Below are 72,089 nucleotides of genomic sequence, written 5' to 3'. Positions count from 1 at the left end.
TAACAAGTTGATTGTGTAAGCAACAAACCTCATTTTAGCTAAACTGGATTTGACAAATTGCGTGACATTCTGCCTGGTAAATGTGAGATTTATAATGTTTACTGCTATCAGCAATAATGAAACAGCAGAGAACTTCAGTATCTGACATTTAATCTGTATATTTCGTTTTTCTTCTTGCTAATCAATGCTTAATTCTGGAATATATTTTATGTTTTGTTATCCTTTTAGCTACCAAGTTTGATGTAGTCCGATCAACATTTATTGAATGAAAACACTGCATGAAGATTAACTTTTACTCTGCTTTTCCCATTTTTAAGGATTAGAATTACTGTGGAGAAAGTATTTTTTTTAAGTCTGCAAGATAGCCCACAATTCTGTTGTTTGCAAGTTGAAATAAAATTTGTCTGTGCATCTTTTAAATCAGAAAAGCTATCCATTAGCATAATTGATGCATGATGACAGATTTGTTTAATGACAGATTTAAAGGTAAAGAATTGACACGATAGCACCAGGTGGTACAGTTATGAATGCTTAAAATCCATAGGAATGTTTGCAGAATTCATGCATGAAATACCAGATATTTCTTTATACGCAAATGAGTACTATATGAGTTAGTAGTGGTATTTAATAGACATCACGGGGTGAATGAAACAACATTTTTCTTTAGAGTTAGAACAATTACAGCTAATTTGGAGAAGCTTGCCCATGATTTCTGCAAATGCATTCATGAGGCATGACAATGGTTTCATGACACTGATTTTCACACCAATCTGAATGTTCACTTAGAATGCTGCATTTTAAAGTCCCACTTCAGTGGCAGTACACTTGCTGTATTTTAACTGCTGTTGCTCAAAATATTTTCAGAATTCCCTATAGATCTTGGTAGTCAATTCATTCTATTTGTGCAAAGTAAGAAAATGCAAAAGATAAACCTTTGTTGTATTATGCCACTGAAATTTGGGGGTTGCTTGTTACTAAAGTATAATTTAGCCTATCCTAATAGATTCAATATGTAGGCAGTATTAGATACCTAATACAGTGTCAATACAATTGTTAAAAATGTTAGAAACTAGTTTAATTTACTTGGCTTAAAATACCTTAAATTCTCTATAAAAATGGAGTTGGTACTGTAGACTGAGGCAAGGTCAAACTTCTAGAACAGAGCAAGCAGCTTCAAATTTGAAGAAACCCAGAATGTGAAGACAGAGAGCCAAGAATTTGTATATTCAGGAAATGATGGTTAGCCTAGTGTTATGGGACAGTGAATTGTCCAGTGAAGCTGGGATTTACAAGATGAAATTGGAGGGAGTTGGTAATAATGGACAGTAATGTAAAGTAAAGGGTAAAATAAGAAAGTGATATTCTTTGAAAGTTCTTGAATATCATACTAAATAGTTTGAATTTTATTGGGTAGGCAATATCACGGAGTAGGAAAGTGACATGATCAAAATTGCTTCAGGAAAGTAATTCTGCAACCGTGAGAAGAATGTGAGAAGAGGCTTGGGTCTTGAGATCAGGTTAGTAGATTATTACCATAGTCCAGACAAGAGTTAATGAGAGCCGCAGTATCATTAGAAACATAAAGAACGACAATGCTACATCTCTTAATTATTAATTCAAAGTGCTTCCTATTATACCACATTACCTAAATATTCATTTTTCACTGCATTGTTATTTTGATTATTTTAATAGTATAAGAAAAATATTAAACATGATTTCAGTAAGTGATGTATGACATTAATAAACTGGGAATATCTTTTCTAGTACAATTACATTACTCTCTAATATTGCCTTCAACTATTTTACATATAAAAAGAGTAAACTACGTATCTTCTATTGTTACTCTCATTACAACGGGGAGGACAAATTTCAAATAAAATATGAGTATGTCGCTGTGCTTATGTAGCTTATTCTCCAACAAGTTAGGTAGTATATATGCACTGGCATAAAAACGAAGAATGCAACATTAAATACTTAGGTTGTGAGAGGATAAGAAAATATCACTTTCAATTAGAAAATCAATAATAAGTAGACCCCTTGAAGGGGAGGAGTACAATTTACATTGGAAAATCAGGGGGAACTGATGTGAGGTGCTTGGTGAGCCACTGGTAGGCGACCCTCAAAGATAGGGTAGGGTGTGACAGGGGAGAGAGTCTTCCTGTTTATTATATTAGGGAATCCTATTCCTTTACTTCACGGAATGGATTCCCATTTTCTTTACAGTACTGAATCCTCACAACTTGGTAGATGTGCATTTTATAGAACTATACCGTCCCGAAACCATTTCAAGTCAGTGACAAATTGAATGGTCTGATTTGCTCCGTCCTATGTAAGTTGTTTGGTTTAAAAATTAATTTTTAGCATTCAACATGCTTTTAAATGGCAAATCTGAAAACCTGTACAAAACCTGAGTTGGAACAGACATGTGTTCCCTTATCGCCCAATTATATACCTTTGAGGCAAAGAAATTATTTTAACCTGATGTTGGTTTATATCTCTTTGGCAATAATAATGAATATAGAGCCAAATGACTAGCATATGAGGCTCTTCTGAGAGGATAAGAGCAGTGGAGAAAGAAAGAAATTCAAAGTGAATACATTTATTTAATTAATAGAGGCTTTTAAAAAAAGAAAAATATATATTTCCTATACTTTCCCACTCTCTGAATGAGTTAACTGCATCCCTTTGGATACACTCAGAGATCTCTTGGGCGGGTTTGTACTATTCCATCACTCTGAAAGGGCTCTCCAAATCTAGAAGGAGAGAAACAGTCATATTACTTTAAACAATAACATTAATTTATCATGTCTGTTATTCATTCACATATTAATGTAGCAGATCTTTGTAGAGCATCCAGAATGTGACACCTATTAAGGTAGCTTGCAATCTAGTGTTAAAAAAGAGATATGCAAGTTCAGGCAAAAAGGACAGTCAGCATATAGAGAGTATGACAAGGAGGCATTCAGTATTTGTGTTCAGGGAGCTAATAGACAGCTCCTGGGCTGACTGTCAGAGTGAGTTTTATTTATGAAAATTCAGAACAGTAATGTAGATACAAGAGTCTTGAAAAATAAGTGAGGATTCTTATTACTATTCTCATTTTAAAGAAGAGGTATTAAAGCTTGGAGGTTTAGGTGACTTGATATAACAGGACTAGTAAGTGGCAGAACTGGTCCTGGGGTCCAGTCAAGATGACAAGGGCTGCCTGGTATTGACTGAGTGTTTGGTATGTGCTAGGGACTATGTTAAGTACTCAGGTTTGTTTTTTGTTTTTTGTTTTTTTTTCTCATTTACTATTCATAGCAACCTATGAAATAAGCCCTACTTGTGGAGTTCATTGAGGAACAGAAAAAGGATGAATTGGAGCACTATAATATATTAGGTTTCGATAATAGATATGAGAAAAGTTGACAAATTAAAGGGAGACTTTGGGAAAGAGTTGTAAAAATTGTGAACACAAGAATGTCTTTGGTAATTCTCACGCTATAGTCTACTACTGACTTAATCTTTGTGTAAAGAAAAAAGAAAGGTATTTGTAAATCCATGTTTTCTTACCCCTGTTTCTTATTGGACATTGCCTCATGGCAGGGGACTCTAGAAGAAAAAGCTGTTTGAAAGCAGCTATGGCTGTCTATTGTCCTACATGTTTTCCCTCCACTTTACTGTGGCCAAAGAGAGCCGAGTCCACAAGAGTTAGGAGAGGCACACCTGAGACAACACAAATGCTACATTATTTTGTAGTTGCTGAAAATCAAAATTTCAGTAAATTAATTAAAATCTCACTGTCATTAATTGAACCTAGGTTTTCTGACTACAAAATTCATACTGTTGAATCACTATATAGGCATACCTCAGAGATATTGCAGGTTCTGGTCCAGACCACATCAATAAAATGAGTATTGCAACTAAGTGCATCATAATCTTTTTGCTGGTTGGAGGGTCTTGCCTTCATTTTGTAAGAAACATAATAGCTGTGAAGTGTGATAAAGCAAAGTGCATTCAAACAAGATATGCCTGTACTTATTGCTCCTCTTGAATAGTTATCTTGCTACATCTTAACAAAGACTTTCTGCTTCTCATGCAAGTTTTCAAAAGTCTATACATGAAAATTTGCCACATCAAATTGATTCTGGTGAAATTGACCATGACCATCAATATTAATAGCAGGAAGTTAAAATAGTTATGATCTATGGTCCCTATCATCACAGAGTGTGCAAATTTATAATTAACTTGATAAGCTTCTAGAATGCCAATGGGACTAAAGAATAATTTTTAAAGTGTTCTCCTATATTTATTCTAAGCAGTATTTGATTCCAAGCAATAATCTTCATGAGCAAAGAAAAATAATTGAAGGTTGAGTGACTGAGAGTGGGAAATAACTGTGCTGTTCCCTAGTTACCTTTATTTTTCTGAAACAGGAAAGCAACCTCCCATGGTATTATACGTCTGTATTTTCATTATACTTTAGCAACAAGAGAACATTATTTATTATTTATGTTATCCTTCATCAAATTATGAATTCATATGTAGAAGTCACCAAAATATCAGCAAGTAGTCTGTTAATAAACAAGAATAAGTTTGTAATAACTCACTGCAGTAGGGCAGTACACCACATTGGCAGAATCTTAGCAGTACATCAAATGTGGAAGTTAGAAGTGGGATAATTACAGGGCTATAGGGGAGGGGCAAATTTAAAATGACTGAAGGAGAGGGTCTTTCAAGTCAAGGAACTGAAAGTGGACAAAAATGGGAATATAACAGTATAGAATTAGTGGACACAATTAAGCTAAGGTTTTCAAGCAACTTCTGATAAGTAAGCTGTTCCTTCATAGGTGCGCAATTTTGACCAAATTGGTAAATAATTGTTTTTGACAAATTGAAAGGATACCCTGAAAAAAAAGTGAAGTTATTTATTGGTTTAAAACTTGTCTTTCCAGCAGAAAGTTTTCCTGATGTCAACAACTAAGTCATGTTACCAAGGTGGGCTGTATAGTCTTCTTTATACTATGTTGACACAGGGTGGCCCCATGCGATGCAGGACCCATTCTGGCTGGTGATCCACCAGTCTTCAAAGTGGGAGTCCCAGAGATCCTCTTTTATTCCACTAGTGCCCACTTTCGCATTGGTTACATAATCAATAGCTAACTATAATTCAGACTAACTATAATTCAGACTAACTATAATTCTATCAAAAGGAATTCAAATAATTTTAATGTGAAAAAGAGGCACATGGTCTTATATATACTGTTTGCTTTTGTTAAAATATAATCTATATAATTATATTTGTGATTTTCTAGTATTTACTGACAAGTGACATTAGGATTCTATGTTGTCTTTGTAATCATGAATTGTAAAAAGGTCATATTAGCAAATTTTTTTATTCCTTAGTATTTAAGTGTGTCATTTGAGAAACAATTCCTGACAACACAAGTACTTAATGTATACCAATTATTATTATTTCTACTTATTCATATTAAAGTATCCACTGATAATAGTATTTTATGTGCTACGGAATTGGGTAAATATTTCACATTCAAATATGCTATAAAATAAATATGCCACTAAATTTGGTAACACTTATGATAAGATAAATATGCCTAGAGTTATATTAAATTACAGCTGCATCTTCTTCTTATATTTCAGAAACTTTTAATTTTCTTCTAAATCTTTTCCTACCTAACAACTATGAGTAGACTAATAAAATATATGCTTGATAGTGAATACCATCATGATTTTCTTTCATCAAAATAAATAGTAGGGAAAATCAAGGCTCAAAATTAATTATTTCTTGTGGAAAAGTGTGGGCTAAATATTACAATTTTAACTCTAATTCATAAAAATATACTCTTTCATCTTGAGTGAGATATCATAGTGATTTTAGTTGAATTCCATCAGAAAAGCATGCGTGTTAAATCAAGCTTTACAACTAAGGGATATATGTGTGATTTCAGGATGTCATTATGACCCATTAAGCTTTGATGGACCAATAATAACAAAATTACTGCATTAAAATTACAGTGACTTTAAGCTTTTTCTTCCTTTAATTCCTTTGAATTATGACTCATTTAAACTCACTGAGTATTATTTATTTAAAATATGTGTCAATGTGCAGACTATTATTTGAGAAGTATTTTGTCTTTATTTTTGATGTGTCTATGTCATATTTAAATGTCTCCTAATTCAGCTAATATTCCTTTTTTAAAATATTTTTAGATGAAATATCTACATGGTTTACCAAGTGCTCCATTAAATTTGGCAGTAAACAGACTTAAATTTATACTTGGAAATTCTTGGAAATAAAATTTAGTTTGATATGTTCTAACAATATCTAAACATGCTCCTTTCAAGTCAAGATGAAGGGGAAACATTTGGTTTTATAAACATCCTACATTGATTGAACCCAATATGAATCTGTGTGTTTTTCTGATAACTTCCATCCCATCACTAAAAATCCCCCATTTTGACTTCTGAATTAAATTACTCTGTAATAGGCCAAGTCAAAACCAGTCTCAGGTACTTGTGGCTCCTCACTTCTTTCAAACAGAATTCTAATAAAAGTATTTGGCCTCTAGTAGAATCACCAGAAATGAAGACTTGTGGGACCCGAGAATCTTGTCTGCAGCTGTATCTGACTCATATTTGTATTCAATTTTTCTATGTCCTTCTATAGAGAATTCTGGTATCCCAATGCAACATAATTCCAGAATATACTACACAGGGCACAGTCAGAGAAAATAAAGGAAGCCATTAAAGATTTTATTAAGGAGGAGAAACAGTTTCCTTTCCAAATGATAAAGTTAGTCTCCAAAGAAAAATATAAAAATAATAAATGGGTGAAACAATGCCTAACTCGTAAAGGGCACTCCATCTGTCACAGCTGAACAACTGCATGGAATAATGAATGCAGTGAATTCACTCTAGCAAAATGAGTTAAAAAAGCCTCCATTTCTAGCAACGTTGGGGAAGAAGTCTCTAATTCTTCTGTTTCTGAACATTCCTTCTTTTGGAGACTAAAGAAGCAACAGCTACTAATTTTGTTTGTTAATTTCTCAAGGCAGGAAGGAAAGAGATCTCAGTGAAGGTAGAGGCAGAGCCCCGACTGTGGGGAAGCTGTATTGCAATAGAGGTAAAAGGGACTTCATATCCCATGCCAAGCTTCCCTATATTCACAGAAGATTTAGAAAGTGCTAGGAGGATGAAGATGGAACCAATTATATGTGACATTTTTCATCCCTGTTTAAGAAAAGAAGCAATGTATCAATTATGCGCATGATGCTAATAAGCAAACTTGAATATATATGTTCTATTAATTTTGTTACTTAAACTTCTTTTCAGTAATTACCTATTTTTAGGAAAAACCTCAAAAATGTTATGAAAGGAAAGCATGGCAGTCAAGAGGACTGAACAGGAGGATATGCTAGGGAGAAATAACTAAGGAAATTAGATAGCTGAGTGATTTCATGTACGAGGTCATGAGCGAAACATTGGATGGTATAAACCAAAGGAACTAGGGGAATAATTCCATCTACCCCAGATTGGCAGTTGTTGATTCCAAGGCCAGAGCTCTGCTTCCCAAAATGGATACTGAGAATCCCAGGACTTACATCAGTGCAATATTTGACATAAAGAAGAGCCTTCATTTAAATGTGCCCTTGAAAATTGAGACATTTTCTTGGAGTGAAATTGGACAGAGATCCAGAGTTACTCAGGTGACAGATGGAAAGCTAGCCTAGCCACCATCCTGTTTCCAAATACTAAGCTTTAATTTTATATTGCTTTTATTACATAGTAAATAAAATCAACAAAAAATTATACCCTACATAAAGAAGAATAACAAATACAAGAAAGAAATGTACCTACCATCCACAAAACTAAAGGAAAAGAGCATTATTAGCAGATTTTCAACATCCGTATCACATGGCTTTCTTTTTCGTTATTATTCTTTAGTTTTTCTTTATAATCATATACTACTAAACAATATTATATTTCATAATATAATATAATTTTAATAACATAATATATATTACGTTACAAATATTATGTTTGTTTTTGACTGACATAATGTCATAATCACTGAGTCATGAAATTAATTGCCTGATTTACTCACAAGGCATTTTATTTAATGTAGAATAGAAGATGAGAAGAAGGAAAGGAAAGGAGAGAGAGGGAAGGGAAAGAAAGGAAAGGAAAAAGAGCAGGTCCTTCTAAGAAGGAAGTGCTGCTCAGCGCCGGGCCTTGAACAAAGTGTCCACACGTAGATGTGGGTGCCTCATGCATCCCACAGGGTGTACAGAGTTTTCCAACCTGCTGTTTGGCTTGTAATTATAAACTATTATACATAATATATACTTTATAATTAAAATGATCATTTATAACATATTATAAAAATGTAATATATGTAATATATATATAATAGCCCTAAACAATATATTGTTTTATTAGCTGTTTCAAATTTTACATAAATTTATATATACTATATGCATCTTTACACCTTACACCTTTACACTCTTTCTTTAATATATAGATTTTCTTATTTTTGAATTACAGTTGACATACAATGTTTATATTAGTTTCAGGTATACAACATAGTGATTACCTATTTATATAATTTATGAAGTGATCACTCTGATAAATCTAGTATCCATCTGACATTATACATAGTTATTACAATATTATTGACTATATTCCTTATGCTATAGTTAATATATCCATGGCTATTATGTAACTATCAAGTTGTATTTCTTAACCCCTTTCCCTTTTTCACCCATCCCCCTAATACCCTTCCCATCTGGCAACGAAATGTTCTCTGTATCTATGAGTTTGTTTCTGTTTTGCTTGTTCATTTATTGTGTTCTTTAGATTCTACACATAAGTGAAATCATATGGCATTTGTCTTTCTCTGTCTGACGTACTCTACCCAGCACAATACCCTAAGTCCATCCATGTTGTTGCAGAGGGCAAGGCCTTCCCTTTGCGTCTCATCCTCAAAGGTAACCCAGTGATACCCCCGCTCGGTCTGAAGCTGGCCACTGCCATGATGGCCCCGGGGCCCCCTGTGGAGGAACCCACTGCAGGCCACTTTCAGCCACAGCCTGTTACCTGCCCAGGGCCATGTGGCATAGGCCACAAAGCTATCCACAGATGTCCTCCACCTACTTTAGGCCTAACTGCATTATAAAAAGTTTCCTCTAATAGGAGCCCTTTTGACTCCAGCAGCCCTTCATCTCATTCAGCCACAATCTCTGCTGGTCTTCACAGCCAGAAGTTGAGGGGACCTCTCTTCCTAGCACTGGAACACTGAGCTGGGGTGCCTGGTATGGAGCTGGGACCCCTTGCTTCTCAGGCAGTGACCTCTACATCTGAGATATCCTTCCTGATTTTTAATGGTCACACATGGGTGTCGGAGCAGCCCATTCCAAATCTCCTCCCCTCCTACTAGTCTCTATGTGGCTTCTTCTGTATGTCCTTAGATGTAGGGCTTCTGTTCAGCTAGACTTCAGGTGATTCTCAATGACGGTTGTTGACTAGTTTAGTTGTAATTTTGAGGTGGTCATCAAAGGAGGCAAGCACAGTGTTTTCCTAGTCTGCCATTCTTTCCAAAAATTTTACAGCTTACTCTTTTTGATCAATATTTTGCTAATAAGCAAATAAGAATAAGAATCTTCCATGTTGCTGTATATTGTGTATTTCCTAGTACATGTACTAAGAGCTTCATTAGGGTAAAAGCATAGATGTGAACTTGCTGCATAATAGAGGGTGAAAACATTCAACTTTTCTTGATTACATCAAGATATTTTCCAAAATGACTTAATCTATACCTAATTCCAATCACGTTCTATAACTGTTGTGGCTATTTTATAACTTTGGGAAAACCTGGTATTTTTCAGATTGTAAAATTTTTGCCATTCAAGTAGTTATAAAAAAAAATTCTCATTGGAATAATTTGCAATCCTTGAATATTAATAAGGAATAACATTTTTTTCTCTGTAAATGGTAATTTGTATTTTCTCTTTTGAGAAGAGGCTTTCTAAACATCTGTGCCCTTTTTGACTGCATTATAAAAAGTTTCTAATAAGCTTTTCTCATATTGGATTGAGTCAACTGCACTACTTTTATACTGTGATTTCATATATATTTAGAAATATTGTATCATTTATATCCTGCATTTTCATTTAGTTTTTCTTTTGTCTTGCCTACTTTTTGATTCCTTGCACTATGTTTCATTGAGTTGTTCCTCTAAAATTGTAAGTTACCTACTGTTTCTTTTTCTTTAATGTTAACCTTTAAACTTTTATCATGCACAGTTACAGTATAAATTTTATTAATATTTATCCTATACTCTTAAGTTCAAGGATCTTTAAAGAGTCTCTCATTCTCTTTATCTAATATCGTTTCACATTTTTAACTCCATTTTATTTATGCCACAAATCACTCATTGTGTGTTTATTCTTATCTGATAATCTTGTAGTCATTTGTTCAGGTTAATGCATTTTACAAAATTCTTAACCATTAACTCTTCAACATTTCTTTTGCCTATTTTTTTTCTTTCTTCTCTCCTTTGAACTCTAACTGTATATAAGATTTTTCTTTCTCGATTCAACACATTTCTTATTAAGCCACTTTTTTTCTTTCTAGTATTCTACTATTCTATCTTTCTAGTATTCTATCTTTCTTCTAGTGTTCTATCTTTCTAGTATTCTATCTCTGCTGCATTCTGGATGATTTATTCAGATCTACCATTCTGTACGAAAGGTATTAATAATGTTTTGAAGTTGTATCTTCCACTGAGTTTTTATTTCAAATATTTTATTTTTCATTTCTGCAACTTTTATTTCATTCTTTTTTAAGTCTTCTTCGTCATATATAATACTTTCTTATTCTTTAAATTTTCAATTCTCTTATTTTTTAAAACATATTAAACAAACTATTTCACATTCTTCATCATATTATTTCACTGAAGTATGAAATCAATGTGTTTCTCATACTCTTGTTGATAATTTTTTATGGTCCTTTGTTTCTTTTGGATATTTTGACAATTATTTGAAAGGACCTTGCTTTGGAGTTTTATTTGTATGAAATTTTTGAACTCTGACCTTAAAATGCATTTTTCTACTTAGGCTTTGTGATTTTTTTTTTCCCTGCCAAATACCTGAATACTACAAACAGCATTACTTCAAAATAAATTCTAGGTTTGAGGTTTCCTCCTGAATATATATATATATATATATATATATATATATATATATACACACATATATATACATATGTTAAGTTAATACATGCAGAATTCACTATACATAGTGAATTTAGTCTGCAAACATACAGGAGGGCTAGATTTTGTTTATAAATTCTCAGAATATTTTTTTCCCTTTTTCATCAGCACTATGGCCAAACAGTCATTTCTTTTCCAACTTCTATAGGGCAGGTTTATTCATATCTCCCTTTTGCAGTTCAGTTGATGTGAGGATTTTTTTGATCCTCATTCTTGAATGGGACTTAAACTTGTCTTTTGTATCTTGTGCCCCATTTGACCATCAAAACAGAAGTTTGGTATCTCTAGAGTTCTACACAGAAGGTCAGCCTTCAGGAAGGCATGTCTTCATTCTACTTAAATTTGTGTAAGTCTAAAATTCTATATCCGGGTTGGCCTCTCAAGATAATTTTTTAGCTCAACACTGCATTCAAATCATTTATTAAAATATTTTAGTGCATATATGTATGTGAGCAGTAGGATCTATAAGGCATATCTAAACCTGTATTAACCCATACTATTTCAAGGAAATAAAATGTGATTATTCAATTTTGACACCTTCTGTTAGAATTAGAAAATATCCAACAACCCTGAGAAATCTCTATCTCATTTTGTGTTACATTCAGTGATACTGCTTTTACAGTGAACACACTGCTTTTACAATGAACCAAAATAGTTTTGGTTTGTATTTCTATATTTTAAACCAAACTTAATTGCATAATTCCCACCTTTCTATAACTTCTAAAAATGTAAAATCTCAAGTTAGCATATATGTTCAAGGTCTCCAACTGGCGTCACAATATTACATTGAAGCCTTGGATTAAAATGTATTATTCCAAGGCAGTAGATTCTAGAATATGAGGATCAACCTGTAGGCAGCAATAGCTTACGTATTATTTGTAGCTGTAGATAGAAAGTAATAAAGTGTGTCATGATGTAGAATGCTTCTCTATAAGGAGGGCAGATTCTACAAGCCTAGAATCTATTTGGTAAATTTATAATCCCAACAAACCAAAGATCAGAACCGTAATATATTCCTAGTAGGGTAAAGCAGAGTCCACGCATATTTTGGATGTACCTTTAAGACTAAAACTTAGAATTAAGTATACTTAGAAGAAATTCTGTAGGAATGTAAAGAATAATTCTGTTTCCTTTCTAACTGAAAGATGTAGATTAACAAAAATTAACATTCCAGTTACAGATGATGAATTAATCGCATAAATGTACCTGTGCTTCTTCCTGAAATCTCACAAATCATGAAAAAAAATCTTTTTTTTTTTAAGGTAGGAATTCACTAGGACAAAGATAATGGTAGAGGAGAAAACAGACATAACAAATCTGAAAAACAATTGGATGAGTGGAAACAGACAAAACAGACCTGAGAATTTAGAAACTAAAATTGACATTGTGATAGATAAGTAGAGAAGCATGGAGATTTATACCACAGAGTCTATTAAAGCCTCAGGAAATGGCAACACTAGATAAATAGAAGTGTGAGTAAAAGTGGAGTAAAAATTCCACTAGTTAAATATTTTAGAATTGATATATTTTTCGCCAAACCATCTATGTGCTGCCATATCCAGCAGTCCTTAAATGAAATCTAATTTTTAACCTTAATATGTCAGGGTATCCTATATAGCCAACTGAGCCCATGAGATGTACAAGAACATCCAGGTGGCAAGAAGTTTCAAGTATTTACAAGGTATTTTTCCAAGGAAATTCATATCTTTTATTCCCACTTTTACTGTAATAGATTTTTTAAACTTTATACCATGCAAATTGAATTAAATTAATGCATCTGTATCTTTAACAACCTTGGAATTAAAAGGATGTATTTTAAGTTACAGTATAAAATTAGTCCTCAAAATTGTGAAGTAGAAGTGTATTTCTTAATACTAGTAAAAAATAGAAAACATTAAGTGCCCTCAATAAGTTTAAGTGCCCCCAGTGTTTTGGGGGCATCAAAACATATGCCCCCAATAAAACTAAAACATGCCAAACGTGTCATATTGTACCCTAAATCTACACAACAATGAAATAATGAATCTCCACTTAATTCCTCTGGATCCAAATTCAATATTCTTGACATTAGAATTATTTATTGTTCTTAACCAACTTATACTTCAGTAGTATAAATGTGTTTTTGTTAGACCATTGGAATTTCCGTAGCCCCTTGAATAGAAAGAATATAAGGCCTAACATTTTCAAAATGGGTCTAAGAAAATAAACTCTCTATTTCATGTGCTTATTCCTCAACTTTCCATTAATGCTATTTCTGGGATGGTTATCATATATCAATCCTTACCACTCTTGTTTTCTAATCCTGACTTTCCTGACTGATCACCTACACACTGAGAATGTCACTTTTTTCAATTGTAAACCTTTCTCCCTGCAATCTCACAATGAACAATATGTCATTTTTCTGTTCTTCATACATTATTCCAAAATGACTAGAAGAGGCTTTAAAGTGACACATAGTACAAATTGGTGAGGAACATGACATATGTATGTGGTTTATGACTTGACTTTTTTTTTTTAATTGTGAACTTTCATATCAACAGAAGTCATACTAAAATTATAGTGGCCACTAGGCCTTCTTAGAGTTTCCTAAAAGTAGCTATTCTCAAAATAAATCCTCTAACTTGTGAGAAAATATTCACATGCAAGGACCACTCCCATCAGTGGGCAAATTAAAGACTGCCGTGTGTGTGGGCATATATGTATACAATTATATATATGTATATATAGTATGTGTGTGTGCATGAGAGGGTGCCAAAAAATTGTATAAACATTTTAAGAAAGAAAAAAAACTGTACTAAAATTGTAATATTATATACCGATAACAAAAGATGAATACAAGTTATGTGTATACATTTTTTTGGCAATCCCAGTATATATATATATATATGAGGTTTGATCAAACAATACCATGAATGTTTAAATAAAAAATATTGATTACACTAAAAGACACATTGTCATTAATCCCCCTCAAATACTCCCCCTTGTTGCGAACACACTTATCCCATCATTCTTGCCACTTTCTGAAGCAGTTCTGGAAGTCCTCTTTTGTGAGTGTCTTTATTTGCACTGTCATGGCTGCCTTGATGTCCTGAATTGATTCAAAACATTTACCTTTCATGGTCATTTTGACTTTGGGGAAGAGTCAGAAACCATGTGGTGCCAGATCCAGTGAATAAGGTGGATGAGGACATACCATATGTTTATTTGACAGACATTGCTATACAAGAAGCGATGTGTGACACAGAGCATTTCCGTTGTGATCACAAAATATGATGACTGCTGCTGCGGAGTGCCATCCAATAGAAAGGCAGGGATCTTCAATACGGGAAGTGGCGTGTCCAACCTTAGTAGCAGTGTGTGACAAGTTTCAACTGTATTCGGTGCAGTTGGGTTGAGAGAAGGTGTGTTTTAAAGTGTGCCATAAATCATCCTCCATCATGACAGTGCTCCCTGTCACACATTGCTCCTGGTACAGCAATTTGTGTCAAATAAAAATATTATGGTGTGTCCTCATCCACCATATTCACTGAATCTGGTACTGTGTGACTTCTGGCTCTTCCCCGAAATCAAGATGACTATGAAAGGTAAACATTTTGAATAGATTAAGGACACCGAGGCAGCCATGACCGTGCAACTGAAGACATGAAAGAGGACTTACAGAACTGGTTCAGAAAGTGGCAAGAATGATGGGATAAGTGTGCTTGAAGCGTAGGGGAAGTGTTTGAGGGGGATTAATGGCAATGTGTCTTTTACTCTAATAATTTTTTTTTATTTAAATATTCACTGTATTGTTTGATCACACCTCATATATATATATACTACATGGTGTCTGCGGGTGTGTGTGTATGTGTGTGTGTGTGTGTATTGTTAACCTAAATCATCTAAAGGCAATAATCAATCAAAGAAAAGAAAAGTATTTATTTGGGATGAAAAGAATTGCAATCAGGAACACACAGATTCAAGTAGCAATCCAAGCAGTGTCCAGCTGGGAAACCAAAGCCAGGGGTTTTTAAAAGGCAAAAGGGAATGTTTGCATAACTCATTCACAGAGAACCTTGACTGGTGCTCATGACAGAAAGCTAGTTTTGGCTAAACACGATTGATTACTAAAGCTAAGTAAAAGTCTGTCTCTGAGGAGCTGCAGGTGTCCTTGCAGCATTCTGGAATATTTATGTTTTTGCCCACTTCAAAGGTTCATGTTCCATGCAGTGATGGAATGTGTATAAGACGCACTTCCTTAATGGTCTCCTGGCGCCATTTTAAAGCCTCTTAACATAAGCAACTCTATTTTATTTCACATTTCACAGTATAAAATCATGTTATCTATACATTTTTACTAGGATAGTCTCCCTTTCATCTATGTATCTGTGTCACAATTTTGAGAAGCATGAGTCTGTTTTTCTTTTGTACTCTTTTCTGTGCCTAGCTGCTGATTAATAACAAAAAGCAGTCTTGCACCTCTAACAATGTTGAAAGATCAGGTAAAGAGTTGAAATTACATTTAATTAAAAACTGATTGCTAGGCATAAGATGAGATATGGATAATCACCATTAATACCTTTATTTCTCTTCTTATCTATTAATAAAATCTGAACATTGAAAAGAATTAAAGTTGATATCACCATTGCCTTGAGGGTGATAATTAGACTATAGGCATTATTGAAGTAACATGATAGATTGTAAAATAAAGTATATGAAAAAAGAACATTAGGTGAGTACCTATAAAGTATTTATGATTCTATTTAATTACATACGAGTGAGGAATTAACTACTCAGTTTTGTAAGCGTAGAAAAATTATTTGACTTTTGAAATGCTGCCTCAAATAAGCAGCAGTATATCTGGAAAATTAGAAAAGGGGTTTTCAACTTTCATTAATTATAAGTTATTTATACAGATCATTTGGCTATGTTGCATAAAGGGTGGTACTGGTAGCATTTGTATTTTATTTTACTTGAAATGAATAAACACTACACAATAACAATTAGTTTTTCAAACTTCTTAAGTTGCTACTTTATTCTCGAATATACTATGGGCAACCATTATACTTTTAAACTGATGGCTTCTGATGAATGTACAATATGACATGACTACTTACTTTTTATCAAAGCTGTGTCCCCTAGAGTATTTTATGATGACATATATTGACAAAGTTATTCATTATAAGTTTTTACATTTTTTACTATAACTAATTTTATAAGCAGGAAGTGTAATTTGTCAGAATCATAAGACAAAATAAATATGAGGACTTCTCAGCATTGAAACAGTGGGTCCATCATAAATTTGTATGAGAGCCTCAGGAGACTGCTAGAGCCCTGGAGCAACAGAAAAATCCTGACTCATTCTGTTTTCTCTGTCAACTAATTGGTCAAGGAGATGAAAAGTTTAGGGAGGTAAGAAAGGTTCCCCCTTGCTGCCACATTCTCATATAGTATATGTGGAAATGTATTTTCCTCATCAAATTATGTTTTAAGTAATGTGTAGCCTACCTATATAAGGTCATATGGCCTATACTAGTCCTTAAACGTTAAATAACATTAGGGGGAGAAGGAAAAATTACACAAGTCATCTCAAAAATTAAAAATAATTTAATTTTGGAGTGCCTATATTGATTAAATGTTTATTGTAAACCAGCATAAGAGCTATTTATTTTATAAAGTATTTTAAGAAAGAAACAATTCTCAAAAACTAGCTTTGTAAGCACTTCGGAGCTCTTTGGAAAGTTGGACACTATTTGTACATTCAGCAACACTTATTGTTATTACACTACTCTCTTACAGAGAACATAAAAATTCAATATGAGCATCCACACTGGGCTTCTTAAAAATGAGTATTTCTTAAAAATAATTGCAAAGACTTTGTGCTTAAAGAATTGATCAGGAGCCTGTTGATATAGAATAAAAGTGTTAAAGGTCATGTACTTTGATGAAAGAAGCCCGTTCCTAAGATCCTTAACCTTGAGGAAATTACGTTCCTTAAACCTCAGTCTCTTAGATAAAAATATAGGGTTCGTAGAACATCAACTTTACACACTTCCCAGATTTAGGTGAGAATCAAATTAGATGATGCATGAATTGTGCTATGTAGCAAGTAAAGTACAATGTAATATGCGTTATCATCATTACTGTGTTTCCCCGAAAATAAGACCTAGCCGGACAATCAGCTCTAATGTGTCTTTTGGAGCAAAAATTAATATAAGACCCGGTCTTATTTTACTATAATATAAGACCGGGTCTTTATAATATCATATGATATGATATGATATGATATGATATGATATGATATGATATGATATGATATAATATAACATAACAATATAATACTGGGTCTTATATTAATTTTTGCTCCAAAAGACACATTAGAGCTGATTGTCCGGCTAGGTCTTATTTTCGGGAAGACACAGTGGCAAAATGTACAGCTTTAAGGTAGTTTTATTTATATATTTTACTTCTGAAAACAGGTGAAACAGGTAAAAACGTAAGCTGTTCTTATAAAATGGAAACAGAGGGTGTATCTGGATCTGAGGGCAGAGCCCTTACACACTATTTTGGAGTCCTTAGGGTTCTTCCCAGGTCTGCTTAATGTGTCAATGCCATGGGCTCCCAACCTTCTTAAATATGCACCTTAGAAAAATGTAAAGCATATGCATATAGCAACTATTTTTCAAATAAATTTTGGTTGCAACATTTTTCTGTTTCCTTGTAGGAGGTTTCTTTCCCAAATACAAAGTGGAACAAATTCTTTATGTAGACATTCCACTTGTATTATAACAGAGCAACCTTGTTACAGCCATTGTATTGATGAAGAAACTGAGAGGCTCAACGAGCTTAAAAGATTTAGCTAAGAGACCGTGATTTTAAGTGATAAAGTATATAATTAAAGCGAAGAGTGCTAACTAAAATTAGACCTGTTGAAATTATACGTTCATAATAGGAAACACCTAATTTTATGGGTAAAGATGGGGAGGTAGAGAGCTGAAGTGACTTCTCTAAGGTAACACCGAGTAAGTGACCAACTTAAAGCTAAGACTAAATCTCCTTGCATGTCACTACTTTGTCTACTGTAACATTCCGATTCCCAATCAGTACATTAAATGAAACCTTTTTAGTTATTTTAGGATGTTATACAATTCATAGTTTTTTATTTTAATGCAGAATTAGGGTGGTCCTTGGCCAAAAACACTCCCACACTTCCAGACATTAGATATAAAAATTCACATTGCCCAATTTATTTAATGAAACTAAAACTTTTAAATATGAAAATCAGAAAGGGCACCATGAAAAATGAAAATTCAAAGGCTATCTCAATCATCAGCATAGATACAAATATCCTAAAAATGAATTATTGCAAATGAAATTCACATATATGCACATATCATAAGCAAATGGAATTTATTTATGGCATAAAATAAAGGTTTAATATTAGAATATCAGTTATTAACAATATAAATATATCGATAAGTGAAAAAATGATAAAATTCAATATTAACTCCTGCTAAAAATTTCAGCAAACTACAGAGTAGAAGGAAATGTTTTTTAATTTTTTTTTAATTTTTTAATTTTTAAAAATTTTTTTTCTTTATAACCCTTGGTATCTTTCTTTTATGTCCCTAATAGGTTTCCATCATTCTTTCTAGCTAACATTTATTTTGTTGTTGTTGTTTTAATGAGGTCTAATAGATGTATAACATTATATTAGTTTCAGGTGTACAACATAATGATTCAATATTTGTATATGCTGCTAAATGATCACCACAATAAGTCTAGTTACCACATCAGCATACATAGTTAATTTTTTTCTTTTTTCTTTCTTGTGATGAAGACATTTACGATTTACCCTTACCAACTTTCAAATATGCAGTATATTATTATTAACTATAGTCACCATGCTGTACATTGCATCCCCATGACTTTTTTATTTTGTAACTGGAAGTTTGTACCTTTTAATCCCCTTTACCCATTTCACCCACCCTCTACCCTCTCCCCTCTGGCAACCACCAGTATGTTCCTGCATCTATGAGCTTCCTTAATGAGTTAAAAGGTATGAGTTATAAAAGAAGAGAAAGCCCCTGAAACACATCATTGTGAGGAACATAAAGTGCCGCAGAAAACAAAACAAAAATAAAATAATAATAAACAATAAGAGTAAAACATTATACTCAAAAGTGAAGTTTTAAAAGCCTTCCCAGCAAAATCAGAACAAGAAAAAGAATCTTGTTATCTTTATTTTAGTTTGGTGATTGTTTGTTTTTTCTGATGGCCCAAAGCAGTATAATAAGCTAATAAGAAAGTTTAAGAATTAGGAACAAAAGAAAGCAAAATCTCATTACTCATAGATGATATAGTATTAAAAATAAGAGAGTTCAGCAAGGTTGCTCAATGTACAACAGCCAATTGCATTTCAACATACCAACATAAGGAATTAAAGATATGATGTTACAAAAATCTATTTAAAATAACAACAAATTCCTAAGGTTTCTAGATGTTAACCTAAGAAAATATGCACAGAACTGTATGAAGAACGATTATAAAACTGTATTAAAAATGTTTTAAAAGGCCTAGGAATTTAGAGACATAGACCATGTGTATGTATAGGAAAGATAAAGTTTTCCAATTACTTACTTTTTTCCCCACAAAATCAGTGGATTGCAAATCAGTTTTAATAAGAGTTATGTATTTAAAAGGATATTTGCACATGTAACTGATTCGAATATTTATATGAAAAAGCACAGGACAAATAGTAAGCAACACAACCCTGAGGAAGGAGAATATGCAGGACTTGCCCTATCCAATGTCAGACCTACCATAAAGCTATATACTATTTAAGTCAGTGTTTGATTGGCTTGGAGTTGACAGTCTGTCCAACGGACTAGGATAATGATCCCAGAAACAGACTCCGTGTACAGGAAGGAGCATGGCAGGACTGGTAATGCAGATGTGTGTAAGAAGGATGACAGCTCTGTAAGTTAGCCTACAATAATTGGTACTCCCCATTAAAAGACAAAAGGAGAAAGAAAAGGTTGGAAAGATTCTACACAGAGTAAATACTATGAAATTCTGTCATAGGCAACTGGCGGCAGCAAATGTTTTTAAGCAAGAGAGTGGAATGATTTGATTAATGTTTTAAAAGAGTTACTTCCTATTCTTATGGCTGGCTATTAAAGAAATTTTCCTACCCAGTTAATCTATTTTTATTTGCTGGTGAAAGGAAACTATTGTGATCATAGCAGTTATGCTTCCTTTCAAAAAGATTATTTATTGCTTTCAGGGAAAAAATTACTCAAATATTTGTCTAGTTCTCCCCCAGCTTTCCTTGCTATCGTCTATTTTCTTAAAATCTGCCTCTGCTCATATTTATTATAGATTTCCTCTGGCTACACTGTGGAGTCTCTGCCAATCTTAAACTGCATACTCTGGCGTTTCATTTCAGTATTGTTTATTTTGTAAACGTTTTTCTGCATTATACGATTAATACTTGCTCTAGGAATTGTCATTAACTTACAGTCCATGGACTAATCAATCTCGGAAAAATCTATGAAAGAAACAAATATTTCATAATTTATTTTGGAATATGCTTAGTTCCTACAAAAGCATGTTCAAATACCACAAATCTTTAAATTGCCAGGGAAAAAAGTCAGCATTTTAAGCTTAAGTATTTAACAAGACCTAGCACCTAGTAAACAGTGGGTAAATTGTTAATTTTCTTACTTTCTCCTGCTTTATTAGTAGATATTAAGTTAATTGAGATGAACATAAGTGGATTATGTAAGGTTGTATTTTAAAGTGAATTAAACATAATTTGTAGAACATGAAAGTATAAAATATTAAACATGGAGACTATTTTGTGATAATAAAATCCAGTCTCCTCTTTCTAGAAATGATACAAATTAAGGAACCAAGTCACAGTGAGTTTACACAGCTAATACATGGTTGCTGATCTGCTTATTGGTAGAATCAAGAATCAAGACTCACCATAGGTTTCTTAATAAATAGTAGAGTGAACCTTTTTATATGAATTATATTTGTATTATACATATAGTCTCTTCTCAAATTAATATTTCTTTAACAGAAAATTGTGTATACACACACATCACAGATATCCACAATTATTCCCAGATATTAGTTCTAAAACATGCTAAAGAAATAAAGGGCCATTTTGCACTTTAGTAATGAATTATTTCTAAATATTTAGCTAGTGATCATACTCCAAAAGCAATACATAATCACTCATCTTTCAATGATTATTATTGGGTCACAATGCTATTGGCAATAATCCACTAGAAATAAGGTTAAATTATATATGTCCCTTATTTAAACTATCCAGTCATTATAGAGTTATTATCAAACTATCACTCTTATTGAAAAGCATATTATTCAGTTATTCTCTCATAAGATTCCAACTTTCACATTTAATCTTATACATAAAACGCTAACTATTAAAAAAAAAAGATTCTGTTCTTTAAAGACACAAAAAAAAAAAAAAAGAAAAAAAGGGCTCAAGACTTATAAACTAGGAATACTTTACTTTTTCTATGTATTTAAGAATACTTTACTTTTTCTATGTATTTGTTTTATTTAAAAGAAAAGTGCTTTTGGAATAATTGTTCATAATTTATTAAATAATAGATTAGAACAAAATAGTTTTATTTTGTTCTAATTTAAATTTTTGAGCCTAATAATCTGCATTATTAATTTTTTCTAAAATATATGTATTCCCTTATTCTTGTAATCTGTTCAAAACACTTCATTGTGCAGTAGGGGAGAGCAGGGCTATTGATTCTTGATTTTTCAGTAAAACAGCTTTGAAGTTTTCTTTATCCTCACACAGTAGGAGAGACTATGGATCAGTATGTTCTGGAAATTCAAACAATTTATGTGTAAAAAAAAACACATAACAACACGTAGCAACAACTAAATGTCAAATACATTTTGTAGTGGTTAGACTTATCTTTATATTCAATATATGCTGTGAGAAATGAAGGTAAGAGCTACCTCTTGGGAGAAGCAGAGGTAGGAAGCTAGAGATGAAAATTAAAGTCTCTAAGCATAGACTTTGTAATTGAGCACTTCAAGTCTTCGAATCTGACTGTCAGACACTAATTTGAAATAAGTCATAAATCTGGGCATATATTGGGAGTTGATTTTGAAATATTCTTCCCAACAGAACACAAATTTTGTCCACTGTGAACCAATCCTCACAAGTCTCAGTGGGAACTGACCCCATCCTCATCTTTAGTGGAGGGTTGCATTGGTGACTCAGTTCTAGCCAGTTAACTATAAGGAAAGGTTCCTTCTACACTTGGGAAAGTTCTCCCTTCCTTTTTTGAAAGTATAAGAAACTGAATGACGGGACACAAGTGAGGAAGTTAAGTCACCTAAACTACCACTGGCCACCATGTTAAATCAGGATAAAAGCAAGTCTCAGATTAAAGCTCACCATGTGAATAGCAGAATGGAAAGACAGAAGAAACCTAGGTGTTTTCTGCAGAGCAAGCTGAGCTTTTTGCATACACAAACATCCATTTGGAAGCCCACCCTTTCCTTGAACTTCCTTTTACTTGCACCATTAAATGTCTTTATTGCTGAAGCTACTTGGAATTGGGTTTTCCAGTTATTCGTACCAAAGGCATACAAACTCATTCAGAGGTAAAATAATAATATGAAGTTATACAATACAAATAAAGATTCTTCTATTTGGAAAAATGAAAACAGAAAAGCAAAAACTTATGATTTAATTCTAAGTAATGAAAAATATATGGAATTATTATTTTACTCTAGCTCATCATTACTGGAAATATTCTTTACACTTTTCTTCACAAAACTATTTTGTACTTTCCATCATCATTCTTTTTTTTATTAAGATTTGTCAAGAGAGATGTAAAATAGAATCTATATTCATGCATATGAATAGGAAACACTATAAATATGGCCTAATCCTTTATACAAAATATTTCCTGATTTTTTTTTTATCCAAACATAACAGAATAAAATTTGCCAAGCACATTTAAAAAAAGCAATTATACTTTCCATACGAGATAGTAAGTGGTATCACATGCTTAAGAAAATCAGACACCTGGGATAGAATAAGGAACCAAACATATATGGTTCTTGACCTGACCTCATGCAGCTTACAACTGAGTGCATGTGCTGGTTTTTATACAGAGCACTAGTCACATGATGACAAAGTCACTTAAGTTTTAAATTAGTCCATAAAGACACATGCCTTAAAATAATGAAATTAAAAGAGTTTGAGGGTTAGCTATTGTTGATTGGACAATATATTTCTTTCTGAATCATTTAAAAATATGTAGTAGTTTCTTTATTTCACCAATGTTGGGTATATTCATATTGTAATGTTAGTCTTTGTCTGAAAATATTTTATGCTCTTTCATATTTTGAGCTTTAAGTCAAGATATTTGACTCCATTTGCAATTTATTGAAATACATGGCTAAAACCTTTTCAAATTATTTAATTTGTGAAATTCTATCGTGCCGTATCTTTAACATCAGCATTAATATTTTACAAGGAAGACATATTTGTGTTACAAATATAAGAACTAAAGCAATTAAAATGTCAAAATTGAAAGTGCACTGTTAATATTGTTCATCTTTGGGCCACCTTCACGAATAAAGTACTTAATTAAAAAAAAATATGCTTTTTTGTCTACATAGATAAATATTTTTTGGTAGTATTTTGAGCCTTTTTTATTTCTAGTTAAAAAAAGAAAAATTTCTTTGAGGTTTAACTGATTATTATAGTTCTTTTTACAAGTTTTATATTTTTGCACAGTGAGTATGTCTAAAGCTTTATTGAAAATTTAAAACAAGAAAAATACTCTGTATAGAATATAAACTCTGTAGAAATTTTAAAGTAAAGATTTTTAAAAAGAGTTTTAACCTATGATGGACAGCAAACAAACACACAGTTTCATGATGATCCCTTGTATTAATTGCAAAAGAATAAACAATTTGAAAGTTTTGAAGGCAAGAGAGAATTGGTGTGAGTATATACTCACACATATGTGTGTCACACAAGTAGAAGCAGAAGGGACAAAATCAACAGAGATACTCAAATTCATTTTCACAGGAATATCATTAACAAAAAATAATCAAGTATTTATCAAAAAAGTAACTCTTAATAATAAAATAAGATAATTGACAACTTATTCAAAGAAATAAGCTAAGCAGGTTTCATTAAATCATATATTTATAAATTTAAAAAATTAAATTGTCAAAGTATGTTGCTCAAAATATTTCCATATTTTACTTGAAATATTAAGGCTAATTCAAATATAATCATTCAAGCAAAAGGCAAAAGGAAAAGAAACAGAATGAGAGAGAGATGTTTTTTAAGGAGCTTATAATATAGTATTGCTACAAATAGATAACAGTTGTTTCACTTCCCAGTAATCTCTGTCAGCCCTCAAAAGCCACCCAAATTCACAATAATGACATTAATCATAATTTTGTACCAACATCTTATATATATCAATGAATGATATCTTCAGAAAATGTTTCTATTTCTGTTGACCAGTAACATAAAATCTAAGTGAAAACACCCAGGCTTGTAACAGGCAGGAAAGAGTCAGGTATGAGCCATTTCAGAAAACTTTATGCTACTATTTATAATGTGACAGCCAACTATTGAACATTCTATTACAACCTATATTGTACTTTTTGTTTGACTCCACAGATTTCAGTTGTGTTTGTTATTATGGAGATTCCTATCTAGAATTTCAGAATGTGGTTTTAAACCCACAAAACATCTCCCTAGAATTTCAGACCTCCAGTTCCTATGGACTCCTGCTCTATGTCAAGCAAAACTCAAATTCGGTAGACGGAATTTTTATCCCATTATTTATTGAAAATGGTACTTTAAAGGTAAGTCTTTAAATTAATTTAAAGTAAATTTTAGAAAATTGTTCTTAATTTTTCTTTAAAAATGTTCATCTTTTTTAAGCCAATATATATATATACACACACACACACGAATATATATGTGTATATATATAATATATGTAATATATTATATTTATATATATACTATATATAGTATATCATATATATCATATATATCATATATACTATAATAAATGTATATATAATATATATACACTATAATAAATATATATAATGCCTGATAAAATAAATGTCAAACAGATATAGCAGATTAATAGTATTAGCAATCATTATATTTAATTCATCTATTTTTTTCATTCATTCATTCATTGAACATTTATCTATCACCTTTCACTTTGCCAGGTTCTGAGGATGCAATGGTAAATAAAACACACATTGTTCTCCTTATATTGCTTACAATCGAATACAGGTAATCATAACAACAGGTGAGACTAGAGCAAGAAAGCAGAATTATGTAATAAATAGAATACTGTAATAAATCATCAACCATCGGTCTGACCCTTGAAGATAATGTCTGCTGATTCCTGCTCCATAGCATTTTCCTCAATTAAGACCAGAAATTTTCTATTAGTCTTACAATAAGCAGATAAAATATAGAGACCAAATGTAAGAAATTATGAAGCACACATAATATTGAACATTGGTCACGTTTAGAATGTTTCCTCTTGGCACATTTTTCTGCTGCTAACTCAACTGCCAGAACTGAATGTCTAACTCACCTGGCTCTTCTGACCACTGTGGACATCTCCAATCAGAGATATAAGGAATGACCAAAGAGAGACTTGTCAGACTTGTGGCTGAAAATATTTCATGAAATAATGGTTTAGGAGACTCCCTCACTTTCAAATGGATAAAAATAAATTCATGATATGAACTAAGACATTTGGGAATTATAAAACTATGATGGATGAAGAGAGGTGTAAGATTTCTGTATGTTTTATGACATTAAAAGATATATATTGACATGTCTGTAATAATAATTACCATCATTTATTGAATTGCAATTATGTGTCAGGCTCCATCTTAAGAAAATCTATCAAGATCATGGACTCTATAGCTAGACTGTCAGAGTTTGAATTCCAGCTCTGCCACTTGGGAGCTTGGAGACCTTGCAAATCACTTTGTGCTGAAACTTACTTGTAATATGAGGTTTAAATTAGTAAATTAATAAATATTGTGAAGTAAATGCAATACAAGTAGTAATTAACACATAGTAATTAACATAGAAGCACATAGAAGAATGCCTCTGATGTATTAATCAAATGCGGGGGGTAGGTATTTTCTCCTTGCATCTCACAAAGATCCTCTGAGATTCTCAGAGAGGTTGGTATTACATATGCTCTTCCGGCCCTGTTATGGGTGGTAAATCAAGAATTTTTATTCTGTTCTGTCAATCCAAAATCCATGTTCTTTCCGCTCACAGCACTGCTTCCTTGTAATGATTTAAAGGAAATTTCAACAGTTACTCTATCTTTATGATGTTAAGGTTTTTCTTGTTTCCCTATGATTTGAGAGACCATGCTCCAATGTCCTCATCTATTTTAAAAGTATAATCATACGGTGCTCACTTTCGCAGCACATACACTAAAATTGGAATAATGCAGAGAAGATTAGTGTGGCCCCTGGGCAAGGATGACACACAAATTTCTGAAGCATTCCATATTAAAAAAATTTAAAAATTGTACTCATATGGGAAAAGTATTTACATTACAATTTTAACACAAAGACATATTTGTAGTTAAACTTTTACAACAATCATACTTTAAGACATATTCAAATTATAGAAATGCAGAATTGTTAGATTTGGGGAGGGGGAGTTTAAGTTTTAAAGTCTTATATATCAACTTAATTTTTTAAAATATTTTATTGGCTCTTTCTAATAACAAGGAGATAAGTAGATACATCCACAATCAGGACTCAACTATCAGCCTCTTACTTATTAGCTGTGTTAACACTGACTGTTCCTCTCTTGCTAGGGACAAATCACCTCAGTTTTCACCTCTGTATAAGGAGATAATGAAAGAATAATTCCTACTTCCTAGATTTTTGTTTGTTTGCTTGTTTTTTGTTTTGTAAGGAAGTAATCAGCTGACACTTGTAAAGTTCTTTAACAATCCATGGTGCAGAGTATTCCGTCAGTAACAATAAATGTTATTTTTATATATATCATAAAGGAGCTATTTATCATAAAAGAAAAATTCAAGTAAAATGAAGAGATTGTTCATTAACTATTTTATATATATGTTTAACTTTGACATCCCTGACGATAATAGAAATTCAGAAGACTTGGTGATACGAAGTCTTTCTTATATGTTTTAACAAATTAAGGAGAATGCCCTGTGCACATAGACACACACACACACACACACACACACACACACACTCATTGTTGGTCAATACATTATCATTTAAGCAAAATGACTATCTTAACTAAAAACATAGATTTCTGGGTGTTATACATAAGAAACAGCTAAATCACTATCCATGTCGTCAAGAAATATTAAATGCAGTTTTTAGTCACCTTGGTTATATACTGGACACAGTGTAAAAAATCAATAAACAAGGACTGACTTTCATTTAGTTACACGTGGCTTAAGAAGAATGTATAACCAAATGTTAATGCAACTGGTTTTTCTGCAAAGTGCATGTAGATATATTCGTTTTTGAACATCTCAATAAGGTTTAAAATACTTTTAAAGTGAACCTGAGCAGCTAAATTTTATAAAGGAAGGGAACCTTTTGCAATGACCAAATGTCATAAATAAAATAAAATAAAATATATAGCATTTATTTACCTTTGGACTATGTGTGGGAAGATTTAGATATATCAGTTCAATATAGCTGGATGCATACAAATTATGAAACATGCAACTGTTTAACTTATATGTAGGTTACAGATCTCTTAGACACGTGATAACGACTATAAAGCCCTTTTCTGGAAAGGAATAGCCACAAATAGCCAATATACATTCAAGCACATGCTGTTAAGAAGATAAATAAGCCAGGGCAGCCCACTCATGAAATTCCCAGGGGTATCTTGTCAAGCATACCTGCTATAGACATGATTTGCCTCTTTTAAACCATAACTCGGCCTAATTAACAGTAATTTTACAAATGGTCATGGACCACCTCAAGCTTCAGCAAGCTTAGAATGAATGGTTAACTTTCATAAGCTTTGAGTTTCCTGTGACATTAATATTGCCCTCGAGATTTTATTCACTGGTCTTTGTGTTGCTCAGTGGCAAGTATCTTAGGAAAACTGCCAATAATACTTACTCCCTGCTAGCAGAAGAAGCTGCCTTTCTCAGCTAGGTTCCCAAGAACACTGGAAAAGAAACCAGAAGTGCGCGAGTGTGTGTATGTGTGTGTTTATACATTTTATATATATATATATACATATATGTATATGGGGCAGTCTCGCTATGTATATATATACATACATATATATATGTATATATACATATATATATACATATATATGTATATATATATATGTGTGTGTTTTAATTTTAACACCTACTAGTTGTATACTTTGAGCTACATCACTTTCTAAGTTTCAGACTTCTTAGCTTTTCAATAAAATTTTAAAAATTACTGGTCCATTGTAAAGTCCAATGCAAATATAAGTTTCATTCACACTGAAACACTGAGGAAAAACTTTGCTTTTTTTTCCATAGTACCACTTTTTCTGTTCTGATGAAGCAAAATTGAAAAGCATTAACACTACTATCAAAGTGGATGATGGACAAAAGTATTCATTGCTTATCAGGTAAGATACACTTATTTTCTTTTCCACTTATATAAGTAGCAAAGACTGTCTCTCTGGGTGTTACTGTTCTTGCCATTTCAAAGTGGATGTTATCCTGATTAGTATTCACATGCACTTGTATGTGAGCTAATGTTTATCAAACCATTCTGTCTTTGCTATATATTTTAAAAATAGTACTGGAGAATGTTATAACAGTTATATTATTAACAAATTTATATAAACATATTTACAAAAAAGCCATGAAAACCTCATATTACTTTCCACTTAGATGAATCATAAAAAAACAAACCGGTATTTCTTTTGGTAAGCAAAGTAAAATATATTTACTGTAGAATATTCGGAACATCCAGAAAAACCATAAAAAAGACAATTAAAATGATCCAATTTATCACATCGAAGATCGAATAATTAACATACATTATTATATTCTCAAAAGCTACATTTGAAGGTGATTCTATCCCCAAACCCTCACCAATATCAGGTTTAATTTTGCCAACCTGTTAAGTGAAAATGACATTTCCCTTAATTTGCATACTTTGATTTTTAGTGAGGTTTAAATTTTAATATATATTCAGCGCCTTTCTCTTACATGTTTGCCTCTTCCACCTTTTTTTTTTAATTAAGTGATACTTTGAAACACGTACCACTGTCCTTATCCAGTATGTAGACTAAAGTAAATTATTTGGTTATGGCAATAGATTATTATTTAGAAAAAATAATTATCTACTTAAAGGCAATAAAGAAGAAAGCAAAGAGGACAAAACATACATTGGGGAAGAAGTTAAAGGAGAGGTATTTAAGAAAGGTTTACCCTCCTTAGGCCAGAACTACCTAAATTCTGTTGTCTAGAATACATAGTCTTACAGAAAATTGACCAAATAACAGTCTATTATCAACTATATTGAGGAAAGCCTACATATATATATATATCGTGACTATCAAAATGCACATGAGCATTTTAAAACCTCTGAGATCCCTTTTAATAAAGTCTCGCTTTCTTTGCTTAACTCCAGATATGTGCACAGAACCCTTTAACATTTTTGTTTAGCATTTTAAATGCTTAAGTAACCAATGTCGGGGCAGTTCACTTTGAGAAATGCCATCCTAAAGCCAAGATCATCATTTCCCTGGGCAGAGCCTGCCATCATCTGGAGGGAAGGCAGGTGTATGACCATGGGGGCGGCAGTAAGAATCATATCATGAAAGACATATTTTGGCCCCTCCAGGATACAAAAAGACAAATGAGAGGTGATCGGAGAAACAGAGGGGTGCACCAGAAGGAGCTCTTCCAGCCTGGGGTGTGTTGAAAAAGGGTTGTAAAAATAAATGAGAACACAGCAATCACATTTTTAGTTTATTAAGCACCAATTATATACCGAGTGGTAATTTTATTGCATATATGAATTTTTGTTTATAAGAACAATTTTAAGTATTATTAACAGTCCCCAGATGCAAAACTGGAGGATAAAGAGAATAAACACAGAAAATAACATAGTTAGAAAATGGCATAGTTCCAAGGCTAATCTTACTCCAAAACCTATGAATAAGTTCAAAGTCATGGGCCCTATGATCCATGCTGTTGAAAATAAATTTGATCTCTTATTTTCTCCTCACCTAAAAGAACTGCTATATGTTCAAGATAAGATAAATGTAAGAATTATAAATTATCTGCCCAGTAAAAAAAACTAACAGCAGCAAGAACAATATTAATTAACACACATTAAGTAACTACCATGTGCCAGATGCTTTACACGCACAAAACTGTATTTAATCATTATAAAACTCTTAATACCCATTGCATTGGTTAGTTCGAGCTGCTGAAACAAACCACCACAAACTAGGTGGCTTAAAGAACAGAAATTTATTTTCTCACAATTCTGGAGGCTCTAAATCTAAGATCAAGGTATTTGCAGGATTGGTTTCTTCTGAGGCCTCTCTCCTTGGCTTGTACATGGTTGTCTTCTCCCTGTCTCTTTACATCTTATCCTTCTAGGTATATCTGTGTCCTGATCTCTTCTTATAGGGACATCAATCATGTTGGATTAAAATCCACCTAATGATCTCATTTGAACTTATTATTTCTCTGAAGACCCTCTCTTCAAACACAGTCAGATTATGAAATAATAAGAGTTTGGACTTGAACATAAGAATTTTGTGGGGATGTAGTTCAGTCCATCACACTCATTTTACACATTTAAAACCTGAGGCTCAGAGAAGGTAGGCATCTTTCTCAAGATCACATTGTTAGTCTGTGGGAGGGCAGGATTAGCACCCAGATATCCTACCTTCTGACCTGATAATTTTTTGATTATAACGTGTCTAGCCTGTATTTTAAAAGTGACAACATGCTATTTCAAGTACACTTAAAAGAAACATTAAATGTAAAACATTTTAAAATCCCAACAATATTTATATTTTACTCTCCTCATCGCATGTCACATTAAGAATATTTAACAACAAAACAAATCACTTTTCTTTATGTTGTATGACTTCTTTTTTTAATTTGCATGCCCTGTTGCTTTTTATTTTTATCAAAAAGCAGTTGATAACCTGTCTGTATCTGGATTAAATTATCGCAATTCAGGAATATTTCTTCTCAGGTCCTTTCTCTCTCTCTCTCTCTCTCTCTCTCTCTGTCATCTTTGAAGTATTGGAAAATTTCTAGAAATATGTTTTTTAATTCTTACCATGTATAAAGAACAAGAGTGAAACTGGGGCTCCATTAATTTTAGTTTTCTACACATTTAAAATATACTTCTCAAAGTAAAAAAAAAAATACTTCATTTTTAAGTGTAACTTAATTCAAGAATGCTGTGGCCACAGTTTTTTTGACCGTTAACATACTCTTTAAAGTAAGAGCACATTCACATTCAAATACTCTTTAAAGTATGCACACATTTCACTCCCAACTCTATACTCTTTCATCTTGTTTGTATTAAGTGATGACATGTCCCTTGAATATGAATATAGGAAAATCATCCTTCCTCACATTTTCTTAGGAAATTGTGAGGGAAGAGAACAGCAAAGTTGTGCTCAGCCCCTGATGAAGGGCTCTCTCAGAAAGAGTGAAACAAATATTCTCCGTGAAAAAAGTAACTGAGTTCATTATTTTTTTAGAACAAGGAAAGACAAGGTGTTCTGCAAAGTAGCATGGCTCTTTTAAAAAAGAAATGTGTGATTGCTTAACCTAACAAAAGTAGGAAGGAAAATATGGAGTACTTAAATCAGGTGAAGTATACAGTGGCATAATGAAGACACTAAAACACACGTACTAAAAACAATTTTAGTGAGAAATTAGCTATAGTCATTGCTCATCTTTTAAAGAAAAGGAAAGTAAAAATGGGACCAAGCAGCAACATTAGGATGCTGAACAACAGCATTTAGAATATGAAGATGAAAAACAAACATTAATAAGTATATATTTGTCACCTCACTCTTGAACACCATGAGTGTATTTAAGCATGATGTGCTGAGAAAGTTTAAGATAGAGGTGCATGTATTATCTAGCAAACACAAATCTGAGAGTGTGACATTGCACTTTATGTCTGTTGTTATATTTATAATACTTATGTGTGTGTGTCATAATAATTGCATTTTTTTAAGTTTATTGGGGTGACAATTGTTAGTAAAGTTACATAGATTTCAGGTATGCAATTCTGTAATACATCATCTACATATATCACATTCTGTGTATACCATGTGTTGCTTATGTTGTTACTAGCATCATTACCTATTGAAACTATATACTATACATTATCATATAATTATACTATATATTATCATATAATTATATATGAGTAATACATTATATTATTATAATAAACTTGCCTATGTATGTAGATATGTATAAATATATATATTTATATATTACATATACATATTTATACATATGTGTGTGTGTGTGTATAATTATATATATATAATTAAAAATGGGTTTTAACCCCATCCCCATTTAAAGTCCTAATTAACATCTACTTAGTTCTTGAAGAACAGTAAGATTTGGAATTCAAAAATAGAAATAAAGTGGTCATTTCTGGTCAAGATTGTGAAATAGATAAGCACTGAGCTTGCATCTTCTCATGACCACATCCCAATTACAACTGAACTGCAGGAAAACCATTCAGAATTTCATGAAGTCTAGTTGAACAGAAGTACTGTAACTACTAACATACAGAAGAAGCCACGTTCTGGTAGGAGGGGCGGAGACACAGAACAAGCAGGTCCCACAACCACATACGACTGTTAAAAGTTGGAAGGGCTACTTAGTTGTGGAGGTCCCCCTGGAGGAGCAAGGGATCCCAGCCCCACATCAGGCTCCCCAGCCCAGGGTTCCAGTGCCAGGGGGAGAAGTTCCCATAACTTATGGCTGGAGATTGAATGAGATAGAGGACAGCTGCAGTTCCAGGCATTCCTCTTAAAGGGCCTGTGCATGGACTTACTAGCTAATGACTCACTGGCTCGAGCTCCAACACTAGGGAGGCAGCTCCAAAGGCACCAGAGCCATACTGGGAGAACCTGAATTCTCTGGCTTCAGGATGACTGGACGGGCAGCTTTCTCCTAGATGGCAGTGCTGGCAGAACTATTTTTTTCTTTGTTAAGCCCTCCCCCTCCCTGCCTGCAGAATAGGGTGGATACCGTATATGAGTCTCTATCAACCTGGCTAACACCATTCTTTTTCACCACTCTGGTGATTCCCTGAGACCCTGTCCCACCCAACTTGTAGGCTCACCCTAGCCGCTTCCAGTGGATGTTCCATGCAAATAGACTGCGTTGGCTTATGCTGCAGACTTTGCTAAAATCTCTCAAAGATTCACAAAACCCAAACAATCAGCATCTGGCTTCTGTGTGTACCATACATCTTACCGAGCAGTTCCAAGCCCAGTACTAGTGGCAGCCAACCTCAGTTCATGGCTTGGCCTCTTGAGACACCTCCAAGCATGGTGGCAAACATCTGGGGATTGCTTTGTGGACCATGCCAGGTGGCCCCTGGCAGGCCACAGTTTATGGCTGACCTTGGCCTGTGGCAGGCCCCTCCCAGAATGCTCCAAGCTGGCATGCCCAGTGGCCAGCTTTGGACGAAGCCAGAGTATCACCCAGACACCTCCAAGGACAACATACACAAAAAGCAGACTCAGCAGGCACCAGAGCCCTGCTAAAGTGAATCCTGATTGGTAGGGTCAGTCTCTGTGCAACAGCTCCTCCACCGTAATCAGAGCCAGTCCTCACAACCAATCAGCCTGAGGATCAATTCCTCCTATTGAAGTATAAACAGCAACCAAAGCTCAACTACAATAGGAAAGTATACATAACACATACAAAGGACACACCTGGAGTACCCAGCTCTGGTGATCAGGGAGACTGCACCACAACTCCATAACACACTTACTACATAAGTAAGTAGCCACTCTATTAAGACCAGGGGGCAGAGCAGCCCTCCCTAATACACAGAAGCAAACACAGGAAGGTAGCCAAAATAGCGAAACAAAGAAACATGGCCCAAAAAAGGGAACAGAACAAAGCTCCAGAAAAAGAACTAAACATACTGGAGTCAAGCAGTCTATCAGATGCAGAGTTCAAGACACTGTTTATAAGGATGCTCAGTGATCTCAGTGAGAACTTCAACAAAGAAATAGCAAACATAAAAATGGAGATAGAAAACATGAAAAAGACCCAGTCAAAAAAAAAAAAAATACAATATCTGAAATAAAAAATACATTGGAGAAAACCAACTATAGATTATAAAGCAGAGGATTGAATTAGTTATTTTGAAAATAAGGTAGCAGAAAATACCCAATTACAACAGTAGAAAGAAAAAGAACCCAGAAAAATGAGGATAGTTTAAGGGGCTTCTGGGACAACATTCGCATCATAGGGTTAACAGAAAGGAGAAGAGTGAGAGCAAGGAATTGAAAACCTATTAGAAGAAATAATGACTGAAAACTTTCCTAACCTGGTGAAGGAAATAGACAGACAAGCCCAGGAAGTGTAGAGTCCCAAAAAGGATGAACCCAAACAGGCCCACATCAAGACACATTATAATTAAAATAGTAAAGGTTAAAGACAAAGAGAAAATCATAAAAGTAGCAAGAGAAAAGTAGTTAGTTCCCTACAAGGGAGCTTCCATTGGGGACTGCCAGCTAGTATCAAAAGAGAAGAAGGAAATATGTATTTGAGACTATTTAGTTAGAAAGTGTGAGGATAAAGTCTATAAATGCAATGGCAGTCAGGTTGTGTAGATCATCAAATGAGACGGTAAGAATTGTGAGCTACATCATATTCAACAGAGACCTGCTGGAGAGTTTTTAAGTAAAGGAGCAGATGATATGATCAAATAAGTATTCACTTAACAGGGAACGCCAACCTATAGTATACAATAGAATAAATTTCTGCACCTTTCCAGATCCACTTTAAAATATCTTCCTCTCTGTTCTGCTCCTTTGAAATCGATCTGTATAGGTTACATCAATGGGTTCTGTTATGGGTTGAATTGTGGCCTCACAAAATTTGTTTTGAAGTCCTGACCCTCTAGTGTCTCAGAATGTGACCTTATTTTGAGATAGAGTCTTTAAATAAATAATCAAGTTAAACTGAGGTCATTAGTTAGGCCCTAATCCAATATGACCAGTGTTCTTATGAAAAGGGGAAATCAGAACACAGAGAGAGACATGGACAGAGGGAAGCCAGTGTGAAGACATAAGGAGAAGATCCCCTTCTATGAGCCAAGGAGAGAGACCTAGAACAGATCCTTCCCTCACAGCCCTCAGAAAGAACCAACTCTGCTGAGACCTTGATCTTGAACTTCTAACCTGCAAAATTGTGAGGCCATAAATTTCATTAATTTAAGCCACCTAATTTGTGGCACTTTGTTGAGGCAGTCCTAGCAAACTACTATAAGCCCCTTTGTCCTCTGGCTTTCTTTGGGGTTTAATCAATGAGGAACAGTAGCAGGAAATTCGAGAGGAAAGCAGGTGAAGTCAGGATAATATTCCGTTGTCCTTGTGTGGTGTCTCAGGAGCTGGTTCCCTTCTGGTGAAGGCCTCGGCTCCTGGCAGATGGGCCTCTCCTCCAATTTCTGATAACTCTTTTCTTCCTAGTAGCCTTTAAATGTAGAAGTCGTATCAGAGTAACTATGTTGTGGTCCTGGAAAGCTATGCTACCCTATGTGGTGTTCCTACACCCAACCACAACTTTGTAAAAAATTCATTTATTTAAGCGTATTCAAATTATGTTAGTTTAAATGTCCCATGTGTTTTGGGCTGAAAACATGAGTCTCCTCCCTTCAACATGGCAGAGAGTGGGTGGGTGGTTTAATACGGGCAGGCCTAGAAGTGGCACGTCTCACTTCTGTTGGCATTCTGTTGGATAGAACGTTGTCATGTGGACACACCTAATGTGAAAGGGAGCTGGAAAAGGTTTTTTAGCTTTGCATCTAGGAAGAAGAGGAATCAGCTAAAACAACGTGGAATACACCGGGTCTTATATTAATTTTTGCTCTAAAAGATGCATTAGAGCTGATTGTCCGGCTAGGTATTATTTTCGGGGAAACACAGTGTGTGTGTGTGTGTGTGTGTGTGTGTGTGTGTGTATGTATGTACATATATATACACATACATATATATATACGTATATATATATTTCTAATTCTGATTGTTCATATGAACAGAGACAATTAGAAAGTTGCTACCACAGTAAACATCAAAGTTTTGCACTTTGTTTTGCACTTTTTTTGAAGATATTAATAATAAGGCCAAGGACTTGACATGTGTCAATGACAGAAGTAGTGCTTTGGCTCAGAGTGCTGGAAAATCAGTGAGGTGGAAAAGGAAAGAAATAAACTATTTAACCACTTTCCAAAATATAGAGATTGTTTTCTCTAGTGAAATGTGTACATTATTTCATTAATCTTTTCATTAACTACTATCAGTAGTGTCATGAAAAGCATACCAATGGAATAATGATTTTACTTCAACTTGAAGTAAATAAAGAATGAACAATTGACTTTGATTCTAAAATGATATTTATACTCCCAGCAAAATGTCCTTCTAACATAAACCTACTTTTCTTTTTCCCAATGATATAAATTCATTCAACACAAGACAGTGAATAAGAGTGAAATTTTGTTATTTAACATTGGAAAAGAGAATTTTAAAATATAATATACATAGGCCAGTTAATTCGATGAAGAAGTAAAGATTCTAAAGTTATAATTTTAAACTCAATTAATACAAATACTCCAATAAATTGATTACCAATTACCTTTTAGAAACTTTAAAAAAAAAACAAGTTAAAATAATTATACATTTAAAAGTAGGGTATTTCCCATCATTTTACTTGAACATCTGAAAACATCTATTACAAACTTACCTAAATTTATCTCAGAAAAAGTTGTTGCTAATATTCACACTGTTAGTCAAAGCAGAGGAATACAGAGCTAGCTTTAGTTGTACTTAATATTAGCATTAAACATCAGAATTTTGTTTGTTTTTCCCTTAAACAAGGCATTAGTCATTACAGAAATTAAGGCTAAAACTTTGCAGCTAATGTTCAGCCTGGAGGTCAGCTGAACTCTCAAAGTTTTTGGAATATTTTAGGTGGGATCATCAGCAGAAAGTTCAGACATTACCACAAACAGCGTTTAGCAGCTCTGTACATGGGCATTTATGGGGAAGCTATTACATCCAGGCATTTTACCACCCACCCAGGATATAAAACCAAAGTGCATGAAAGATAAAAACCTGATTCCTTCTCTTTCAAAAAAAGGTAACAATTTCAATATATATTTCCTGAGTAATTTTTTAAAGAAGATAATATTACAGTCTAGAAATAGACAAGATCATAGAGTTGGCTTCATTCTTCCAAATGCATGCTATTAGTAAGAAGTGATGAGTAAATCATAACAACTCAGTGACAACGGCTGAGCCATCCAAATGCATATCCTGTAGAGGCTCAACTACTTGTGGAAACAAAGACCAGCACAGCATAAATATGGATTTCAAACAGTAATCATCGGTTACCCATGTTCTTTAATTTGACCTGAAATCTGCCTTTAGATGCTAATCTGTGCTCTCCCCTGATAAGAGAGAAACTGACATAAATTACTTAGAGTTAAAAATTCTGATTACTTGAATCCTTCTACTGTTTAATATACATCTTGAGTCACAGCCTGTCTTTCTGATTTGTCTCATTTTCCTCTTAACTTTTCCAAGAGGTGCACTATGTTTTCTATGCTAATGTAAGCATACTGAAATCAAACCGAAAGTAGATAGTTCATAATTTTAATATTAACATACAAGAAAACAGAGACTAAAGAAAGGTCATGTTAAAATAGATAAAAAAAAGTTATAGCAGTCACAATTTTGCAAAATTTTTCTTTTGAATATTTAAGTATATGTAAAAGTAAACAAAGGTTAGTTTTATTTTAGTAAGAGAAACTTGCAATGTTGAAGACAATTGTTGAATGATAAATATTAATTCTCATGAACATGAAATACTAAGATTCAGTTGGGTGCATTTTGAAATGCTAGATACATGACACTCTGAATTTAAATCTTTATAACATTTCTTACTTTTTTTAAGTAGACCACCACAGTATAATTAACTTACCAAATCAATAAATGTCAGTAAAGTCAAATGTTGGGAATCAGTTCTGTGGTAAGAGTGAATTCACTTTTAAGAAATATTTAAAATAATCATCATTGTTATTTCTGAAAATTAACACAATTTAACTCCTCTCACAAACATTTTTGGATTCCTTTTCAAAATTGAAAATCACTTATCTCATTTAGTATCATTTTTTCTATTAATGTAAAGTGATTTTGTGGAAAGGAATTTCAAAGCATAACTAATGCATTGCTTTAACATGGATTCTCATTGTATGTTCATTGGGACGAATTCAAAAGCCAAGTCTATATTTCCTTTTTTAGTTACATATTATCAGTTTTAAACTATGGAACAGTTTTCTGTTGACATCAAACTTTTTCAAAAAAGATAGCCAAATATATTTTTCTAGTATGTTTTTTTTTTTTTCTAACCAGAATATATTAAACATAGCATGCTTCAAGTTAAAGCAATATAACAATAGTGAAGCTAAGTTTCAAAGCATGCTAACTGCGAAGTGTGGCAAACTTTCAAAAGGGTCTTCACAGTTCATTTACTATGGCCCATATGGCATGATGTGACACGTATGTCATTTTGGTTGTACACAGCAATCTCTCCCCAAGTCAACATTCTCTAAAATTGTCAGGTATCTGCTGCTTTGGCTTACTTTCTGTATGACCTTGTAGGTGGTTTTAATTGTTAAAGCCTTACTGATCACCACACATCATTAGAAATGAATACATTGATACTACATCCATAGATTCAGTAGCAGAAAAATTCTAGGAACCGTTGAAATGTTAATTCTTTGATAATTCTGTCCATGGTGTTTATTTCTCTGGGAACAAATCATTAATGTCTAGTTATCATCATTCTGTGAAGAAACACAATGCTAATTAATTTGCCCAAATTTAAGGTAAAAAAAGTACTTTTTTGTAAAAAGATTAAAATTTTGCAAGAATTTACTTAGTAAATGATGTTTGAAACAGTATGATGTTTGAAACAGTACAATTATATTGTGTAAAATGGCTCTTTTACATAATTGAACAAATTAGGGATTGTGGTTCTCTGATTGTCAAAAACAAATAACTAAATCGTAGAAAGCTGCAAGAGTTAAGCTTCGCTGGAGATTTCATTTGTTAATTTTGTATAGCCATGACATGATAAGTTGCTTATAGGGGAAGCAGGGAAAGTTCATGAAAGGATGCCCTAAATTAGAAGGTAAAGGGCTTAAAAGAAATAGGGTATCCATCTTGCTGCTTGGAGGACATGACTTACTTCTGTCCAAGCCAACTCCCTCATTTGTACCCTTCTCTCTCTCACTTTTTCTTTCTTGCATTATCTATCTTTCTCTCACTGCTGGATCATTCCCCCAAAATAAAAGCAGGTTTTAGGACACTCCCACTGCAAAATAACACTTTTCCAGATCTTGTATTACTTTTCTGCTCTTCTTCAGAGTCAAACATCTTAAAAATTTTGCTGCAATTGGGGATTTCAATTCTGCTACCTGCTATTTACTCTTCAATTCAATCTAATCTGGTTTCCATGGTCCCACAACGAACATAGCTTTTGTGTATATCACCTGTATCACGCAAACTGAAAATCTTTTTAGAGCCAAAAAGGGTACTGTGGTGAGCCATGTCTATTATCTTAGGAAGAAACAGGGTTTAGAGTAAAATAAAACAGAAGTAGTTTGGAGTTGCCATAGAAATCAGAAGTCATAGTTGGGTAGGGTCTCTAGGCTTTCCAACCATCTAGACTCAGTCCCAATTTTTTTCTCTAGAGTTACATGACATTGTTTGAATGTCTACACTAATCTTGATAACAATCTGATACATTAAATGCATTTAATAAAATATCAATAATAATATCATCAATATTTTAAATGAGTCCTATTTTTGCTAAATGTTCTAAAATATATCCCATTTCAAACTTTTTAACAGATGCCTATGACGTTTACTGGGTGTTCTATCTATGTGCATATTTGACTTCGGTAATAGTGGCAACAATATGGAAATAGAGTTGATTTAGCTGAGTTATTATTACTGCGGTTATTTTAAATAGATGAAGTCATTAACTTGTCTTAACTTTGAGTCAAATTTTATCTTGTAATATTTTACAGTTGAAGTGTGTGTAAATTATTGAAAAACACTCTCACTAAAATAGAAACTTAATTTTATTCAAATGGTTGAAAAATTTTAGGATAGATTTAAAAGGAATGCAGCATGGAAGGCAAAGTACTAAAACACACATTTTCTTCCATAAAACTGTAGCACTTAGATAATCAAAAGTGATTTTGTTCATGTTAAGTATATTTGGAAGTAACTTACGTAACACATCCTGTTCAGAACTATACAAAGCATGTCATTAGTGATCTTACTAGTGGCTCTAGAGAATTTGGTTTCTTAGCATGTCTATTAAAGACAGTCAGTTCCTCTGTTGGGATTATCATATCATCCCAAGAGGCAAGAAAATTCCGTTATGTATGGAAATACTACCTCCTGCATTCTGTCAGTACTTAAGACTAATTAGTAATATTGTGATAGATAGATAGATAGATAAATATAGATATAGATATAGATAGTGAACTTACAGCTCTCTGAATTTGGAATGGACATTGATTTTACAACTAGGGAATGAAGTTGCTTAATGTTCTGGATTTGATGACTACAAATTGGTATGTATAGTATATGACCACCTACTTGAAATGAAAGTGGTTATACAATTGGATCAGCTTCCTTTTCAATCAGCTTTCATATCAATAATGATTAATCACGTAGAGAAAATATTCTAAAATTAAAAGCTCAGCACTTTGACAGTGGGAACTTTGCTTATTAATTTTTATATTCTCAGGACTTAATAAATTGCTTTGCAGAAGAATTAATAAATGTGTATTGAATGATTGATTGATTAAATGAATGAATGAATAAAATATTTTCAAAATAGGCATTTTACATGGTCAGAAACAAATTATTTAGGAAAAAAGAATGAAAGAAAAGAAAGCACTTTATATGCCCATAGTTCTAGTAGCAGAGTATTACTTTTTTAAAAGACAATTATAAAATGTGATCTAGTCTATCCAAATATAAAATGAACTGTTTATTATGCACTTTACTGTTCCAGAGGAAAAATCTACTCTACACATGAAAGTGATGGGTACTCTCAGATCCACTTGTGAGGTGACGGGAATATTAAACCAAGTAGTAACACAAGGTGAACATAGTCAATATGTTCATAATAATTAACCTCTTGCTCCTTCATTGTAACAACAATTAAGAACAAATTTATTAATAAGGTTTCACTGCACTAATGTGATGATAATCATCATGTGTGGATTAGCTTCTGAGACAAAAGATTTTTAAAAACAAAAAGCAAAGCAGGAATCAAGGACACCACTAAGAAAATATTTTGCACTCAATCAATCAACTGAGCCTTTACAGCAGAAAGTGCAGTATTTCCTTCCCTGGGCTTCCCAAGGGCTCCAGTTGATCAAGTACCCTGAGGTCATAAAGTGTAAAGCAGTTGCTTGCTCAGCAGATGAAGCACAGCGCTAGGATCCCCCCACCAGTGCCCTTATTTCTTACTGCCAAACACAGAGTAGATGTTTATCCACCCTCTGAGAGGGAGAGGCCCTTGGCTTATCCAAACCCCTTCAAACTGCACAAATGCCCCACTCTATATTTATCTAACTGACTGAAGCAATTTGAGTGCCTGTTCCCAAAACAAGTTGGTTTCAGATAACACGAAGTCTTTCTTTCATTGGGCACCCAATTTAATCTCTTTATTGGAAAAACTCGGTCTCTAATCTACACCTGAATTTTTCAGTCTCAGCACTCTTCGGATTTTCGGCGCTGTAATTCTTTGTTGTTAGGTGCTGTCGTATGCATCGTAAGACATTCAGCAGCATCCCTGGCCTCTATCCCCCCCCCAATTGTGGGGACCAGAAAAGTTTCCAGATGTTGTCAAATGTTCCTGAGGAGCAGGGAAGGTAAAATCACGTTGAAAACCACTTACCTACACACACACACACACACACACACACACACATACACACACTTCCTGAATTATTTCAAAACTTATCTGCAATGTCCAAAATTACTGTTACAAAAAAATTTTGTTCTTAATTATTATTTTTTCTTAACTTTAGTTTTGTAGAAGAGAGCAAACTATCAGCCCATGTATTTTTAATTTTTTTTGAAGAGTCAATAGCACATTGATTCTGTTTAGGATTTATAAAGTAGATTATCGTTAAAGGCCTCGTTAAGCAAAGTTTTACTTGTCAGCATGACCTGACTAGAATAATGATCTTATTTTTTTTTTAATTTCCATAGTTAAGGCAAAATAACACCTACATATTTCTTCTTGAGTCTTTAAAAATAATTAAATTGATGATAAACAATGGTATCCCCATTGTCCTTCCCCTCAACCATAGCCACTAATGATATAATATAATAGCCTAGAGAGAAGAGGGCTTGTGAAGAACTAGGTAAGATGATTTTTTTTTTAATTAAAGTTCATTGAGGTGATAGTGGTTAGTAAAGTTACATAGTTTTCAGGTGTACAATTCTGTAATACATCATCTATATATTCACATTGTGTGTTCACCACCGAGAGTCAGTTCTCCTTCCATCATCATATATTTGATCCCTTTTACCCTCATCTACCACCGACCACCCCCCTTGATGGGAACAGTAAAAAAGGGTCAAATTGTAGTCACAGACTGGGCTGTTCTGATTGATCTTGCATTTTTCCCGATCAGGTGACACTCTGGGACCCCCCATACTGTTTCTCCAATCATTTCTGAAACAGTAATGCTTGTGACCATTGAATTGAACCAGAGCCCATGGATCATTCTTAACACCACTGCATCCCTCACCTTTCTCAGGGCCTGCATAATCAAACCACAAAATGAATCTAACTTGGGCACAGAGATGGGAGAGTACGATGGGGGATGTGAATTTGGTGCAACTTTTTTTCCTTTTCCATGATACAGGACCCGCCCTGCCCCCCAACTCTGTAGCATATAGAAATCTCAGCCAATAACATATATGCAAGATGTATCATTTTATTGTCTATGACTTCATTTCCATTTTTATTCTCCATTCTGAAAGAGAGCAAGAAATCAATTCCAGTCGATGAGGTTTCTTCCTCTGTCCCTGTGATTTTATCATAGTGCCAAGGAACTGGCGGTGTAGGTGATCATGTGCACTGATGTCATTAGATCAACAGGCCTAATGTAAGGTAATCCTGTTTTACTTGGTTTTGCTCATTAGCTCACACCCAGGGTGGAATCTAGGGCTTTTTTAGACTAAGGCAAAAAGAAACTCACTTGTGCTTTTTGCCCTATAAAACAGAGATAGCATGGGGGTGGTTATTAGAAAACAAAAAGGTTATGATTTTCAAAACATCACCATGAGGCTTCTTAAGGAACACACCTTAATATCACTCAATTTTGCTGTGTACTCAATTATGAAGAACCAGAATATCTATTCTACAGCAGTAGAAATCTTTTTTATAGATAAGGCCTTCTGTGGGTATCGATAGCATGAGATGTTGTGAGCTCAGGCTCCTCTGGTTGAGACCTGGATTGTTAGCAGTGGGAAGGATTGGGTAGGGGATTGCTATGCTGATCCTGTGGTTTCCCTGTCTCCTCTGGAACTGGTCCTACGTCACCATTCTGGATGCACATAATCACAGGAAAACATTTTGAAAAACACTGTATATGATGCATTAATTGGAATAGTATCAATAGCCAAATAGTTATAAGTAAGAATATGCATTTTTTGCTAGAGATGAAAGCTAGAATTCTTTTTATCTTCCTCAAATAATAGTTAAGATACAACTAAATCCTCAAAAATGAAACTTTTAATGAACTCGACTATATTTTAATTATGTGAAAACCTCATTAGTCAATGCAATTTAATTCAACAACAACAAAAATTATCTTAACAGCCCGTTTGAGAAGGCATGGATAGTTTCACTTTTCATGGCATTAGAGAAGAAGTATAATGCTATACCGATTAAAGCATATTTCTGGAAACAACTTAGAAGCAAATCCTAACTAACACTGCCACTGATTTTCACACCTTGTATTTGTTACCATACCACTTATACCCTCCCCTCTCTCATTTTTCAAATGTAAGAAATTCTAGTACCCACTGCAGAGGGCATTGTGCGTGTTATAAAACGTATTGCATGTGCCTTGCATGCAAAATGGCCTCAACAAATGTTGGCAATTGTGTTTATTATTGACCACTTTAAAATATTAAGTACATATACAGTTTTTCGTAGTAATGGATCAAGTTCAATTTGTGACTCTACTATGTCCAGGAAAATGAAGTAGCAAGACTGTTTAGTCAGTACTATGTCATTATTATTATGACCACATACAATGTGGTCTTGAAAAGCATGAGTTCTTGAGTTGGGCAGTCAGAGTTCTGTTATCATCATCACTGTGGGTGAAATCTGGGGTAAATTCCATAACTTCTAAGCTTTTCCTGGGTGTATTGAGCATTGAAAAAGCTAAAACACGTATAACCATTAATAATTACTTAATAAATGTTAGTTCTTGTGATGATAATGATGATGATAATGTTATCGTCAGCATTAGTATTTTCTCTTACCTACCATTGTCTTTTACTTTGTAGCAGCCACTTGAGCCTGGATAAGATTTGGGAAATATACCCAGGCACCTGGACAGGATTTAAAAAACATTATTAAACATACCATTAGTGTGTCAAAACAGTTCAACATAAACAGATGGAAATAAAGTAGACCTCACATTCTTTATCACTTCTCTATGGTAGTTGATGCATATTAAATACTATATGAAGCTTTGCTGAACGAATGAATGAAGCGATAGATGTGTGAATAAATGAATCAATTTAATATAGCTCATAAAGAATTCATGCAGAAATGCATCCATATGCACTAAAATAATGAAATAATTTTCATAAGCTTAAAAGTCGAGTGGTTAACTGCTGCTCTTGTTAATTTCACATGAGTTTGGTTGTCATAGATCAGAGTCCAGAGAATGAAGATTTGATAGCACCCAGATGAGGATACTTTATGCATCAGAATTTTATATCTGAGTTACGTCCTTATTCCTTTTGATTATAAATGTAGAAAAAAAGGATTTCACTTTGAAAGTACTTGCTGAAGGAATGATCATACAAGTAAAAACACAAATTCTAGGAACTGAGCCAGGCTCTGATTTCTTCTGTCCCTGGAGTGTTTTATTTAAAGAAACCATTGATTTTTCCCACTACTCTGAAGAAACTCATGTGTGAAGGTGGCCAAAAAATCTGCCTCTAATTCAGTTTTCTAGGATCCTTTCCAAGGGAAGATCAACTTCTTTTGGATTAGCACATTTGCAGCTTTGCTGGAAGTAGCCTTTTAAGCATTAAGCTCAATTTTTGACAAACATGTTGAAAACGAAAGAAAAAAATGATCTGTGCTAGTTTCTATAAATCCTAGAAACTTTAGCTTGCTTCATTTTAATATTTAGGAGAAATAAAGTACTACTGCAATCAAATGAAGTTTTTCCAAAGGAACTGTCAACAGTTTACTCTTTGCCTCAGGCTTACTTGAGGGCATTTCCTTATGAAATACTGAAGTACAATTAAAAACATCTAGGTCTATGCCTTATGATTTGAAGAAAACTGCAAAATCACTAGCAATTTTCATTAATGGATAAACATACTTTAGAAACAGACCAATAAGAAAATCCTATACTTTGCAGCTTGAAATAATGGAACATAAGAACTCCTCCCGGTGAACTGGAACATTTTCCTTTAATGCATGTGGACAGACATTGTATTCTCAGAACTGGCCTCAGACTCATACATAAAACATCGAAAGCAGTGTGACATATGCAGAACATGCCCGATGTTCTTGCCAAGGGTAATTCTGTATTAAGCAAGAGAAAAAGTAAACTATGTTGATGTTTAGTCTTAATAAACATAGCCAGTGGTGCCATAACTGTAAGAAGTTATAGAGAGGCATTTTGAATAAGGAGCTTATTATTTTTAGTAGAATCATGAAAAGCTGAATTGAAAATACAGGGAAGCAATGTGACCTTATGGAAATTTCTGTATTAGGCCTAGCATCTTCTTTGAAATAAAGCCTAGTTTCTTCTTTGAAAGAAATTTACCTATAATTTTATTGACAAACACATTATGCATCTTGAGTGTACTCCAGCCACCACCAAGGGCTGCCATTAAATAGCATAGATGCCACCACCGTGTAGCTACTGGCCATCAACCTTCAGAATCCTTTTTTCACTAATGCAGGATTTCTTGTCTTGTAGACCCTATTCTTATTTTGGTATCCACCCTATTATTGCATGTATTGCATTCTTGCATTTGATTCTTTTACATCAAATCAATCCAAAATTTAGTTAGAAAATTCAGTAGGAAGAGAATAGTGCTCATCCCCTCTTCCAATGCTACTTTATTTTGAGAGGTAATTATTTAAAAATCTTTAGAAGTTTTTTCTATATTCCTGCCTTTGGACTTCTAAACAATAAGGGCATTTTACCTGTTTATGTATTTCTTTCCAAAATTATCAGTGACTTCTAATTATCATGCCCGAGAATGTACCTGTCTCACTTCAATCCTGCTTGTCCAGCCTGCAGCTCCCCACCAAAAAATAAAATAAAATAATAAGTCAGATTTTTGAAAAGCAGCAGCAAATAAAAACATTGTTGTGAATGCTACATACTGAATTTTGCAGAGGCAAATATTACACTAATTACTTTTCCTCTTTTTTACACCCTCACCATCTTCCCCTTGGTAAATAATTTCCGTTTTTAATTTGAATAGTTTCCAATATGCCTATCCTTTTCTCCCCCTTTTTTAAGCACTTCATCACTTCTACCATAAACACTTAATGATGAGACTTCTCTTTGGACTTCTCCCTTGTTTGGTCAAATTATTTCTGGATGTCTCATTTCCTCTTTCTTGTTTTATTCCATTTTGCTGTAACATCTTATATATTATCTTTTTTGAATCAAAGGATGCAGGGAAAGTAACAATTTTGTCGCATCTGTATGTATCTTTGTTCTACCCTCAGGCTTAATTTTACACTTAGAATTTTATACACAAAATATGAATGATTTTTCCTCAAAATTCTGAAGGCATTACTCACTGATTTCTATCATCCTGTTTTGCTGTTGAAAATATATTACCCTCATGTATTTATTTCTTTATATGTGATATGTTTTTATTCTGCTCTTTTAGAGTCTTATCTCTAGTTTTAATCTTGCAAAGTTGTACATAGTGATTTTTCATTTGTTCTTCAATATATAGAGCACTGCATGAGCTGTTCACTCTCTGGCAGGGTACTTAAGTACTGGGTCTCTTAAGCTCATATTTTCTCCATTTTCCATTTCTATATTTTGTCATAAATTCTGAGGTAATTTTTGTGCTTTGTATTTCTGCACTTACATATATTGATTTTTAAAATCGTAGCTACCTATATTTTTTCCATTACAATACCTCTTTCTTATTTTTCATTTTAGGGCTCTGATTATTTTTCTTTTTAATAACATACCTTCATTTTGGGGAAGCATTAGGATCCTCCCTTTATCACTAGCCTTCTGAAACATCAAATGATGCTTTTATTTTATTTTTTTGTTTGTTTTGTTTTGTTTTTTGTTTTGGTTTTGTTTGTTTTCTTATCACTCACTTTGATAGTTCGTTGACCCTTCGTGTCACGGTACTTCGGTATAGTCTCTTAATTTCTTACATTCTTTCACTGATTTTCCATCTGTTTATCTTTTGTCTTAATATTTTGGATATTTTCATTACTTTGTATTTTCATACTTTAAGATCTTTTTCTTATTTTTCATAATGCTCTGCTGTTTCCCTTAATACTGTTGTTGTCTTATGACAAAAATAACCTTTTTTTTTCTCCCTGAGGATATTATTTAATTGCAGGTTTTTTAAAGTTTCTTCTGTTTCCTGATGTATCTATCAGTCAGGGTTCCAGCAGGAGACAGATATGTTTAACCTCAAAAAGTTTAACTGAAAGTCTTTAATTGAGAGACTATTTATAGGTGTTTGGGAAGGGGTAAGGGAGCCAAAAAGATGCTAATGATGGCTGATGAGGTCTAAGAAGGAAGGAGAGGTATTACCAGAGCTTGGGAGAACTTGGAGTACTGAGGCTGAGAATCAGAGCCACTGTCAATACCATGGTCGGCTACAAGGATAGATATCTGGTCATTCTGATGAGGAAGAATGGGAACAGTCGGCTGCACAAGCTGGAGAAAGAGACCTGAATGTTCACTTGCCCTCAGCATAAACTTCCACCAGTCCCCATGGTTTCAGTCCTGCTCCTTACTTACGGTCTGTATCCTGTCCCTTTTAGGAGTTCTGTGGCACAAACTGCCTCAGGACTAGTATCTCCTCCATCGGAACTTTAGACTGAAATATCATAAACTCTAGCAATCTTCCATCTGCTTTCTGTCTCTCAAAAATTTTTGAACATTTTCATCTACTGTTATGTCCTCTCCATTTTCTAAATCTTTGTGTTTATACTTTGTTTTCATTTGTAGTAAAGAAAAAGTGAAGTCTTGTTGAGGGGAAGCAAGAAAAGATAATCACATCAGGCTGGTCTCTTATTTTTAACCTGAACCAAACATAAAAATTTATTTTTGCAATACTATCCAGTTGTGATATACCGACTGTGATGATTGCTACCAGGAGAATATAGCACATGCTTAACAGCTAAAACATTTGAGATTCTTTAAGTAAGAGAGAAACAAACAAAATGAGATTCTTACTAGACATCAGCTTCTACCATTTTTGAACATCAACTTCACCAGCATCAACCCCCTTAGCTTTTCAAATGCCTTCTCTTCTTTTCTCCTATATTCATTCCGTGACATTTCTCCACCAACCCCTGCATTTCTCCAACACAATTAGGTGGACACAGTATTAGTTGAATGAATATTGACAAATACCTTTCAATGTCTCCTCAGCATAAATCTCTTGAGTCCTTATTCCTTATAATTTATTTGAGGACAATTTTGTTAAATATGGTGTTTAATTGTTTTTCGTTAAAAATTCTAATTTATGCTGGTGTGGGGGAAAAAGAAATTTTTCTCTATTCTTCTAGCTTCTTTCAGTTGGTCTAATAATTAAATCTGCATGAGACAGATTAAACAGATTAACAAAAGAGAATAACCAAATTTGATTATATGTGTACATATGGGAACCCCACACACAGGAGAGAGTCAGAGTCCCCACATACATGAGATGTTCTGAGACAGAAAGGTAAATTGAAATACACTTTTAGGACATCCTGAACTACAGAACGGGGTAAGATGCTCTGAGGCTTCAGAGGGGAGGAGAGTAGTTCGCAGGATGTTCAGTAATGCGAAGTTTGCCTTTCATTATTCATAGGTCAATAACAAGTTATTTCTGGTGATAACTCTTATTATGGATAAGGTCCCAGACTTAAATTGTTTCAGTGAGAGGTAGAAGTTTCTCTTGAGACCCATGGGCTCGATTTGCTTTGGCTCAAAATAATTCACATTCCAAAGTAGCACAACTAATTTTTAAACCTTTAGCTAGATCTATTATATGGTCAAATAATGATACCATTGTGTGCTTTTATGAAAATTTATTAAAAGATTCTTGATTGAAAAACAAAAATATAAAATAGTCTGTGATTATTAGAAAATCAGATATACTGCATACAAGGAAACTTTTGATATATAACTTTTAATTCCATTTTATTGATCATATTTTTCAAATCTTCTGTATTCTTATTTCCTTTTTCAATTTGTTATTTCATAATTTAGTAATGCTGTACTAAGTCCCAGGCTACATTTGTATTTCAATCTATTTCCCCTTGAATTTCTAACAGATTTTACATTATACATGCATTATTTTATATATTTAAACTGTCTTTTGACTCTTATAAGTAAGTACATGACGTAAATAGTCCTGTTTTGTATTTTGAAGTTTTATTGCTATTGAATGCTAGTCCCTGACCTATATTTTTAGTTTCCCGTTTGCTTCATCTAACTTCTCCTGCTCACTTCTGAGTCATTGGTTGTCACATATGTCTTTTATTGATAATCCTCCAAAATTAAAGTATTTGAGACTGAGTTATTTCAATAATTTCTATCTTCTTGCTACTGTAATTTAGTATTTTGGGGATTTTTAACATTTTCCTTCTCTATGGTAGCATATTATGTTTTGTTATCATCACTTTCACTGACTTTGAAAATAAACCACTTTCTTTTAATTTTGTGAATAGTCATATTAATGTTTTTATAAAATTTTAAATTATTCATCAATTAGCTGTTATACTTATGAACAGAACTATGACTTTTCACTTCCTTTTGAAAAAGATTTAGTGTTCAAATTGCAGGCCCCTCCATTAGCTTTTCTATTACTTGATAAATATTGATTGAAAATCATTCATTGATTTGCCAGCATAGATTGTCTCTTTAAAATAAAGAGACTATATTTAATACAAGTATTTAGACTTTTTTGTGTATTTTGCTAACTTCAAATTTCATCAACAGTTCTTTCCAGTTGTAATTTTCTTACTCTGAAATTTTGTTGGCTGAATTATATTTTACTCTTTGTGAACAGGTTCTCAAAGGATAGCTTTGTAGATGTACACCTTCTATGTAAAGATTTTTATTGTGGTTTTTCCTTTACTAGCCATATTATGTCATCTGCCTTCAATTCTCCTAGTATCAAAGGGTTTCCTTTCATTGTTTACTTGGTCAAGTTTTATACATGGAGGTTTTGTAAACTGTTGAGAACATTCTTTCAATTACTTTCTTCCATTTTTAAATTTATGTTTGCATGTTCAAAGACTATTCTTTCTCTTTTTATATCCATAATTTAAATAGGGAACGCTCACCTTTTTTTAATAGGTACCATAAGTATGTTTGTCTTTGTTGTCCTCTGGAGGTTAACATTTGCCCAATTTTAGTTTGTGATCAGAGAGCAGTTGTAATCTAGCTGGCAGAGAGGAGGGAATAGGAGTGCTGGGGAAGCAGCACAGGACTTGCTCTTGCCTTAACTCGTAATTTCTTTCATGGGGGTGGTTGTGTTGAGAGGCTCTGAACCCAGAACACAGGAGAAATGTTAAATAACGATGCACAAACAGCAGAAATAGCAGGCCTCCACAATATGATCGGTATTAACAGTCAAAAACATTTACTTTTTTTTCTTTAATTAATGTTTATTGGGATGACAATTGTTAGTAAAGTTACATACTGTAAGTTTCAAGTGTACAATTCTGTAATACATCATCTATATATCACATTGTGTGTTCAGTACCCAGAGTCAGCTCTCCTTCCAATACCATATGGTTGATCCCCTTTACCTTCATCTACCAACCCACTCCCCCCTTACCTTCTCATGACCACTAATGTGGGATATGAAACTGAAAGAAAGAAACAAGACAAACAAATAAACAAAAACCCATAAACATAGACATTAGTTTAGTGGTTACCAGAAAAATGTATTTTCTATGCTAGAGATCTAAGTTAACTCAACAAGGAAAGGGTTTCCACTGGGACCAAGTATGTGGTTAATATGTTTGCTAGCACCAGAAATGTCCCTCGCCATCATGGACTGTGAGATTCTCAGTTTGACTGGCTTGTGTTTCAAGAGACAAAGCTAGTCTATGCCCCCGGGAGACTAATGCTGTGTCCTCATAGTCTGACATGTTGATCCTCACGAGTGAAAGAGAATTTCAAATGGACAGCTTTGATTCAAAAATTTTTTAATATTTAGAGGGCAAAAAAATGAGGAGGAACCAGAAAGGCAGACAGATACTGAACTGCTAGTGAGATAGAAACCCAAACAAGAGAAAAATGTGTGCACAAGAGTGAAGAAAGTGTTTCAAGAAGGAAGGGTGCCATCTAGCATATATGTTCCAGCTATTGAGTAAGATGGGGAATGAGAAATGACCGTGAATTTTCAATGCGAAGGGGGAAAAATGAGTTTGACAAATGCAAATTCATAAAAGCCTGGATGGAGTTGGTAAAAACAGATGAGCAGGACACACTTAGAAATAGCTAATACAAACAATTCTCAGGGAATTTTGCTATAAAGGGTGACTTCAAACTGAGAAATGTATGAAAAAGAAAGAATTTTTCTTTGCTAGGATTGAAGATATTAAAGTGTGCTTGCATGCAGCTGGGAATACTGTACTAGAGAGAAAAACAATGTATGAAGCGGGGAAAACAGGAAACCATGGCAGGTGCAATACTCTTGAAATACTAAAATGCATTTCTGCATTTTCGGGTGTCATTGGGGATCCATGGGCTATCACACTCTAGTATTGAACATACTCCCACACTATTTGGAAGGAGGACTTTGTCCCTGGAAATTTAATTATGAAGTGGAATTCTTCCACTTCATTAACATTTCCACTCATTTAATTCTAGTTTGAGGGACATTAATGACCAGTTCCATTGTCAAGCAACTGTTTTTTGTTTGTTTGTTTGTTTTACCTATTTGTACAATCCAGTGTTCTTTAAAATACACATTTGAAGGGGGAGGAGGTGTGAGATAAGTATCTGTGCTCATACTTATTACCTGAAGTCTCTCAAAATTAAACCTAGGTATGTAAGTCTTACTTTTTATAATACCTTTATTGTGTTATCTTTTTTCCCTAAGATGGCCTTTAAGAAATATTTAAAAATAAATTAAATTATTTTTTCTCTCCTGTTTATTTCCACTAAATACACTAATGTGTAGAATAATTAATATTTAACATCTAAATACTTAAAACGGTGCGCATTTTCTTTAAAGTTGATTGGTCTTCATGCTGGTAGTTAAACTAAGATTAAAATAAAAATTACTACCCAACTAAAATTTTTGAGTATCTAAAAATAATTGTTTCACTTAAGTTATAGATTCTGTCTGAGGAAATAAGAGATTCCTGAGCAGTGCGCGGAGAGCTTATTACCATAGTAGCTGGGAGTATATACACAAGAAGGAAAAACCAGTATATACACATCAGAGTGACTGTGTGACATTTCAGCCTAGCCTACATGCTAGTGAGTTTCAATGTGTTTTATTTGTCACATCATTCTAAAAGACAACAACAAATTTTTCCATGATTTGTAAAAAATAATATGAATATCACCCCCCCTCCACACACACACACACACACACACACACACACACACGCACACATACAAACACATACAAGGGCTTTGGAATTTTAGGTTTAAATAATACTATATCACTGTAAAAGAAAGACATGGCATTTGGAACCAGACAATATAAAAACAGGTTTTACTTAAATCCACTAAAATTGTCTTACAATGGCAGTGATTAGCCTTCTCTTTCCCTCAGAGACCACTGCAGCTCTTGCTTCAGTTAAACTAAAAGGCTCTTTGGACATAGATTCCCGTAGTGACAAATACGAATGAGACTAACTAGGTATAGTACAAATGACTTTCAATCTGAGATACATTTTTGAGAATTCGCTTTTATTCCATGGAAAGAAAATACTAGAAATCAGATTATTCTTAAACACTTAAGTTTCTGTCAGACATCAGAGAATGATCCAGAATATAGATTATGAGTTTGGAAAGCAAAGAGAAAATGTTAGCCAGGACCACAGAATGTTATGTCAATTCAGACTCATGGGTCCTACTAGGTTAAGTTATATCCTGAATCCTATTTTATCTGGGTTACCACACTCTTAAGAGTCTATGAATTCCCTAGTTTGGCAAATTATAATTGTCCCAAGAGAGATTCATCTGTGATAGGATGAATTACTCTACTAATGGGAATCACTGCTCTAAAAAGATAGTGCTTGATTTTTTTCAAACACTAAGCTATCTAAAATGTAAGCTTATCCCCCAAATAGATGAATTTATTTTTTCCTTCTTGTCTCCAGAATAAACCCTGACCAAGAACACTTGAATAATACATGTCTTAAAAAAAATCAAGTTCATAAAAATGTGTATAAACGCACTTACATAAATGTGCATAAATGCACTTACAAAAATGTGCCTAAATGCATAAATGCACTACAGACCCATCAACACAAATCTCGTGCCGTTATCTTATCAGCTACCCTCAACAATGACCATATATCTCTCACCTTTACTAAGAGTTCATTTTGTTTCCCTATTCCTATAACAAGCCAATACAGCCAGAAATAACAACAAAAGCATTTTTCAGATCCCAGTTGTCAAAATATGGTACTGGTAAAGTTTGTTCAACCAAATAGCAAATGGCATGGTCTATTTGTGACCACCTCCTTCCAAGATCATATTGTTTGTCCAAACTCCTACTATCTGCCTTCTGGTAGAGTTGGTTCTGTATTTTGTTAGATTACACTTCTAGGTTTTTTCTAGAAGAAAAGAGGAAGAGAGAAACCCTCTGTGTCTTATCAAGAATGAGTTACCTATAGTTTCAGAATTTCCCAATTCTGTGTACCCCACAGATAGCACAGAAGCGTATTTATTTTGTTGTATGTTTTACTTACTCTCACAGAGGAATAACTACCTGCCACATGTGGCTTTCTGGAAGGGGCTTACTCAGTATTGGAACAACACCCTATCTTGAAATTCACACTATCCCTTCACACAAGCTTGGCCTCAAGTCTTGGAATTCTTATATCACCTGACAGACTGAGAACCACGCATCGTTTAAGCATTTAGTTGATAAAGTTATAAAAACATATCCACTGGTCTATCTGAAGATATTAAGCCATAGAATCATTCTTTAAATTGTTCTTAGGGATTCTCTCTCACTTCCCAGGTGACTCAATTTATATACAAAGGAGACTAAGCCACGTGGTTGTGACTTTCTATGTTTCTTTTCTCTTACAGAGCAGTCATTATCATATTTATGTTATATATCTTTAGGTCCTACAAGTCTTGAACTATAAATCATTATGTTTCAAATGCATAATAATGAGAAAACATTTCAGTTAACTCAGTATTTATTCTCTATTTGACCTCCCATAAAACTTTTCCTATTCAAAGGATTAGAACAGAAATTATACACCAAAGGTAAATTCTGGTAAAATTCTTCAATGTATTAATTTTTTGAAAAATTATGTAGTGCGTCTCTGTGTGTGTGTATAGATACATATATCAATGCTAATAGCATATAGGTTTGTTTCAGTTTTTTAAATCTAATTCTTAAGAATATCTTGAAAACAATTTACATTTGTATAGCACTGACTCTGGCTTAACATTTCAGATTAGAACTTAGAATCCATACTTCTTTCCAAGTATATCAGGATGTTCCAGCACCTCCATTTTCCTATTTGAAATAGTAGTATCCTCCATGATAATTGATGAATCCTTTCTCTAAGAGATGAACTTCAATTTAAAGCACATTTTAAGAATGAACCATGGTTTGTGAGCTGGGCTATATGCAATGTATAAAACTGAAAGCTAAAATTCTATGGTACAGAACATCAATTTTCATTTTAATTTTATTGTCCGTCTTCAGGTTATTTGAAAAAATGGTCATAAGTGTGATTTCTGAGTCTGAAGTTGCTGCAATTTGAGACCCTATAAGTATAGATGTCATAGTGATGATGGATTTAATGGTGTACTAGTTTTGCTTAAACAGGTCTTCCCAAAGCAGCTTTTGGCTGACTCCAAGTGATGAATGATGAAACCCAAGTGCTCATGAAACTTTATTCTCCATGTGTGTGTGTGCATGTGTGTGTGTGTGTATTTGTACACAGGTGTGTTTCTGATAGAGGTGAACATTCATCAGTAGTTCTCAAAAATATTATTCTTTGATTTCCATGAATCTCCTATAACACTCTGTAATTATAGTCTCTTGGGCAGGTATATTGCAGAGGTTCACTATGTTATGGCCTGCATTCCTGTTTCTCCCCTTGGCATATCAGAGGAAATCAAAGAAAGCAACAGGGTTTTGGAATCAAGAAATCCCAGCTCTAGAGCTATTAGAAGTGGCTTTGGACAAGTTGTTTGGTCTGCCATAACTCTGAACCATGATTTTCTTAGATGAAAACTAGAAATAATAATAACATTTACAATAAAGAAGATAATGCAATATAGAACACCTAACAATAATATTTAATGTGGGTAAATAAGGAAAGGATTAATAAGTTTCACCCTGAATATATGGTGATATTAAGTGTCTGGGTAAAGTAGATATCTGTGTTTCAACAGACTTCCATTTAATAGTATATTTTGTATAGTTCAGTGAACATTGTTTTTCTTAGTTTCCTGGTATTTAAACAGTTTTTGTTTTGCTTCAGTAGTTTTCTGATTGTTAACAATAACATCACTTCTATTGTAATATCTAGTCAATTGTTTTATCATTCTCTCATCCTATCAGTGGTATCCTTAGTGTATGCAATCTGTATTTCGTGAATATACTTCTTTTTTCACAACTATGTACAGTCTAATTCTAACTTCAATCTACAAAAACAAAAATTATTTTGTATACATTATATATAAATATGAGTATGGGTTTATCCATTTTATGACTCGGAGTTGAATAATAAGTTCAGAGGAACCAGTATACTGACACTTCGAAGACAGGAATACACAACGGCATACAGAACAAAATGGGGGTGAGTAAAGCAAGAAAGTAATAGAGAGAAAACTTTTTGAGAAAAGAGTGAGTTCCAGAAGATATTTTAGCCTGGAGTGAAAGAGAGAAAAAGACTTATAATTTAACAACATTTTGAACAAACCAAATGTTGTGTATTGAATTGTGTCCCTGTAAAATTCATATGTTGAAGTCCTAATCCCCAGTATCTTAAGATGGGACTGTACCTGCCGATAGGGTCTTTAAAAAGGTAATTAGGGTTAAGTGAAGTTATATGGGTGGGCCCTACTCCACTAAGACTGATGTCCTTCCTAGAAGAGAAAGAGACACCAGAAAAGGGGGCGCACAGAGAAAAGAGCACATGAGTATACAGGGGAAAAGAACGCAGAGTAAACAGGGGGGCCACAGGATAAACTAAACGTGTTCACACCTCGATGTTGGATTCACAGCCTCCAGAATTGTGAGAAAACGAATTTCTGTTGCGTAAGCCACCAAGTCTGTGGTATTTTGTTATAGCAGCCCTCGCAGATTAAGACACCAAACAAAACTAACCAGACAAACAAAAACCAAGCATGTGTAGAGTATCTAACTTTGTTCCAACTGCTCATACATCCTATTTGACAATCAAAGGATGAGTGGATGAAGATACACGTTTTTACTACTAACTCATTTGCACATTTCATTTACGGATATGGAAATTGAGTATCAAAAACTTAAGTAGCCTGGCCTATTTCTCTAATCCCACTTTCCCCACCAACATTCCCACACACGGCACAATTGTGCAGCCATCACTTCCAACCAGGCTTTTTTTCAATCTACCCAACTTTTACGCTCTGACCCCAGGAGCCTTCAGATGTACTGTTCCCTCGGCCTAGCACATTCTTACCTAATTCTGCTGGTCTATTGATTCCTATTTATTTTTCAGATTCAATCTCAAATTTCACTTCTGTGGGACTGTGTTCTCTGACAACTCAGATTAAATCAGTCCCCAACCCCTTTTAGCATCTTGATGCTTGGTCTATGTCATCCTCTCTCTTGAGATTTGAATTACAAAAGAAGGGCACTAATGCTGCTTTGTCAATTTTGTATCCACTATGGACTGTCTTGCCTGACACATAGTCGTATTGGAAAATAACTGCTGGACAAAGAATTAAGGTCTAGATAATAAATGGTGAAGCTTGTAGTCAAACAGAATTTTTTTCTGACTCCAAACTCCATGCTTTCCCTCTTTCTTCTTAAAAGCAATTTAGGAAAGGACCAGGGAACAGAAGTAATTTAGGGTTTCTGAAATGAAATTCAGGTGAGCAAACAAGTATATGTGTTGTCAGGTAAGCATGACGCTTCATTCTCTCATCCCACCCCCATCCCCAAAAGATGTGTGATACAGCAGAATAATCTAGACTCCCCAGTGACATTTTCTAAAATAAATAAGCCTTACAAGTAGTTGTGGAACTACAACTAGATTAAACTGAAAATGCCCACCAACTGAGCTCTGTGGAACTTAATTCTGTGACTGATCTGACTAGGGATTTATTCTCCAAATTCTCATAGTGAAATAGGCATCACTCTTTGAAAGTGTGATGTGATGACCACCCCACACAGAGGGTGTGAGGGATACACTTGCAGTGTGAGCGCTACACTAACTCCCAATGTATCACTAACTGAAAGAGCAGAATTTTAGAAACAGAGGTGAATCCAGGCTCTCGGAAGATGATTTCATCACCACATCACTTTGTAATTTCTATGTGCTTTTTTGATCCTCCTCTTATTTCTCTGAACAAGCATACTTCCCCTGTCACTTCTACTTCTGGTCTTTTCTTGAATTGTTTTGAGACAGTCAACGTATAACCCAAGATTCTCTTAGGAATTGCCCAGGGTAGAAATTCAAGGACCACCGTACAAACCCTCTTTAAAACTAATAAATTGTATTTGAAAATTAATCTACTGGTTTACCTTACCCTTTTAATACTTTAGAAAAATGAAATTTCAGGTGTATTTTATGAGTATTCAGAAATTATGGATATCATTTTTTAAAATATTTTATTTGTATAATTTTGCCAAATAATCTGTTTCAAATGTGTGCTAAATTAAACTAAGTTTTCTTAGTGTTCCTTTTCTAAAGTAGATATTCCATGTGAAGGAAAAATTATGGGAAGTGGTTTAATTGCTCATAATGATAAAGATATTAATTGCATATATTGTTCTTGATTAAATTTAATCATCGATCTTAATGTTTAATAATCTAATGTCAATTATTTTAGTATTGAGTATTGTTTTACAGATCCTGAAATATAATTTAATTAGAACTACTATAATTAATGTGCGATATTAATTATATTTAATTTCAATCACAAATGCAAAAATACATTTAGAAATCATTTATCCAGTTGAAGGGTCTGAAGTTTTAACAAGGAACAGACTTTCAGAAAAACCATGACATGATATAGAAAAACTTTTGTTCCACATAATAACACAAAAGAAAAAAAATGTCTGTTCTCATGGTTTTTAAGAGTATGCACCCTGCAAGAAAAAATCAAGTAGAATAATACTTAGTTTAGAATTAACCAAAAAGACAACTCAATTGCACGATATTTTCAGTACTAAATTCAAAGCTTTTAACTGCTCTTTGTTCAGCTGCCCATAATTGTTAGAACCACTGACTATGGTTCAGTGAATGCAAACAGTTACTTTTCCAGTAGAAAGCCCCATGGGCAAAGGGATAATCCTACCCTAACATGGAGACTAGGGACAATCTAGTCACAGTGGAGGTGGCATCTAAGCACCTGGCAGCTTGTGGGCTTTCTAGCCATGATAAGGCTGCTGCCTTAGAATCACACTTATTAAGGGTGGAAGAGAGTAGCTGGTGTACTTCTAGGAACACAGCTGACGCTCTAAATGAAAATGGGGAATGGATTTTTCTAAGGTCAGCTGGCCAATGCCCAAGTTTATTACTAAATCAAAGATGGACAAAATTAAGTCTGTCAAATGAGAGGTTATTTTTACACTGGAGGGACAAAACATGGAAGTATCAAACAATCACATAATGAGGAAACAGTACATAATTGAAAGCAAAATGAATAACACACCATTGGTGGTATTGGATGGTAAAGAGATCATTAAGACTGCAAATATTAGTAACATTTTAAGTAATAAGTGACGTTTAAGTAAGTTCTTAATTAAAAGTAACATTTAAGTGGGTAGAAAATAAATCTTGGCAGGTCGGGCTGATCTAAGGGGAGCAGAAAATTCCTCTTATGGAGTTGTCAGAGATACAGATAATTAGATAAGAGCCCCAACTAGAAGGGGGGGGGTGCTTGAATTCCAAATGCAGATTTTTAGACTTAATTCTTTTGGCAGTGATCAGCCATTCAAAGTTTTAAATTAGGGAGTTTAACTTATCTTACTTTTTTTCAAAGCTGTGATAAGGGGAGTGTGGAAGTTGAGAGCAATTAATTCTATGTCACCTGTGGAAACTACCTGAATAAATATTGTAGGAATTGAACAGAAATATCCCCTATACCTGTTTAACTCCCTTTAAAAAATCAGTTTTCAGATGGAACTTAATAACTATCTTCTAAGCTAAATGAATATAAAATATCCTTAGACATCTGGGGTACTTTGATCTGATAAAAAGTCATATATTGGCATCAAATATCTGAATCGATGCCTATCTTTTGTTTCTGTTTGTGTGAACAAATAGATTATGGGTCTCAATCCTCCCTGAAAAGACAGAATTATTATTTTGATTTTATGGTAATTTCTTTATTTCTTTATGGCTTATTAAATAAACTAATGTTTTCAATATAACTATGACAGGCAGTCAACAAAGAATAAACACATTCAGGTTCTATGGAAAGGTTTATCACTGTCAATTAAAAACAGATTTTTTAAACATAAGCTAAAAGTCAGAATAATTTTTAAATCATGACTTGTGTAATGCTCAGGAACAATGAGATGAGAGAATTCATATTCAACATGATGGAATTTTTATATTTGCTTTTTCTTAGTTAAAGAGTAGACCATTCCATGTATGCTTTCTTGGCTATCACATGAGGAAGCTTATAACGTGTTGCTGTATAATGATATGATAGCCATGCAAATAATAAAACAGTAGGTCACCCTCATCTCTATTTTGTTCAGCGTAGTTTTTTGACCTTTCTTGGCATCCACCCCGAATACCTAAATATAATGGATAGAATTTATGGCACTCTAAACTTTTCTTTCAGGTTCTAATTAGTTGAGAGTTATTAATGATTATTATTGTGTGAATACAAATGACAAATATGAACAATCACTACAAGTTTGAGAAAAGAACAATTAAAGGTAGTTCAAACACCTGGAGTCCTCAAGAGACTTCTATATATATTTATAATTACTCAAAATAAATGTGCACTCATTTGACCTTTAAAGCACCCTGTCTACTGATTTTAGAGGAAGTATTAAAAAGCCTTAATGGAAAAATTTTGCACTGCATGGTATGCTAGGCAAACTGTATCATCAGCAAATGCTAAACAATAATGTTGTAAGACTGTTTTCCTACATTCAGTCAATTCCTGTTAGACTCAGTCGGGCACAATCAGAACAGCATTGCCTCCACTCTAATGAGCCTAAGGGGAAAGATATGACTGCTGTTAAAAAGTGTGTCTCTTGAATAAAATAACAATCCTGCTAGATGAAATATTGGAATTGCGTTTTCAGCAAAGAAAACCTGATAGTCTGCATTGTTATAATGGAGGCATACTTACTTTTCATTTTCCTTCTGCTTATCTGCCAGCTCTCTGGAATGTGTGTATAAGAGAAAAATGATAGGGCATCCTTGTATTCATTTACAGTGTGTAATTTATTTCAGAAATAATAGTAGCTTTGAAAACAAGAATAACCAATACAAAAATTTAAGTATGAAAGAAAATCCCTATACTTATCCAAACGTGAAAGCCTGCAGAATTAGTACTTAGTAACAGTATTCTTGATAGTAAAGTAGTCTACCTGCTATAACAATGAATACAAATATTACTAAAATTTTAAAAATCATAATAAATTTCAGGGGAAAGCCTCAAATATAATGCTGATAAATAATTAATTCCCCTACATGATATGTGAACCTTTCCCCAATACACACAGTTTTTATGCTCATTTATGCAGATCAAAGGTCGTTACAAATCTGTAGCTTGGAATTGATAGTCAAAAGCCAATCATCTGATCCACTGCTATTCATGTAGAAAACCTCCACAAGGAATTACACTTCATGTGGCTAATGCTAATTAAGAGAGACATGCCTTGAGATTTTAACAAAAACTATGATTGTATCCGGCTCCAGTTAAAACATCAAATTCCATACCCAACATTAATACTGCTTCACTGATGTGATTATAAGATAACATGAAAGATCTTCCTATACATTCGCTCAAAACTTCATCTCCGTATCTCAGTTCTCTAGTTACCAAACTCTGGATCAATCAGAGTTTTACCAAAGAAACAGACCCAGCAGAAGATACATATTAAGAGTTTTATTTCAAGGAATTGACTAATGCAATTGTGTGGTCTGGCTGGATAAGTTCAAAGTTTGAAGGGCAGGCCTGCAGGCTGGAAGCTTTTGGGCAAGAGGTGACATTGCATTCCACAGGTGGAATTTCTTCTTCCAAAGGAAAATTTCAGTTTTGCTCTTAAATCTTTTCCATTGATTGGATGAGGTCCACATATGGCAATCTCCTTTATTTAAAGTCAATGGACCATAGATGTAGATGTTGACTGTATCTGCAAAATGCCTTCATAGCAACACCTGAATTAGTATTTGATTGAATAACAGAGGACTGTAGTTTAGCTAAATTGTCACATAAAACTAACAGAAAATTGAGAAAAATTTCTGAAGAAATTTTAAGAATACCCAAAGTAAGTATAGAAAAAGCTAATCCACTATAAATCAATTTCTAGAAATTTTCCTAACAAAATAACTTGATATGTGTATTAGGATATATGAAACATGCATGCATTAGAGTTCTATAAAAAAGGGTGAAAAAAATGCAGAAAAGACACCCAAATACCCAATGATTGTACGTTTTAGAAAAAGAAAATATGGTATAAACATAAGAACAATTACTATACATTCATTAAAATTAATAGTTTGTAATAATATTACATACATAAATGTTTACAGTATATTACTAAGTTAACAAAGAAGAGAAACTATGAAAGACTTTATATATTACATTGTCAACTTTGAGGAAAATCCTATAATGAAATGGAAGTTTTTACATTGTAATAAAACATTAATGGTTCTTTGTGGCATAAATGCAAGTTATTTGGCTTTTCCTTTTTTTTAATATTTTCAGCATTTTATGAAATATTTTCTAATAAACACAATTGGAAAAGAATAAAGTACATGCTATCTTCAAAATAAAAATGCTATCATTCATTAAGCATATAAGGTATATCACACAGTGTCTTGTAAAACTGCTCAATATTCAACACATGCTGTATGTGGTATTTGCCACATACAAGGCCCTGTCCTAGGTGTGGAGATTAGGCTGTAACATAACAAAGCCTTCTCGCCGTGCTGTGACATTTAGTGAATGAACTATTAATCTCTATGCAGAATGCAACATGTCCCACATGCTCCAAGTAAAGAAGCTTAAAGATTTGGTATTGATCTGAACTCCAATTGTCAAAGACAGGCAGAAAAAGCCATTAAAACCCCACTTGAATCATTTCTCTTCCAACTTTTACCCTCACTCAAAATCTCACATCTATTAACACCTATTATTCTTCTCTTTTCCTATCACAATCATCTTCATCATGCAAGGATCAATTCTGGACTATATCTAAATTGTATTGTAGTCTGTACTACACAATTTAGTACAATTGTGTATTAAAATATACTGTATGTCCCCTTTTTTCATCATTCTCTAAGTAGTTCCATAAGAATAGAGACCACAGTTGAATATGGATTAAGCACAGATGGTTTAATGAAGAAAAGAGTAGATAGAATGTTGTCTTCCCATTGGTATAAAATGCTCTAAATTGTAATAATAATAATAATAATAATAATAATAATAATAATAATATAAAACAGGTATATGTATTTTAGATACATACGAAGTTCTGACAATTAAGTTCGCGAACTTGTTGCAATAAGGCTGTTAACCTTTTTTCATATCAGGGGGATTATTTGTTATGAATTTGTACCAACTGGACAAACAGTTAACCAAGTTTACTATTTGGAAGTGCTGAAAAGGCTACATGAAAAAGTTAGACGACCTGAACTTTTCTCCAACAATTCATGGCTCTTGCATCACGACAATGCACTAGCTCACACAGCACCATCTGTGAGGGAGTTTTTAGCCAGTAAACAAATAACTGGATTGGAACACCCTCCCTACTCACCTGATCTGGTCCCCAATGACTTGTTTCTTTACCTGAAGATAAAGGAAATATTGAAAGGGAGACGTTATGATGACATTCAGGACATCAAGAATAATACGATGACAGATCTCAGAAAAAGATTCCAGAAAAAGAGTTCCAAAGTTGCTTTGCAGGGTAGACTAGGCACTGGTGTCAGTGCATAGATTACCAAGGGGAAGTACTTTGAAGGTGACCTTAGTGATATTCAGGAATGAGGTATGTAGCATTTTTTCCAGGATGAGTTCGCAAACTTAAGTGTCCAACCACGTATATGCAGGTGTGTGTGTGGGGGCCAGGGGTGTATGTACACATATGAGTATATATGTGTGTATATACACAGAGGGTGCCAAACAAAATGTATACACATTTTAAGAAAGAAAAACTGATTAAAATTGTAATAATCAATGCATACTGATATCCAAAGATGACCATAAGTCTCATTTGACTTCTGCAATTACAAGAGGTGCTCAAAGTGGTAGCCATCAGCATCCAGACACTTCTGATTACAGCGAACTACAGCATATGTGGTGTGGGGGCATTGCCTGGTGATGGAACTCACTGCCTGAGTGACTAGGTTTGTGGGTACCCTTTGTGTCCAGGTTGCCTAGATCTTGAGGCACCACTATTGTGGTCCGAGGGGATGTGGTAGGTGGGAGGGAGCCAGTTTCATAAGCCCACCAGGCTTTTACTTGGTACCCTATGGCTGCTGTAGCTGGGAGACTGTAGACATATCTCCACTGTTGCTACTGGGCTCACTGCAGTCAGGGAAGGGAGCCAGATTTTCAGGTGCTGACACTGCTTCTTCTCCAGTTATCTTCTGCTAGCCAGTAGCATAGGGGCTGAACCCTTACTCATCCACCCTCTACATGAGCTGGGGCTGCTGTCTCAACAGTGGCAGCTGGAGAACCCCATCTGCAGAAACAGTCCCTGTCTTTCTCCCAGTCCTGCCTCCCCTGTGTGTTCCAATATGTCTACCTTCAGATGTACCAATATGTGGATTTCTCAGGCATGAAAGTATGTTGAGCGGAGGAATTGGCGGTGTGTGTGTGTGTGGGGGGGGGGGGGAAGGGGTTATAGATGTCCAAATAGTTGTAGATTTAGAGGGAGAAACAAAAGGGTCTACTCACTCTGCCATGATGCCCTGCTTTTTATTTTTATCAGTTAATGAATAGCTTCCTGGAAGCTATATCCTCCCTAAGATATTTTTAACAGTTTAATTGTAAGAAGTAATTAACCCAGAAAATTTCTGATTTGCTTTCAGATACAGAATTCAAAAATATCAAATGGGTTCTAAAAATGTTCAACATATTTTTCTCCCATATTCTTTCTTAATACAGGGAATATCATCTTTTTTTTTTTCAAAAAATTTTTTGAAACTCTTTATAAAAGCCTCAATATTGGCTGCATGACCACACTTGGTCTTAACTCTATTAAAGTTTATATGATGATGTAGCTAAGGATGCAAAGAATAACTGTAAATATAATTTTAGAAAAAAATAAATCATAAACATGATTTAATTTTTTAATTGTTCCTACTCCATATTCACTACAAAAGTAGCTACATGTATATAGTATCGTGTGTGTGTCTGTGAGAGAGACAGAGAGAGACAGAGAGAGAGAGAGAGAGAGAGAGACCTGAACATATTCACATATATAGAATACAGCACTTAACTACACTCTCTAGGGTCATGAAAACATTATTAAAATTGGCCATATGCTGGGCTGTGTAGCCTAATCCAATACATTTCAAAGAATTAAAAGCAAATAGAGAACAAGCTGGATTTGAGCTTTTATACTATTTTATAATCTTAGGGGGAAAAAAAAACAGAAAAATGCCTGTATATTTGTAAATTTGTAATACAATTCTGAATAATTCTTGGACCAAAGGAAGAGAAATCACAAAAGAAATTAGAACATATGTTTAACAGATGACAATGAAAAATAGTACTTGTTAAACATAGCTAAATTAATTACTAGAGGATAATTTACAATCTTGAGAGCACATTTTAGATTAAAAACCTTAGAAACAGAAGAGTAAATTAAGCCCAAAGATGTTAAAGGAAGAAAACCATAAAGATAAGAGCAGAAGTTAATGGAGTACAAAACAGATAGAGAATTATGACTATCAATAGTGGCAAAAGTGTGTTCTTTGAAATGTACTACTCCCTGCCAGGATTTATCTACAGAACAAATAAACTGCAAAAAGACACAAATAGTCAAGAAAGAGAGATATTGTTAGATTTCCAACACCAATATTAGAGGGAATTATGAAATACTTATGCCAATAATTTTGAAAATATAGATTACATGAAAAAAATTCTAGAAAAATAGTTTAACAAAATGGACATGGTAACACATATATTAAATACATTGAACCCATATTTAATAACTTCTTCAAAGGAAACTCTAAGCCCAGGTGGCTGGACTAGTAAATTTGACCATATATGAAAGGTAAATATAACATTAGTATTACATAAATTTTCTTACACAGTATAACAACAGCCTAATCATAATACTAAAAACCAGTAAACATAATTCATCGCAATTGAGAGAAAAAAAATTATATTCGATAATCTCAACCAAAAAGCTGAACAAAGAGGATTAACTCTATAAATAGATGTACTTTTTATAAAGTATTTCAGTGTGATATTGGTACAAGGGTGGAAATATGGACAAAAAAATGAAAAGAGAGCCCAGTCACACACACACACACACACACACACACACACATACACACACACACACGAATACATACGTACAACCAACACGATGTTGAGGGGGCAAAAAAACCAAGCAGAACTTACACTACTGGGTATCAAATAGTATGTTTTTAGAGTAAGTTTTAAGACAGTGATGTATTTGTACAAAGATAGAAAAATTCACCAATGAAACAAAATAGTCTAGAAACAGACCCACATGCGTACAGACATGATTTATGATGGAAGAGATATTGCAGTACAGTGAAGAATGGGCAGTTGTTTACCACTCATGTCAGTGAGTCAATTGGACTTTCATAAGGAAAAAATACATTCATAACTGTGACTATAAAAAAAAAAATCAATCCCAAGTGGATTGTAGAGCTAAACGTCGGTAGTAAAATAATCTTTTCAAAAATATGATAGAAAAGAACCAACAACAAATATGAATTATTAGTAAAAGATAGACCAATTGCTGTACATTAAAATTAAGAACTTACAATCATTAAAAGACACTATTAAGAAATATGAAAAGTGGAGCCTTTGAGATTTTGCTTCCCGTCATATGTTGTCAGTTTGGCTCAGATAAACTGTTATACAAATCCTCAAAAGAAATAAATAAATAAATAAAAAGAAAGAAAGAAAGAACAAATGTAAGATCCTGAAAAGAAAAAGTGTGTGTATCAGATTTAACCAACAGATCACATATCCCAAAGACAGATAACTCTAAATTTTTGTTAAATTCCCAACAGAAATAGATATGTGAGCACCAACAATTTGTACAAGCATGTTTACAACAATATTCTTAATAGCACCAAAATACACATCAACAATAGAATAAATAATTTGTGAAATATCAATACAATGAAGTATCTTGAAAATGAACAACTATTAAATTCAATAACAAAGATGAGTATTCCCTGACTATTCTAGGGAGGACTATAAAAACAACTGAATCTATCAATCATGTATCTGGGAAATGTTGAATTAAGACAGAGGAGGTATGAAAATGCATGTTTGTGTTGCTAGTAATCCTAAGGATTCTTGCTTGTAATTTTCTACCCTTTGACCTAGGTGGTTATTTGAGTACATTTACACTACGGTGTTTCATAAAGATTTACCTTTTACCTTCTTCATCATGCATGCTATAATTCAGTTAAAAGTTTATGTAAATATTTAGAAGGGAGAATGTGACATACAATATAGAATGAATTTGACAGATGAATATTACGTTTTTATTTTTTACACGCTTTACATCTTGGCATTATTTATATTACAACAATTAACTATTCATTGAAATATTATTGTTTTCAATCTAAAGATATATTTTACACTAAATACAGTAGTCCTACCTTACCCCCAAAGGATATATTCCAAAATCCCTAGTGTATGACTAAAATCACAGACAGTACCAAACCCGATATATTGTATGTTTTTTCCTACATATACATATGACGTATGATGAAACAATATGGTAAATGTTTAGATTAAAAAAATGTATTACAGTAAAAGACACATTTCCATTCACCCTCTTCAAAATACTCCCCCTCCCATCATTCTTGTCACTTTCTGAAGCAGTTCTAGAAGTCCTCTTTCCTGAGTGTCTTTAGTGCGCTGTCGTGGCTGCCTCAATGTCCTGAATTATTTTGACTTTGGGGAAGAGCCAGAAGTTGCATAGTGCCAGATCCAGTGAATAAGGGGGATGAGGACACACCCTAATGTTTTTATTTGACAGAAATTGCCGTACCAGAAGCGATGTGTGACACAGAGTGTTGTCTTAATGGAGGTGATTTACAGCACATTTTAAAACACACCTTCTCTCAACCATGGTTCACACCCAACTGACTGCACCGAACAAGTTGAAACTTGTCACACACAGTTTCCAAGATTAAATGCGCCACTTCCCGTATTGAAGATCCCTGCCTTTCTGTTGGATGTCATTCAGCAGCAGCATTCACTGTATATTTGGTCACAACAGAAAGGCTCTGTGTTATACATCACTTCTGATACAGCAATTTCTGTCAAACAAAAACATTGTGGTGTGTCCTCATCCACCTTATTCACTGAATCTGGCACCCTGTTGTTTCTGGCTCTTCCCCAAAGTGAAAATGACCGTAAAAGGTAAATGTTTTGAGTCAATTCAGGATATGGGAGGCAGCCACAACAGTGCAACTAAAGACACTCATGAAAGAGGACTTCCATAACTGCTTTAGAAAGTGGGAAGAACAATGGGATAAGTGTGTTCGGAGTGAGGGGGAGTGTTTTGAGGGGGATTAATGGCAATGTGTCTTTTACTATAATAATTTTTTTATAATTTAAATATTCACCGTATGGTTTGATCACACCTTGTACCTATGATAAAGTTTAATTTATAAATTAGGCACTGTAAAAGATTAACAATAATGAATAATAGTAAAATAGAATAATTATAACAGTATACTGTAACAAAAGTTAGGTGAATGTGGTCTCAAAATATCTTATTGTGCTATACTCACCCTTCTTGTGATAATAGGAGATGATACAGAGAGGTGATGAGATGAAGAGAGGTGATTGATGTAGGCATTGTAACTAAGTGTTAAGCTACTATATCGATTACATGAACACAAGTACCAATCTGGAACAGTGGATCTGATAATCAAGATGACTACTAAGTGATTAATGGGCAGGTAGCATATACAGTGTCCATACTCTGAACAAAAGGATGATTCATTCCCCAGCAGGACAGAGAATAACAGTGCAAGATTTCCTGAAGCTACTCAGAATGGGGCACAATTTAATACTTAGGAATTGTTTATTCCTGGAATTTTCCATTTAATATTTTGGGAGCACATTTAACCTCAGCTGAATAAAACTATGGAAAGCGAAAAGGAGGCAGTACTATAACCATATTTAAACCTGACACTTTTCAATATTTTTTACTCACACAGAAAATTTAACAATGTAAAAAACTAAAGTAGAATATTATTCTCTAACATCATTTTAGTCACTGTTGAGAGATCCGTTTATTTTCAGGATTTAATTTATTAAGTGACTGCTACCATTTGTTGTTTTGTCAAAATTTAACTTTGTATTTATGTACTTAAAGCACTAAGGGTTTCTAGTTTAGAACAGATTAATCTACTTCTGGCTTTGTTTTATGGTGAGATAATCTGTTTACTTAAATCTTTCTTCTTTTATTAATAGCTTAATTAATTGGTCAGACAAATGTTTACACAACACATACTAAAACCATAAATTTTCTTAAATGGTTGCAGGCAAGAATTGGATCCATGTAAAGCTGAACTGACTATTCTAGGGAGGACTATAAAAACAACTGAATCTATCAATCATGTATCTGGGAAAACCCTGCCAGTATCAGGGTCTGTCTTTACTGGTGGATCTCCAGGTCTTCATGGAGCACACCAGGTATTTATGTTGATGTTTTAAAATAGATTTATTATGTCATTTTATGAAGAAAAGAGAGGAAAACTTTAGAAAAGTTTCTTGGTTAATGGGGCCATCCTCATGGTTTCAAAAATAAATTTTGAGCAATTCTAACATTAATCCTACCAAAGTACACTAAAAGTTTACTATACCCATCATAGAAAATTGCTCCAGTATCAGGCTTTTTTTTCCACTTTATGGCTTTGTATGTTAATATTAAGCATGTGGGCTTTTGTTCACCCCCATGCTGGTGATTTTGATGACTATATGAGAGTGTTGGCCTAATAATATACGAAAATATTATTCAAGAAATGAAATTCCTATTCTCTGCTTCATACAAGGTTACTAAAATGTAAGAGCAGAGTTTTGTACATATGCCAGCCCTGTCTCTCAATTTCCATTTAGATAATTAACCTATCATCTTTATTATTAACCTATAATTTAGGATAAGAGTATGCATGCTGACTTAAATGTTATTGATTATTTGGCGCCATTTTATCTTATTACAGAGAATTACTTTAAAAATGTAAAGTTGCATGAGTGTACCAATAGGTTTTTTTTTAATATTTACTACATTTTTCATTATACTTTACATATTTAAACATACTATTCTTATATTATTGGTGAAATAAATGCTATTGTTTCAGTCTCAAAAATAACATAAATTGAGTATAAATCTACTCATTATAAGTATTAAGTAAGCTAAAAAATTTCAAAGCAAATATACATAAAGAACAAAAGTCACTTGAATAGTTGACGTGACACGTATGACTTTAATGAGATAAGGAAATTCTACATCTGTAAACATGCAGAAATTATTTTAGATTCAGTTTTTCTCCATTAGTATTATACTTATTAATCATTAAACAGACTTTTGTGACTTTTTCTATAATATGAATGTCTGACTTTTTCCTAGATAAACCATCCTATATGAGCTCTATAAGGGAAGAAAATGTCTATTTTTGTTACCTTTATACACCCCTAAGACAAGGACAGTTTCTGTCAAATAGTAGGTGCTCAATAAACATCTTGTAAATGAATGATCTATTGAAGAATGAATGAAAAGATTTCAAGAGCTTAGATAAGTTAATCTTTAGTCATTTACGTTTGGATTGTTCTCCTATAGCATAACCATTTATATATTTCCGAAGTAAAAGGTAGTTTTTTCATACATAATTTAATTTTTGTGAGTATACATTAGTTCAGTACAAGTTCTCATGACTAGAGGAGTCTATTCTATTGAAGAGATGCACAAATATCTCTAATACAGTTCGGTATTTACTCTAATAGTAATATGAATAATATACAGAGGCAAGGTAGAAAAACGGGACAGGAAGCCCCTGGTCTCCCTGGGGGAGTTTGTAGTTAGGCAGAGATCTGAGGGATGATGAAGTGTCTGCCAGGTATACAATATATAGACTGTCATTTCAGGGAGTTGAAACATCACACACACACAGGCTTATGTAAAGGGAAGGCCTAG

The 72,089-nt window shown here is 33.7% G+C and overlaps 1 non-coding gene across 1 annotated transcript; it reads left to right on the top strand.

Moving 5' to 3' along the window:
- Positions 1 to 26,749: 26,749 nt before the first annotated feature.
- On the top strand, positions 26,750 to 26,856 carry LOC117020953 (U6 spliceosomal RNA). Its single transcript, XR_004422777.1, has one exon. It is a non-coding gene; the product is annotated as a U6 spliceosomal RNA (small nuclear RNA).
- Positions 26,857 to 72,089: the final 45,233 nt, after the last annotated feature.

This window comes from Rhinolophus ferrumequinum, chromosome 3 (genome assembly GCF_004115265.2).
Source record: "Rhinolophus ferrumequinum isolate MPI-CBG mRhiFer1 chromosome 3, mRhiFer1_v1.p, whole genome shotgun sequence".
NCBI classification, from domain to species: Eukaryota; Metazoa; Chordata; class Mammalia; order Chiroptera; family Rhinolophidae; genus Rhinolophus; species Rhinolophus ferrumequinum.
This window is presented reverse-complemented; position numbering and strand designations above follow the sequence as displayed.